The 60948-nt window shown below is 41.4% G+C and overlaps 1 protein-coding gene across 2 annotated transcripts; it reads left to right on the plus strand.

Moving 5' to 3' along the window:
* Window positions 1-22416: 22416 nt before the first annotated feature.
* Window positions 22417-56469, plus strand: LOC102795271 (Na(+)/H(+) exchange regulatory cofactor NHE-RF2). 2 transcript variants are annotated; one of them, XM_035908075.2, is made up of 6 exons: window positions 22417-23106; window positions 24247-24543; window positions 47165-47386; window positions 53824-53977; window positions 55449-55573; window positions 55674-56469. In XM_035908075.2, the coding sequence occupies exons 1-6, from the start codon at window positions 22900-22902 to the stop codon at window positions 55836-55838; spliced, it is 1170 nt and encodes a 389-aa protein (XP_035763968.2). In that variant the 5' UTR covers window positions 22417-22899; the 3' UTR covers window positions 55839-56469. The 2 variants fall into 2 exon arrangements, with proteins under 2 accessions (XP_035763968.2, XP_006791653.3); XM_006791590.3 differs by having other exon boundaries at window positions 55449-55567.
* Window positions 56470-60948: the final 4479 nt, after the last annotated feature.

The raw sequence follows: 60948 nt of genomic DNA on the forward strand, positions 1-60948 counted from the left end.
TCATTGGCTGGATAAAGTTATCATGTTAGATTCAAAATTTTCGACCCAACAATTCTGTTGTGGAAATCAATGCACAGGCTCAGGAACACTTGCAGAAATCAATGTCCATAGATATTCCTCTTCTCTAAAGAACAAGCCTGCACCTCTCCAGGCCTTTTTCCATCTGCTCTCATTACCAATCACAATGTCATCTTAATCCACAGAGACTCCTACTTGACCTCATCTGTCAACCTCTTCATCACCACAACAAACAGGAAGGAGCCAATCTGTGATGTAGTCGCACCCCCACCTTGAAAAACTCATGCCACCGTTCCAACATTCCTCATGCCGTGCCACAGCTCTTAGCACCCTAAGCTTTCTCCAGATCCACACAGACTCGGTGCTGCTCCTTCTAACCTTCTGAATAACTCTCCATCAACACTCAAAGCAAACATCACATCTACAGTGCTCTTTCTCTGCATAAAGCCATACTACTGCTTGCTAATTGTAGCCTTTCTCCTCAAACATATCTTGGCAGCTCTTTCCCATAACATCATGGCTCATCACCTTTCCTTCTGTCTTGTCAGCAGCTCTGCACATCACTCTTATTCTTCTCCTTCTCAGGCATTCTCTCTGATTCTCCAGGAATTTGTCAAACTATTTGGTTTGACAAGTAGTGTGACAGCCCACTTTCTTCTCTCCTAAACATTTCCATACTTCCCCTGGTATGTTATCTGGACTAACTACCTTTCCACTCTCCATATTCTTCATAGCTGTCCTCACTTCCTCCTCACTAATGTTCTGCATTTCCTAATTCACTAACTTTCCTACACCAGTGTTGGGGAGTAACGGAATACATGTACCGCCGTTACGTATTTAAAATACAAAATATGAGTAACTGTATTCCGTTACAGTTACCGTTTAAAAAGGTGGTATTTAGAATACAGTTACTTTGTTGAAATAAATGGATTACACGGCGGTACTTCCCTGTTTCATATTGTGGCGGGTCAGGCCTGTTTGGGTTTTGTTTGACAGCTACGTTCTGTTCAAGCTGCAGCGTTACGGTTGCCATGGTTACAGGGTGCCGCTCTCTCTCTGCGTGTTTCCTGGGTGAGAGAGGCCTTTTTGTTGTTGTTGTGCTAAGCTAATAGGCAGAATGCTACAGGTATAGCTCTAAAGAATGTTGCATCATAGGCAGTGTAGTCCGTGCTGCAGGGAGAATGGACTGCCATACATGTTATGTGTCTGTGAGCGAGGGAGGGAGAAAAAGGAAAAGTACGAGCTGTCATGAGCAGAAACGGGAGCTGGAAGCATGTAAATATAATAATAACAACTGCAGCCAAGAAGAGTGCCTGAGGAGCCCAGTTGTAAGTAAGCTATTAAGACTCGACTGTACACCGTGTTCGTGTTTTCCTCCAAAAACAATAACTTCCGTTGGAGCAGCCTTTCAACGCCTCTCTCTGTCTCTCCCTAGCAAAGTTGACCCAGACAACAAAGTAAAGCTATTTTTCGGCTATGAGCCCGACACAGAACCCACCGTATTAGCCAGAGGTCCCTTTATTACGGTTCGGAGCCGCAGACCTTCAGTAATAGTAATAAATCACAGCAATAGTACATTCATGTAGTTGTAAACAGCATGATAATATATTAAGTAATCCAAAGTATTCAGAATACGTTACTCTCATTGAGTAACGTAACGGAATACGTTACAGAATACATTTTGGGGCATGTATTCTGTATTGGAATACATTTTAAAAGTAACCTTCCCAACACTGCCTACATCTATCTTCCTTTCTCTGACATTTTCTTTATTCATAGGCTCATCAAAGGACTCTTTCCACCTTCTCAACAGCCTCTCTTAACTCATTAGTACATCTCTGTGCTTAATCACCCTGACCTGCTGCACATCCTTCATACCTCATGCCTACCCAGTCAGTACAAGTCCTTCTGTCCTGCCTTAGTGTCCAGCTTCACAGACAAATGACTACAAGTCTTTTCCTTTCCATTTGCCACTTCCCTCTTTGTCGTACACATAGTCTCCCATTACTCCTGTCTACTTTCTTCTTCTCCCTGACTTTTCCACTTTTTCTTTGTCAACCTCTCCTGACCTTCTTTGAATACGTTCCTGTCTTCTGTCCAGAGAATACTCCAAACCTAAATATATCTTAAAGATTGGTTAAATTATTTATCTGTTTTGCTTTGTCTGTGACTAGAATATGTGCTCATTTTTAACATTTGGTACTCCGAGTCTGAATTATTTGATTTGGGTATTGCACCTCAAACATGCTTGGAAGACATGCTTGGACGGAATATTCCTGCAGAGATCTATGTTCCCTCGCTTACTTTGACTTCAAACTAACTTTCCATTTAGTGTTTTTTATAAGCTTAAGTAAAGAATGCAAATGTTTTGATTATTTTGTCATCCTTTTGCATGAAGAACAGTTGTATTAAAAGACTTAACACTTGTGCTGAATACGGTGAATGCTGCCTGTTCAGTTACACAGGACATGATAAAGTGGTCATTTTTTTGATTGCAGCAGGGAAAAGATGTGAACAGCAGTGATCCTGTGCACATTCAGGATTCTTCATGTGCATTTCCTCCTGTTCAGTGTTCAATGTTGCAGAATGGGATGCCAGATGGTTCATCTTTCAACAGGGGTTACTTGCCACTTAGTTGTCTTATTCTCTCTGTTATTCCATTATGGAAATCTAATCCAGTGACAGTAGCAGCACACAAAGCCTGCTCAACTAATGTCATCCTCTTCCAAAGCGCAGCCTCCCATTAAAAGAAATAGCATGTTGGCCACATGCCCAAACAATTCACAGGAGAGTTTCTCCTGGTAAATATGAGGAAATCGGCGCTCTCTACATATGGTAATTCTCTGTGATCCAAAGGGCAGCAAAAACTGAGTTCCTAAAGCAGAAACTTACAGAATAGTAAATCCTCCACAATATAATAAACTATAGCTGTTTTCATATATGCACTGCAGCAGCAGAGGTGCACAAACGGAACTTTACTCTCTATCATGTGCACCAGTGTGCAAGTAGCATTAATAATATTCAGGTACATTTACAGCTAGAGTGACTGTCATGTATGCAGACTTCATGTATGCCCTCATAGAAAGCACACAGTGTCATGATCCTGGGTCGTTGACCCAGTGTTTTGAGTTTATTGTTATTATTTTCCAGTTTCTGCTGTTTTGTTTTTGTTCTTAGGGTTTGAGTTGTGTGTTTAGTGTTCTATTATCCCTACCTGTGCCCTTCCTCTGTGTTCTGTTCGTAAAACAGTCTGTGAGTTTCCTGTTTTACTTTGTAGGTTTGTGTCTCGTTATGCCCATTAGTTCCAGCTGTGGCCCCTCCTGTGTGCCATTTCCTAATTACCTGGTGTGTGTATTTGTACTGCGTGTCTGCCTGTGCTCCTCGTCGCGTCGTCTGTGTTTCTCCGTGACTCTTCTGTGCTACTCAACATTTGCTCTGTATTTTTCCACATCTCTCTGCCCAGCATTCTTCATCTGCCACCTCGGTACATCTCCCGCTGTCATTGTGTTTTTCAGGTTTGTTTGTTAGTTTTTCCCAGTTTACGGTTATGTTCAGTTCTGCCCCCACCTTTGTTATTTTCACTGTAAATAAATCTCCACTCGCATCTCCACCGCCATCTGCATCTTGGGTCCTCATTCATTCCACCACACAACTGCTGACCCAGCCATGACACACAGACTGTTAACAGCACTGCAAATGCATCTGCAGCAGATAAACTCCTGCTGTGAAAACATTTTATGGGATGATTTATGTTTGTGGTATAGTAATTGTACAACTCTGTCATTTTCTCTTTTGAGACATGACCTCAGCGGAGGTAAAATCGAGGACTACAGTGGGATATCTGAGAACGTCAGCATCTCTTCCACTTAGAGCTTTACTCCTGACAGTTTCTCAAACACCTGCTGTATACTGCTACCTTTTTAGGTCATCATCATCATCCACACCATCGTCTTCATCGTGGGTTTTGGCCATCTACGTGATGGCCCGATATGCAAAAATGAACACAACAACCAACATTTACATCCTGAACTCTACATTCTGGGGATTCTCTTCATAAGGACCAATATCGTGCTTTCCTATTGGCAATTTGGAGACACATCTGCAAGATCAGCATGACTGCTATGAGCCAGTTCACCTCCACCTTTTTACTGACACTGATGAGCATCGATCACGTCCTATTCATCGTTTATCCTCTTCGCAGTGATTCATATCATCCCTGAAAAAAGAATAGATATCAACTTTTCCATGGCCATCCTCACCTACAGTGGGACAAAAAAGTATTTGACAGCCACCAATCGTGCAAGTTATCCCACTTAAAAAGATGAGAGAGGTCTGCAATTTTCAGCATAGGTTCACTTCAACAGTGAGAGACAGAATGTTAAAAATCCAGGATATCACATTGAATGATTTTTAAAGAATTTATTTGCATAATGGTGTAGAAAATAAGTATTTGGTCAATAACAAAAGTTGACCTCAGTACTTTGTAATATAACCTTGGTTGGTCAATCAGACATTTCCTGTAGGTCTTCACCAGGTTTGCACACACTGCAGCTGGTATTTTGGCCCATTCTATCATGCAGATCTGCTCAAGAGCTATGATGTGGGCTGTCGCTGGGCAACACGGACTTTCAACTCCCTCCAAAGATTCTCTATTGGGTTGACGTCTGGATACTAGCTGGCCACTCCAAAATCTAGAAATGCTTTTTACATAGCCACTCCTATGTTGCCTGGGTGGTGTGTTTGGGATCATTCTCATGCTGGAAAATCTAGCCACTTTTCACCTTCAGTGCTCTCACTGATGGAAGGAGGATTTTACCAAAAATCTCACGATACATGGCCCCATTCATCCTTTCCTTATTGCAGATCAGTGTTCCTGCCTTTGCAGAAAAGCAGCCCCAAAGCATGTTTCCACCCCTATGCTTCACAGTGGGTATGGTGTTCTTGGGATGCAACTCAGCATTCTTCCCAAACACGGCGAGTGGCATTTATACCAAAGACTTTTATTTTGGTTTTATCTGACCACGTTTTATCCTCCTCTGGATCATCCAGATGGTCTCTGGTAAACTTTAGATGGGCCTGAACGTGTGGTGTCTTAAGCACAGGAACGTTTCAAGTGCTGCAGGATTTTATGCCATGACGATATAGTGTGTTACTAATAGTAAACTTTGTTACTGTGTTCCCAGCTCTCTTCAGGTCATTGACCAGTCCCACCCATGTAATTTTGGGCTGTTTCCTGACTGTTCTCAAGATCATATGTACCCCACGAGGTGAAATCTTGCATGGAGCTCCAAGTTGAGGGAGATTGTGAGTTTGTTCCATTTTCTAATAACTGCTCCAACAGTCGATCTCTTCTCACCAAGCTGCTTGCCTGTTGTAGACTGGCTAATCCAAGTCTTGTGCAGGTGTACAATCTTGTCCCTGGTGTCCTTAGACAGCTCTCTGTCTTGGCCATGGTGGAGGATAAAGTCTGCCTGTTTGAGGTTGTGGACAGGTCTCCTTTATACAGATATCAAGTTCAAACAGAATCCAACAGAAACAGAATAGAAGAGCTTCTTAAAGAAGAAGTAGCAGGTCTATGAGTGCCAGAATTCTTGCTTGTATGTTTACTTATTTTCTGCACTATTATACAAATAAATTCTTTAAAAATCATTCAATGTGATATCCTGGATTTCATTTTTATGTTCTGTCTTTCACAGTTGAAGTGAACCTATGCTGAAAATTACAGACCTCTCTCATCTTTTTAAGTGGGACAACTTGCACACTCGGTGGCTGCCAAATACTTTTTTGCTCCACTGTATGTCAGCTCCTGTCAAAACCCGGTCTTTATGCTTTCCTCAGTAAAAACTTCAAGGAGAGCTTCCAGAACATCCTTTCCAAAAGCAAAAGTTGCCAGAGCTGCAGAGTTGCTGCAAAGTAAAAAAGAATACTACCAAAGTAAAGCTCGCTCCTCGCTTAGAAACTGCACATAATGTGATCCATGCACATCAACATTCTTACGCCTGTCATAAAATATTCAGTTTGCAGCAATAACAGTCTGGCAGACCTTTGAACTGCCACAAGTAGGATTTGTTTGGCACTACTTCAAGATGTTTCTGCAGCTGCTCGGTCAAAATCAAATGAAAACGCTGTTATAGACTGCTTCTTCTCTAAACACATTAGAGCTACACTTGAGTCATTGTGATGTTATGGTGTGGCTTGCAAAATGGATCAAAACTTCAACACCAAGAAATCTCATCACACTTCCTTCGCCATGCTTGGAAGTTACCATCAAGCACTTCATTTGTTCTATCGCTTACCTTTTTTTTTTAACCCAACATCAAACAAAGATTTATCTGCCATAAGAACTTTTATTGTCTCCATTCTCTCCCTTCTTTGCATTTATTTGCTCATTTTAATCTTTTCCTTTTATTGGTCCAGCTTTTTCTTGGCAAATGTGTTAAAAAGGCCAGTATCTAAATAATCACCTCCCATCTCCTTTTCCTAAACACCTTTCCTTGACCTTGACGGAAGACAACAAAGAAAGGTGTGCAGAAGAATTCAAAAGAGAAGCATGGTGCACATAGAATCCAATTACACTTAACACTGGACTCCTTAACAATCACATGCCAGATGTCTACTGTCTTGAAACTTCCGCTACTCCAATATCTTCCCTTCCTAAACTGTTTTATGCATGTTATATAAATGAGAACAATTGGTGGAAAATATCACTTCATTACAAAGGTCCTTTCACTGAATGTTTAGAGCTGAGACATACTTAACTGTGCACCTCAGTAGTACTGTTTTCTCATCAGTGTGCACACACTGAGTGATTCTTGCTTTGCTCCATTTTGGCATCGGATCTTATCTGATTTTAGGTTGATCAGATATCCCTTTTTTTGAGTGGGACGGCACAACCTTTTTGCATCGTGTCCGCCTGTCCCACTCTTTGACTGCCTTTGCAGAACATGCACTTTTTAAAAGTCTGGCTTTTACACAATCCACAGATAGGGAAGGCTTTTTATTACAGTAAACTGATGGTTACCCTGTCTAATGTTATCCCTTTCAGTAAAAGTTACAAGATATAAAAAATATCTATCACTTTGCAGATTTTGCAGACTTTCCCAAAGAAAATTAAGCTTAGAGTCATTTTCCAGTTTCACACAGGAGAAAATTTGGTGTAGAGTAACACAGTCGGTGTTTGTGTGTCACAATCGGGTAAAGAATACAAAAATTTTCAAATGTGGGTCAAAAAAGGTATGCCAATCTAAGTATGTATGTCTACTAAAGCCCAAAAGCTGCTACCAGACAGACCAGCAGTTAAAATAACAGTAAAATAACAGAGAATACCAGCAAACATCTGCATACATAACACAATATATCAGTGGAATTCAGCAGTCATGGTTGCTGAAAATGTGCCCATGTTGACAGGTGTACAGATCGTTCAAAACAAGGACACGTCCAAGCATTTAGTTGTAGTTTAATCTCAGCATACAAATGTTCAGTACGGCATGTGCTTTTGGCAGCACAGTTAAATGTTTTCAAGTCCATGAATTGCAAATATCAGCTTGTGCACTCTTTCAGTTTCTGTCATTGTGGATAAACCTGAAAATTATAATTAATACATATTTTACGCAGTTCTTTAGCCCAAAGCCAGTCCTGAGGCCAGAACATTTACAAAACAAGGTTTTGTGTTGCTGCATTAATTAAATTTCTAATCTGTTATTGTGTCTGCTTTTGTTTCCAGCTGAAGGATCTCAGCACTACTGACAGTGAGCCTTTCAACACAAAACATGGGGTTGAATGGTCAATGATTGCTAAGCTTCCAGCTGTTCTTTGAGGGGTTTTTTTATTATTATTATTACAATTGTAGCATTTTGTAGTCAAAAACAATGTGGTAAGAGTGAACATAGACCAAAATATTAAAGATGAAGGTGGCCAGAAATACAGTGAGCCGAAACTCAATAAAAGAGATGTGAAAGATATTCCTCATAGGTTCGAAACTATAAATGACTACGTTTTCATCGTTACACTGTTTACATATCGCCTCTATAAAAGGGATCTGTTACAGCTATCTGTTCAGGTAGTTTCGTTTCACGGAAAGAGGATGTATAAATCCATAAACAAATTTTAATATACCTGGAATCATTAAAATTTCATAGTAATCATAAGGTTTTAGATATTCTTTAGACGCATGTTGGTGTTTGAACAGCCGCAGTCCCAAACTGATGTAGTCCAAGTCCACAGTGTAAATCTTTCCCAAAAGATGTGTCGTTATGTTAAACAGAAAAAGCTCCCACAGAGTTTGACAGACCTGGATGACTTGGGTGACCTATTTGCATTCTCAGTTCAATCGTTTTTCAAGAGAGGGTGCACAATCTTAGTGAGTGACCTCCCTCCAGACCAGTGTTGGTCAAGTTACTTGAAAAAAGTCATCAGTAACTAATTACCTATTACTTCCCCAAAAAAGTAATTCCGTTACTTTACTGATTACTTATTTTCAAAAGTAATTAATTACTTAGTTACTTAGTTACTTTTTAAAAGCACGATTTACAAACTGAACAGGTGATAAAGCGATAGATCTTTCAGCCCAATTCTACTTTTTCTGCATAATCCATCATACAAAATGTAATCAAATGGAAAAGTGTTTGCCCCCTTTCTGATCTCCTGTCGGAAAGGGGGCACCTGTTCTCAATAAGAAACCTAATAACTAGTTGGGCCATCCTTAGCAGCAAAAACTGCAATCAAGCAGCTAACTTTTTTAGAGCTCTGTGGAGGAATTTTGGTCCACTCATCTTTGCAGAATTGTTGTAATTCACCCACATTAGAGGGTTTCCAACATGAACCACCTTTTTAAGGCCGTGCCACAGCATCTCGATCAGACTCAAGTCAGGACTTTGACTAGGCCACTCCAAACTCTTCGTTTAGTTTTTCTTAAGCCATTCAGAGGTGGACTTGTTGGTGTGTTTTGGATCATTGTCGTATTGCAGAACCCAAGTGCGCTTCAGCTTGAGGTCACTAACAGATCCATTCTCCTTCAGGATGTTTTGGTAGACAGCAGAATTCATGGTTTTCCAGGTCCTGAGGCAGCTAAACAGCCTCAGACCATCCCACTGCCACCACATTTGCTGTTCCTTTTCTAAAATGCTGTTTTACTTTTACGCCAGATATAATGAGACATACACCTTCCAAAAAGTTCAGTTCTTCTCTTGTCAGTCCACAGACTGTTTTACCAAAAGTTATGTTCCTTTTGCTCAGCAGTGAGGTTCGTCTTGGAAATCTGTCACACAGGCCATTTTTCCCCAGTGTCTTTCTTTTGTTAGCGTCATGAACTCTGACCTTAACTGAGGGAAGTGAGGCCTGCAGTTCTTTGGATGTTGTTCTGGGCTCTGTTGTGACCTCCTGGATGAGTCATCACTGCAGTCTTGTGGTAATTTTGGTCGGCCTGCCACTCCTGGGAAGGTTCACCACTGTTCCATGTTTTTGTCATTTGTGGATAATGGTTCTCACTGTGGTTCACTGGAGTCCCACAGCTTAAGAAATGGCTTTATAACCTTTTCCATACTGAGAGATCTCATTTAACTTGTTTCTTATTTGTTCCTCAATTTCCTTGAATCACGGCATGACATCTGGCTTTTGACGTCTTTTAGTCTTCTCCACTTTGTCAGGCAGGTTGTAGTTAAGTAATTTGTTACAGAGAACAGGTGTGGCAGTAATTAGACCTGGGTGTGGCTAGAGAAACTGAACTTACCAACAAAGATGTGATACACCACAGTTAATTTATATTATATATCAAATTTTTTATTGGCATTGATATACACCATTGTATATCAATTTGAAATCCTAATTGACTTCCTGCTTGAGTTATTGCATTCAAAAGATTTTCAGAAAATTTGACCTCTGACCTTGAGTTAGAGGTCACTGAGATTCAAACACATGTGGGGTTTTAGCAGATATACCTATGATATGGATTTCAAAATCTTACGTCACCTTGTTCTCGAGTTTTCACATTCACAAACTTGGGTGTCCATGCTGCCCGCCCGTCCCCCCACCTGCCCATCCGGCGGATGAGTTGGGTCTTCGTAATGTTATTGCATGGACATGGGTGACTGCCTTTGGAACTGTGTCATTAGTGTCATTTGTGTTTATTGATGATGTGACTGCAGACAGAAGTAGTAGGATGAACAGTTGTGTTTACTCGTCTATACTCTGTCACATTCTGCCAAAAGCTGCAAAACTGATCAGACAGGGCTTAACAATGCAAACGGTTAATGACCCAAAGTATACTGCAAAAGCAACACAAGAGTTTCTCGGGGCTAATAAATCAGATATTCTTCAGCAGCCAAGTCAGTGACCTGATCTCAACCCAAAAACATTTCAGTAATTATAAATGCAAAAGTGAATGAGGTTGCTGTAAAGCCCAACGAGGTACCTCAAGGAGAAAATCAGCATTTTAGTGATGGGCTCTAAATGGACTGGGTAGCTTCAGCCTATCCCAGCTTTCACAGATTGAGAGACGGGGTACACCCCTGGACAGGTTAACAGTTCATCACAGGGATAACATACTCAAATCAGCAGCCAGTCACCAATTAATCTAAAAGCCATGCCTTCAGACTTTTTCCCCCACACATGGAAAGAGAGATCATGCAAATTTCATGATCATGCAAACCACTGCACCACAGAACATCTTTGTTATCCATAGTCTGTTTTACATTTAAAATATGAACTCATTATGGCAATGATCTAAGGATTTTAAAGTAACACATCTAATAAAAAAAATTGCTTGACCACTTCGTAACCACCCAAACTCCTCTAAGATATACATATGAGTGTTTAACTCTTTTCTGCTCCACAGCCTCCACACTTGACACTTCTTTAAGAAATTTTTTACCTCACTGCTTAGCCCTTATTCTGCTGTGTTTTTACTGACAACTTGCTTTGTGGTAACTTGTGAGGGTGAACACACACAAAAAGTTTTGCAGTCATGCAGCTTTTGTTCTAGCTCCTTCAATGTCATATGCTAAACAGTATTGTTATTAAACAGAAAACAGTGCACAGTACACTAGAAGTGTTTTTTGCTCTCTGCTGATTCTAAGAAAAATCAGCCAAGAAGGACTAAGCACAAGTAAATGTGATCTTTCATACACACATAACTTCAACTATACTCAGAAACAGACATAAACTAATGGCCAACAAATCCCAGAGGTCCTTCCAAACTTTGACAGGAATTACAGGAACGGTTTGTTCCGCTATTATTTTGCACCGCTAAAAGACACTACAATACAGCAGAAATCACATGGGGTTCTCACTAAGTGAACACACCTGCAGGTCCACTGGTCGGGTTTTTGTGGGGGTATTTCATTTTGCCCAGTCCCAACCGAGTGAGGTGCACCATTCATTTCCATTAGCAGCACGATTCTGGGGAAGACTCTGGCTTTGCGAGAAAGCACATCCTTCCGTGCAAAGCAAAAAACCCAGGAGAGTTTGTTAACCAGCATGACGCATGTCTACTTTCTTTTCCTGACATTTAGTGCCTTTTTTACAATGTTGGATTTTAACAATGCAAAGTATGTGCATAAAAAGCAGTCATGAAATAAAAGCTAAAGATTAACACGGTAACATCTGAACGCACATAGATTAAAAAGAAAAACTCAAAAAGCAGCTTTGTGGAACTCGCAGCTATTGCCGTCATTTAGCAAATTCTGAGAAGCACATGAGACCAGCAAACTGGAAGTCCAGTGATAAAGTTGAGGAAAGCTGTTGCCCCTGAGGCTTAAGGATGATACCTGAGAGTGAAACAGCTCATGGGAACAACACTGAGATTTTCCCACATTTCAAGTTACAGCAAACTTGAAATCAGGAAAGCGAGCAGACTGTGATACAAGGTTTGTCACTATAACAGTGTGAACAAACCACGGCACTCAGTATAACTTTTTCAATCTAACTTTTGATTCAAAATATGAATTTTTAATTTTTTTTTTAAAAAAGCTGATGGGTAAGCTCGCCTCCCTGCAGCCCTCTTCACGTCACGCACTCAGCACTGTACCAGCGAACAAGCTGCAAGTTAATTATTGTGAAGGTCGTTAAAATTATTGATGGCTGGAGGGCAAACCTGTAAAGGTACTGCAGGGGCCCTTCCAAGAACCTGTTTGCAATTAACTGATGCAGGACATATCACAGATTAAAATACATGCGCAATTATTGCTCCTAAATATGAACATTTAGCAAGTGCATAAAGTTTTTAACATGTTTGCAGAAGTTATGAACAGAGGTCCAAGTTGCAAGTGTTTTGTTGTTGAAAAGAACCATGCCTTGTGAGACAATATTAGCAACACCATTTTATTTGAGGCCAAAAACAGCCCAAAATACATAAGTAAATAAAAGATGCTGACTTCAAGCAGGTTTATTACATGTAAATTTTACATGTTTTATTGCATAAGTACAATGTAGAACATTAAATTTAATAAAATCTGGTTGAATGAAATGAACTTGATTGGTATAATTTCAGTTTATAGCAAGCATGTTTTCTGTAATGATTAATAATAATATTAAATAAACATTTGATTTATATGAATATGTTTCATTTTACTCTAAATTATTGCTTCATGATTTTGAGTGTTTTTGGCAAACTACAGAAAATCTGCAGCTATGTTAACTCAGGTTTTACTTGGAAATTTTGAGATAAATGCTAACACAGAGCATATTACAAAGTTTTTCCCTGTGCGCTTTAGCAGTGCAACACAAGACATTTATGTTGAGAGGTGCTATTTAAATCAAAGCTTACTTCCTTTACTTACCTTAATGCTAACATGTTGATATTTAGCAAGTGTGTTAAATAACAAGAAAAGGTGTTTCAGTTGTGTTTTATCTAACAGTAATTTTTGTGCAATGGAGACAAAAGACAAAACACACAGCTGCTAACCACAAAATTCAACATGCCAATGACTACCAGCTCGGTCAGCTGTCCAATTACTTTTCACTGTGTATAAAAATGTAATTCCTGAACAGTTAATGCAATAGTTTACTAAACCCTGCACTTTAGTCCCATCTTTGATTTAAGATCCCCTTGTTGGTGTGCAGAGGTAATTTTACAACAACTATGTCATCATGCAAACACTTTTGGATCTGACTGAAACTTACAATATCTATCATACAAAGATATTTAAAGGGAGTGCAAAATCTGAACATATATATATATGTATGTATATGTATATATGTATGTGTATATATATATATATACCCTGACGACAGTGTTGGGAAGGTTACTTTTAAAATGTATTCCACTACAGATTACAGAATACATGCCCCAAAATGTATTTTGTAACGTATTCCGTTACGTTACTCAATGAGAGTAACGTATTCTGAATACTTTGGATTACTTAATATATTATCATGCTGTTTACAACTGCATGAATATACTATTGCTGTGATTTATTACTATTACTGAAGGTCCGCGGCTCCAAACCGTAGTAAAGGGACCTCTGGCTAATATGTCGGGTTCGTGTCGGGTTCGTAGCCGAAAAATAGCTTTACTTTGTTGTCTGAGTCAACTTTGCTAGCGAGAGACAGAGAGAGGCGTTGAAAGGCTGCTCCAACAGGAACGTACTGTTCCGGAGGAAAACACAAACACAATGTACCTTCGAGTCTTAATAGCTTACTTACAACTGGGCTCGTCAGGCACTCTGTTTGGCTTCCAGCTCCCGTTTCTGCTCGATGACAGCTCGTACTTTTCCTTTTTCTCCCTCCCTCGCTCACACACACATCACGAGTATGGCAGTCCATTCTCCCTGCAGCACGGACTACACTGCCCATGAGGCTACATTCTTTAGGCTATGCCTGTAGCATTCTGCCTATTAGCTTAGCACAACAACTACAACAAAAAGGCACTCTCTCACCCAGGAAACAGAGAGAGCGTGTCACCCTGTAACCATGGCAACAGTAACGCTGCCCCTGGAACAACAGAACAACAGAACAAACAAAACCCAAACAGTCCTGACCTGCCACAATATGAAACAGGAAAATACCTCCGTGTAATCCCTTTATTTCAGCAAAGTAACTGTATTCTTTAATACCACCCTTTTAAGCGGTAACTGTAACGGAATACAGTTACTCATATTTTGTATTTTAAATACGTAACGGCGGTACATGTATTCCGTTACTCCCCAACACTGCCTGATGAGAAGTGGGCTACTGGAACAAGAAGGCATCGGTGGGCAAGGGACAAAAACAGGGCGTTGTTGGAATGCTACTACGCAAGTAACCCTGGCGGTAGGGGTTACATGAATAGGATGAGGGACCTATGGATTCTTTGATACCCAACATCCACAATGACGGCGAAACAACTAGTAGCTCAGTGTTCCAACATTCGAAAGAAGGGACTGCTCTCACAGCTAGAGATTGACGAGGTACAACATAAATGCTACGGCAAGGAAGAGCCAGGACACCAGGTCAGGGGGGAGATATCATCACCCCCACCCGAGATTGGGTACCAAGCCCCAAGTGCAATAGGAGAAGGATTGTTGAGTGCGAGAGGAACTGACCTGAATTACCAAGATTACGTGAAGTACCCTCAGAAGGTCTGCTAGATGATGTTAATGCAGCACTACGGATGATACCTACAGCCACGATTACCGACACTAACAAGCTGATCTACACTACGGCAGCAGTGATCAGTGAGATGCTTGGCTACAAGTTGAACAGCCATCATTGAGAAGGAGGCTAGAGGCTAAGATCAAGGTAGCATGGAGGGAGGTTAGCCAATTATCGCAGTTGCAGAAAGGCGCGATGAGGAAGGTGCCTAAGAAGTACAGGAAGCTGTCCATACCTGAGGCCTTGGAAACTGCCAAGCAACGACTCACAGCCTTGGTCAGCCGCTTGAGGAGGTACTCCAGAGAGAGGCAGGAGAATAAACCAGCTGTTCTCCATGGAACCAGCCAAGGTGTACTCTCAGTGGCAGGGGAACAATATGAGAACAGCACCACCAAGGCTGGAGGCAGAACAATACTGGAAGAGCATATGGGAGAAGGATGCAACCCATAACGGCAATGCTCAGTGGCTAGTGGATCTGAGGGCAGACCACAGCGACCTCCCCGAACAGGGTCCAGTAACCATCACAGTGGCAGATATCCAAGAAAGGGTCTCCAGTATGGAGAGTTGGACAGCACCAGGCCCTGACATGGTTCATGCCTACTGGCTGAAGAAGCTGACTGCACTCCACGAGCGCCTGGCAGCACAAATGAACTAGCTGCTAGTTGACGAGAGACACCCGGAATGGCTAACCGAAGGCCGGACAGTCCTGATCCTCAAGGACCCCCAGAAGGGACCGGTCCCCTCCAACTACCGACCAATAACCTGCCTCAGCACCACATGGAAGCTCCTGTCAGGCATCATAGCGGCTAAGATGAACAGGCACATGGGTCAATACATGAGCGGAGCACGGAAAGGGATACCAGAGGCGCAAAACACCAGTTACTGGCAGACCAATGCTATATAATATGCTGTTCTGCATAGGCCTGAACCCCCTCAGTGCGTTCAATGACAAGACTGGCTACGGATACTGACTACGGAATGGAGCAGTTGTCAGCCACCTCCTGTACATGGATGACATCAAGCTGCATGCCAAGAGTGAACGAGACATCAATTCACTGATCCACACCACCAGGATATACAGCAATGACATCGGAATGTCGTTCGGACTGGAGAAGTGTAGTCGGATGGTAACAAAGAGAGGGAAGGTAGCCAGAACAGAGGGGATCAAACTACCAGAAGGCAACATTGCAGACATAGAGGACAGTTACAAGTACCTGGGGAATGGGAACCATGAAGAGGCCGCTAGGAAAGCTACAACCACCAAGTACCTGCAGAGGGTCAGGCAAGTCCTGAGGAGTCAGCTGAACGGTAAGAACAAGATCCGGCTATCAACACCTACGCCCTAACCGTGATCAGGTACCCTGCTGGGGTAATAGGCTGGCCAAAGGAGGAGATAGAAGCCACTGACATCAAGACAAGAAAGCTCCTTACCATGCATGGAGGGTTTCACCCCAAGTCCAGCACCCTGAGGCTGTATGCTAAGCGGAAGGAAGGGGGTCGGGACTGGTGAGTGTCAGCACCACAGTCCAGGATGAGACAAGGAACATCCACGAATACATCACGAAGATGGCCCCAACTGACAGCGTGCTCAGTGAATACCTCAGGCAGCAGAAACCCAAGAAAGTGGAGGGAGGCGAGGAACCATCATGGAAGGACAGGCCCCTGCACAGTATGTACCACCGGCAGATAGAGGAGGTGGCTGATATCCAGAAATCCAACCAGTGGCTGGACAAAGCTGGACTGAAAGACAGCACGGAAGCACTAATCATGGCAGCACAGGAACAAGCACTAAGCACAAGATCCATTGAGGCTGGGGTCTATCACACCAGGCAAGACCCCAGGTGCAGGCTGTGTAAAGATGCTCCAGAGACAATCGAGCACATAACAGCAGGGTGCAAGATGCTAGCAGGCAAGGCATACATGGAACGCCATAACCAAGTGGTCGGCATAGTATACAGGAACATCTGTGCCGAGTATAACCTTGAAGTCCCGGGCTAAAAATGGGAGATGCCCCCAAGGGTGATGGAGAATGACCGAGCTAAGATCCTGTGGAACTTCCAGATACAGACATACTGCGCAGGACCCTCAAGCTCCCAGGCCTCTGGTAGAGGACCCGAGCTTGAAGGATTGACCGCCCGCAGGGGCGAGTGGGGAATTTTTATGTATATATGTGTGTGTGTGTGTGGGTGTGTGTGTGTGTGTGTGTGTACGATCCCCAGTACCCCTAGGGGTCTTAGTAGACACACATATGGTATCCATTTCAAAATGCTACATCGCCTGCCCGGCGGGGTGACGTCATTAACCTGTCAGCCTTTTAACAGCTTAGGGGTAAAAATAATAATAATAAAGCATGAAATATGATTTCAGACTTTGATGCGTGTAAATGAATGCTGTAACAAAGGCATGCACATTCTCAAAGGCTGAAAAACACCCAAAATCTCTCACACATCATTTGCAGCACTGTCTGTCAAGTTAGTCTTAACCAAACCTAAAAGAAATCAGTGTATTGTTTTTGGAATTTGAATTGAAAGTCAGGAAACTTAACATTCTTTCCATGTGATTTGCACACATAGCGGAGAGAGGAGCACAAAGGGGATCAGCAAGAAGAAGAGGAGGAGGAGGAGGAGGAGTGAGCTGCCCTGTGTGGTTAATTAAAGCTGAGAGCTGTGCCCTTCTCCACCCCACAGTGTTTTCTTTTCCTCCCTCTGCCAGGAGGGGGAAGGTAGGATGTCTCTGTCCATTTCAATAATGTATGACAGATGGATCCGAGAAAATAAACTCAAGATGCATGGATGCAGATTATTGAGTGTGCCATAATACACTGAAACCCAGATGTGATTGCTGTCTATCTGCACCTCTCGCCACCTCAATTTCAAGTTTAAAGTCATATATAAGAGGCCTCCTGAACAAAAGAGCAGTCGGTGGAGTGTCACAACGGGAGCACAGATGACCCAGAGGACCGGGACCATGATGATGATGACTTTAAGATTAGAAAATGGCATATGTCATACTTATTAATGCAGCATTTCCTGGAGCAGTGCCATTTTCTTCACACCAGTTTATGTCTCAAAAAACCCCATTTGATATTTCAGAGACTCTCTGCAAAACCGACAGCGGAAGGAGCCTCACAGCAGGAAGGGCTCCAGTGTGTCACTAGCAATTAAACCAGGTCACACGGGTGTGACGGAGATCCAGGTCGCGCCTGTGTTTTCTAAGTTGTTTATATCAATTAGAAAAAGCATGATTTGAGGAGATGAGGGGGTAAAACTTGGGCACTAAATTAGGCACTTGAGACTACTTCGGTTGCGATTGCATCATCGGAATAAAATACCTGAAGCTTGTCCTGCTGTGGACACCGTGTGTGTGTGTATGTGTTGCGTGCTTGTTGACTCATGGAGCCATTTAGGTGAGGCAGTGACAGCTGTGACACAGACTAAAAATGGACATTTTCCCCCAAGAATTCTCCCCCCGATGGCACCAGCTGTCTTCTTTAATATAAACAGGCAGCAGAAGACCTCGCTGGTGCTGGTAAAACACATCTTACAGTGTGTGTGTGGATGCTGACACTCCCCAGCTGTTTTTCTTTCTATGCGCAGACATTCACTAAAACCTTCTTTTCTCCTCCGGGAGGTGTCAGTCACTGAATCCAACCCACCCTCACCATCATCTCTCCGCCTCACCTCCACCACCCACCAGCATATGAAGAAGAAGAAGCGGTGATGTGATGATGACATGGAAACTGGGAACAGAAAGAGAGCTAGAGAACGTGCAAAAGTTCATGTAGGAGGAGGGTGATTGTGTTGAGCGCTACATTACAATTTCATATCTCCCCTCTCGGTCCCTGTCAGCAGAAGAATGCAACATGAAACGCAGCTCTTGCAGCACAATCAGGGCCTGACAGGCAGAATAAATCTTCATCATTATGCAAGCTCATGAGCGCATGTGTTGTTTTGTTCTTTGCGGTGAAAGGTTTGAGTTTTAGCCCTTGGGGGTGGATATTTTTATGAAAATCAGCAACACTTTTTGGCCATTAACGTGCAACTTTTTAATCACTCCAAATGATTAATCGTTATCAAAATTGTTCCCAGTCATTTTTTTTTCAGTCCGCTAATCCTTGGAGCTCCACTGCTGATGGTTCATCTAAGGACTATTTTATCCCCCAAAATAAAATTAAAAGTGAAAAATCAGCAGCATGGTTTGTCACATTTTGAGAGAGATTTATTTGTTCCTCGGGAAATGTTAACACCCATCTAAAAATAAAGTGAACCTCGGAGCAGGAACGATAACGACCCACTTTCTGCTGCTGTGTTGTCTCTGCTGAAAATTAAATTCCCTAAAGTGCCCCACCGTGAAAAGGATGATCCTTCCATGGGTGATTGACAGGAAACTAGTGTATTAAATGGAACAGTCATCAAGATTAGACAGTCCATCAGCGGGTAGGCGTACAGCTAAAATAACAGTGAGCCAGCCTGGACTCCAGGCCTGACAAACAGTGATTTCCTTGAGTTCCCAGAGGAGCTGAGAGAGGAAATGATGCTCCGAGTCAGTGGAATCATCGCTGTGAAGTGGAGGATGTGCAGATGAGCAACAGCAGTTGTGCCACGGCAATACAAAAAGTAATAAACTGAGATTGACCATCTGTTTTTTATTACTCAAGGCCGCGGGCTCAGACTGGATCCAGCTGGATGAGTGTTAGTCCATTAAAGGTGAAAGTTAATCACCTGCGTACTTTCTGATGAGAAAAAAAGTAAATAAATGGGATTAACTCTTTAGTTCTGGAAAGCAGTCTAACCTGCTGGTGTTCATGTCAGCATCAGGTTAGAAATCACACTAAACAAACATTTCCTGCTGAAATAAATACTTGTTATAGGCTAAAATCATTCAAAAAAAAAAGTTCACAGTGAGTATTTTGTTTGCTCAGTATTTATCACAGACTGCTTTATTTATACACTCCGTGTGATTCGTTTCAGTAACATACTGCCTTTTCTATATTTGTTTGCTTTTGTGTTTTTAAGCCTTTGAAAACATTTAAGCATGCATTTATTTTTGAAAGGGTGACCGAAAGTGTAACTATGGTGTTGTTTCTACTTTGACAAGTGCTAAACGATTACTGAAATGTGAGTGTTTAGTGCCCTCGTTTGGTCATAGTATGAACTACAGCACCTGGTTAGTGGGAAGGTTGTTGGTATCAGTAAAGGTTATGAGATTTTTATGTCACTGCATTCTGTTTTTATTTACATTTTCCCCACCATCCCAACTATTTTGCAACCGGGGTTGTATATATACATTATTTATTAAAATCCTTCATCCTAAAAATACAGATCTTCTTCTACTTCAGAATCAGAATACTTTATTGATCCCTAGGGGAAATTATTTAATACTTCTATCAGCTTTTAGTCTTTTTGTCATGCCACCATCTCTAAGGGGCTAGGCGCTGTCTCTGTGAAAGAGCCAAGAGCATTAATTTCCACTTCCTCCATGCAAAGGTTGGCTCCAATACGTGACACTGGGGAGCCCATTGTACACCTAAGCTTTTGCCTGTAGAAATGCTTGTTGTATTTAAAATATGTGGTGATAAGGCAGAGCTCTAACCATGTGCAAATCTGATGCTGTAGTTGTTTTCTGACTGCCTCAGGTGCATGTGTACAAATGAAGAGTGAGACCACATCAAAGGACACGATGGTTTCACGTAGGTAAGTTTCTGGACCTCATTCGTGAAGTCAGTGGAGTTTTTGATATGACAGGGTGTGTTCCCCACCAGGGGACCTCGAATGGTGGCGAGGTGCTGCAAAATGTTGTAGGTGGCCGTGTTTATACTGCTAACAAGGGTCTGAGTGGATCTTTGGAAGTCCATATATACAGAGTATAACATCCCCTGCGTACAAAATGTAAGTAGGGTGGTCAATACAAATAGTGTTATTAACAAAATATGAGGCATGGGCTTTTCTTTTCTTTCTTTCTTTTTTCTTTTTTGCATTGTTTAATATTTTTGTCGTCATTCAATTACAGTATTTACATTTACCAATCGCTTTATTAGATACACTTTGCTAGTACTATGTTGTGCCATTTTTCCCTTTGTAGCTGCTTTAATTCTTCATTGCGTAGACTGACACAGTGCAGGAAACCTTCTTTAGAGATTTTGGTCCATATTCACATGATAGCACTGCAACATTGCTGCAGATGTGTCAGCTGCACATCCATGATGTGAACCTCCTGTTCCACCACATCCCGAGCTTGCTCTATTGGACTGAGACCCAATGACTCTGGTGGCCATATGAGATCACCTGAGCTTCGTGACATAGCGTAATATTCTGCTGGAATCAGCCAACACAAGATGGGTACACTGTGGTAAAGGGATGGGCATGGTTAGCGTCAATATTCAGGTTGGCTGTGGCATTTAAATGATGCTCAGTTAGTGCTAAGGGGCCCAATAGGGCCTACAAGGCAGGATGGATGTATGTTTTCATGTTGCTTATTCCAAATTCTGACACTACCATCCAGAAACTGACACTCATTAGACCTGGCAAAATTTCATTGTCCAGTATTGTTGAGCCCATGCAAACTGTAGCCCAGGTTTTCTATTCTTAACTGACAGGAGTAACAGTCAGTGTGGTCTTCTGCTTCTGTAGCCCATCTGTATCAAGGTACAAAGTGCTGTCTTCTGCATACCTTTGTTGTAACAAGTGCTATTTTATTTACTTAACTGTTTTACTTGCCTTCTTCAGAGAACTGCTGCTCACTGGATATTTTCTCTGTCTTTTATTTTTTACTTAGATGACCTTTCTTCTTTTCTTGTATCTTTTTTGTTTTGTTTTAGTGTTTGTTTTTTGCTTTTGTTCCAGCGTTCGCTGGGTTGTTTTATTGTGGAGATTTCAACAGGAAGTACAGTTGCGCCCTCCACCGCAACATAAAATTCAATCAACGGCTGTAATTATGAATGTGTTAAGTTCATTTTTTTAGCAAAGATCTCAAACAGCAATACCATTGGCCTTTTTGATGGTCTGCATCAGGGGTGGCAAACATAAGGCCCGAGGTCAATTGTAGACTTTCAACTGTCTTTTTATAATTTTTATAGCGTTTCCTACCAATAAAGATCTCCTCCGTGACTATTATACATCTCCACTGTTAATTTAATTAACAAATAAATAAATAGAAAATTATCTGTGTAATAACAAGGGCTGTTTTGTTTTATAGTTACAGGATAGTCTGGCCAATGAGTCACCAGAAATTTGTCTGTAAAGTCCAAAGAGTCGTGCTGACAGATGTATTTGATTTATAACATCAGAATCTCTTTAACATGTAGAGAAACTGAGGCATTCTGTTGAAATTCCACTTTTTTATGTTTTATATTAAGTTGATGAATGTGCAGTTAGAGTCGTTAGACAAGACTCTCAATGTACAATGAGTTTGACATCCCTGGTCTGCATTAATAAGGATACTTAAATAAGGATAGTGTAAGGATACTGTATTTGAAACGGCCTACTTACTAAAAGTTTTGGGCCCATCAGTTAGATTTTTAGTGGGTTTTTTAGTAGCACAGTTATGACATTTATTTGAATAATAATATGTTATGAAACGGCTCCGAAACTTTAGATGAACTGTTGTCTGGACTCATTACAATTAGGCTACCAGTTGGATGTATTGAGAGTGAGAATCCAAATAGCTGGGTGTTTTCATTATTTTTTAGGACACCGTTCACAAACCATTTCCTGCCACCCAGGGGCAATGTTGTGTCATTTTTAGTCCTGCTTCCCTGCCCAAACTGTGAGGGCAGGTAATCGGTCTGGGGAGAGGTGGTGCTATTGCGCACGAGGCTCTAACCGGGAGCAAACTGTACTCGGCGTATGCTCTCCGAACTGTTGTTATGGAGAAATTTCCAGTGAGAGGAGAGGGCCCGGCAGTCTATTCGACGTCTGCAGTAACAGTAATGGTGCGCTGTCGGGGGCTCTGAAGTCTGTGCGCGCCCGTCGGTTTTTGTTGGAGTCTTTGAGCCGTGCGCTTCAGCTTGGATACAACACACAGGATCTGCTGCTGTTGCTTCGTTACCTGAAGTTTTACACTTTGCAGCTTCTTGCATGCGCTATTTTTTTCTTTTTCTTCTTGTTCTGAAGCGCATCTGTGGCTGTTCCACTTTGTGTTTTTGTACTGGGGAGAGCGCGCGTGTCAGCCAGATATGTTTTCTCCAAAAAGTTTAGCAGCCCTGCAGTCGCTCTCCTAAACTCCAATATTTCCATTTATTGTTATTATTATTGTTGTTGCTGTTGTTGTTTTATTTTACTTGAACACTTCAGAAGCTTTAAACTGACAAAGGAGGAAATGGCCAAAGTGGGGAAACCGCGGCTTTGTGTCATGACAAAAGGGGAGAACGGGTATGGATTTCACTTGCATGGCGAGAAAGGAAAGAGCGGCCAGTTCATCCGCAAAGTGGAGGCTGGCTCCCCCGCAGAAGCGTCAGGGCTGCGTGCCGGTGACAGGGTGGTCGCAGTGAACGGAGTAAACGTGGAGAAGGAGACGCACCATCAGGCAAGTAGATGTGTGTATTATTTAACTTGTGTCTTAGCTGACTGAGCAGGGGCTACATCAACAGGTGACACTGGCTGATACAGACATCCTGACACGGTGGCGCATAGCCTCCTCCTCCACCCGGCGTCACAGACCAGAGGTCTGCAGGTTATTGAATTACAAAACATTTTCCTCCGACACTTTGCGCACGCAGGAGCACGCTTATGAAAAAATAGCACGTTTGCGTTAGATTACATTTCAGTTTACCTAGTTTAGCTCGTTTGGCTGACTAACCTGCACAGCACCCTTTGTTTGGAAACAAGGGGCGCACTGAGCAAGAACTTTACGCAGGCTGTATTCCTTCCCTTGCAGTTTCCTAGTGAAATTCAACAAATCAGTAAGTCTCTAGTCAGTGCCCTGAGCTTAAATATAAACCAGTCCCTGTAAATAAGATCTTAACAAACCGTGTGCTCCTCTATTTGCAAGGTCTGGCTGGTGGTCAGATAGAGTCAGCAGGCTCAGATAATTATTTTCACAAGCTTGCAGGCACACGGGGAAAGATCAGCACCAGCCTCCTCTCTGTGTGCTGTATATTAGGTTTGTTGCAGCTTGAAAGACGAAAACAAACCCGCTGACCATTGTGTTTGAAGTTCAGGGAACCAATCTGCCACCCAGGTGTTTCTAAGGAGCCTCATATTCCTGCTCATATGACAATGATCTAAAACAACGACAATGATAGTTGTCAGTTTTGAAAACATCGCTTTCCACTATATTCCCACTACAGATGTATGGGAATAAATGATTAGAAAAATGATGGATCAGTTGATACAGTTGCTTTGTCAAACAGTAAGAACCAAATAAATACAAAGTTATGTTAAGAAATTCAGTTAAAGGAACACACACATCCCAAAAAGCTAGAGCCATCACCTTTTTCAAAACGTTGCTTATACAGCATTTTTCCTAAAATAAAGATGCAACTCACAGGCTTGCATGTTAAAAGGTGTATACAGGCTAATATAATGGTCAGTAATTGTATATTAAACAAGTCCATGATGGATGGATTGGGACTAATCCTTCATAGGAGTAGCATTTAATTATCTGCTGCCAAACTGTAGAGAATTTAATGTATTCAAACCAAACGTCCGGTGTTCCATTCCTCAGGTGGTACAGAGGATTAAGGCCATGGACAACAAGACCAGGTTGCTGGTGGTTGACTCTGAGACCTATGAAAGCCTACGCAGCCTGCGCCTCACAGCAACAGAGGATATGGCCGTCCTTAGAATTGGAAATCCTTCCTCCTCTTCCTCTCCACCTGTGTCTCCTTCTCCGGCACCATCGTCAACGCCATCTTCGCCCTCCAAGAAGCGGGAAAACGGCTCTGTGTCCAAGCAGCCCGTCACAGTGAGCGACCAGGTGCAGAAGCCCACTAGGAGGTCACCGTCTAAGGCTGCAAAGAAGGTAAGGACATGCTGGATCATCACAGTCATCACACTACACGCTTACTAAAGCACTAATATGTGTGTGATATCTGTCTAACAACAAAAGAATTAAAAAATTACAGAAAGAGTGTGTTTTCTTTTTTTCAGTGCGAACCAGCTCCCCAGTAAACCCACAAATAACTGTCAAGCTTCTCGAGCCAGTCATCATAGGAAATTCTTAGAGATTTGTCTGCTTGAACACACCCGAGAGTTAAAAATACGCACTTTGCATTAGAACAGATTGAAGGTAGTGAATGAGTCATCACTTTGAACAGACTCTCCTCGGCATGCTTTCACCCTAGACTTGTTTTCTTGTTGCTTTGCCAGTTTTTGATCAGATACGTAGATAACATTCAGGTTCCACAGTCTGCGTTGTTACGTGTGAATGCAATGAATGCGGGTGAAGCATTCCAGATGTTGTGTTAGAGGTCAAAGAGGATGTGAAAGGTCAGAGGTTAGGAATCTGGCACCAGGCAACGTAGTAACTCTGCAAAAAGAAAATCCACAGAAATCTTGAAAATAAAAAAGTTGCAATACATGAAAAATAATGACCTGCCTATATTTTGAAAGGTTGTAGAAAGAGTGTTTTTACAGGACAGTTACAGGATCGCTGTCACAGTTGGTTGCCTAACCTGTAGTAAGCATTTGATACTTTTTATTTTCTCATTTTTTTGGATTCACTGCTTATTATTACTCCCCTTTGTCCTGAAAAACAGGAAGCGTTTCCGCCCGCTCTGTCTCTCCTGGAACGCTCCGAGATCTGATCGGATTTGGTTTCAAATGGTCTCTATTGGGGGGAGGCCGAGGCTCAACTTCTGTTCTCTGCATTTACACAACATGTGTTTTCACTTAGGCTTGCCTTGCCAATATGTGAGCAGCACTCAGGCAGTCCTTCTACCAGAGCAGTGACAGGCCCAATCAGTTAAATCTTGGATGCGTGTGTTTGCGTGTGTGTGTCTTTTGTTCAGCTCTGGCTTTGACCTGTGGGGAGAAATCCTAGTACTTGGTTCAGGAATTGCTCAGCGGTCTCTCGTTTCTCTTTTCTGTCTTAATGAGTCTAATGTAAGAATTGAAGAAAAGCTCAGCAAGATGAGCCAAAAAAAGGCATCTGTGGTTCCGAATAAAAAAAGGAGGAAACCTGTTGATGAATCAACAGTTCACTGAAACGACTTCATTTGCTCAGGCATCGTGACAGATAATCAGCTTCTTTCTATTTTTACTGGCGCAATGAAGAGTTCCTCTGTGGCCTGATTGATTCCTGTGAGCCTCCAAAGAATCGGACTTCTCAAAGGAAGCTGTTCCCTCACACATATGCAGACTATTGGCACAGCCTGCTGATGCAGCACGTCCCCTTGTTTGGTGTTTACAACAATGAAAGTAGAGGGGAAAAACACACAGATCACCGAAGAAACACAGAATAACCGAGACAAGAATAAACTATATAAATACATAGTAAAATACTCCTCCCAATTCTTTGTTTTTGGTTCTTGTAAAAGTTTCTTTTTGCTCATCAAAGCAGGAGAGCCAGACCGCTGAGCTAAGCAAATTTCCTCATAGGTTTCACTTTTTTAAGAGAAGGTAGGAGAGGGAACTAGAGACAGGGCAGATAGAAGGAACCACAACCAGTGCTAACCTTGAGCTTTGCAAGAAGAAGTTTCAGGAAGTGCTCTCTCCTCTTTGCAGTGCAAAGGAGTCACACAATGAGGGAGAAAGATGGGTTGTGCATGTACCAGTATAGCAGTGAGGGTGGTTGTGCATGTACACAGTGTGTTTCCAGGGTCTATCCTCCTGCTGGGGATGTTTTTTTTTAATTGGATACCTGACCCCCAAGCTGTTTTATGTTACTGGTGTTTTTAATTTGCACTTTCAGTTCACTTTGTGCAGATTATGTTTGTATATTCAGTGAAAATCACAAATTTCAAGCTATAGCCGGTTTTGCACACGTACATTGTTCATTTTCGAGATATTACCTGGTGAAGCTGGGTACGTACCAGATTTCAGGAATAACACCATGCTAGCTTCCCAATGAAAATGCGATGTAATGTCCAAATGAGTACATGTAAGAAAAGAGTGCCCTGGCTCCTGAACCCATGCGCTGCCCCTCACCAACAAACATAACTTCTAATTTTCAGAACTCTGCCACAGACAGTTTCCTCCTGCTGTATGATGGGAGAAAGGGCAGATGAGGCGACGTCAGAGCTGCGTTGTGACCTAAAATAGATAGACTTACCTCTGAATCCACGAAAAAACACCTTTAAAATAACATATTAACATAAAAGAACTTGAGAAATATCCTAATTTTATGTTTTCTTTAATACGAAAATGATCCAAAAAGAACAAGAATTCACTTCATGTCTGTTCAATGGTGCCAGTTTTCCTAAACGTAGACAAGTATGGCTCAAAATGGGTTTCAAAGTTGGAACCTACTGCTAACTAACTCAGTGAGAGCACTGTACTTTTTATTTACTGCAACAAAAATCTCAAAATTATTGTTAGGGGATGGGAGGGGAGGTGTAGGAGGTCCCAGTGTGTCAGCTGCAAAGGGAAAATCTGGGCCATGATCAGTTCAGTTTCAAACTATGTCCGTCAAATGCCAAACTTTTATTACAGCTTGTGTTTTTTTTTTAATATCCCCTTGTCTGCTGAACGAATAGAAGCTTTGACAGCCACAGATCATGCAGGTCTAATAGCCTAAAATCGCTACATGCGTAAGAAACATGACATAAACTTTTTTCTGCAACTGTAATTACTTTCACATTTCCCCAATAAATATCCCCATGAGAGGGATTTGTGTGTTTGTGCATGTGTTCCCCAGGTTACATGACACTGTCTGTATTTTCCCTCTGTTTTATGGCCGCTCATCCCCCAGGTTGCTTTTTTCCTTCGCATTCCTCTCATGTTTACTTCTCTCTTGATTTGTGGTACAGCAGAAGGAGTCGAGAGGTCGACGGCTGAGCGATGGATGGACTGCCTCTGTGTGTGTGTGTGTGTGTGTGCACATGCATTCTGCATCAATATCCTCCATATATATATATATGACCAAAAACAAACAAAATATGAAGAAGCAGACAATTTTTTGTGGTCATCAAATCTCTCCTAACATAAGTAGATTATGACACCTTTGCGTGGTAACGGCTGTTTTGTTGCCCTTTTCAGCATTAGAGAGAAGTGTCACTATCACTGAGCACCGTTCTCAGCTTTCAGCTACTTTTGCCCACTTAAAGTGAGTAACTGAATTACAGAACCACATTAAAGGCATTTCATTTTTCTACCTCTTTGTTTGAGGATCAGAAGAAATTAGCTTATTTTTGGTCTCTGAAACAATATTCGTTTCCATCTCTCCTAAAATCTTTTGCCTGTTGGCACAAAAGCAGTCACTAGACTGTGTAGAAAGCCTCTAGCAGAAACAGTGACCCTACTGCCTGTGCCTGCTCCTGGGAGAGCAGAAGAAAGGCTTCACGGACAGCAGCATCACGAGTTTAGGTTGAGCTGCGTCGTCATACCTCAGCACACACCTGAGGTGTCTGTGCTCCGTCCACGAGCTCCTCTTTCCCTCCTTTGCAGACACACACATGCAGTGAGGTGTGTTGTGTGTGTGTCATTAACACTAAACCTTAAAGATGAAGCATTGGGTTTCACTTTCTCTCCAGAACCTGTTTTGAAACAAGCACACACGCAGACATGCATGCTCACGTACACATTTACCTAGAACAGCCAGTGAAGGATATCACTTCCCAGTTCATTAGTTACACCTTGCTAGTACTGGGTTGGACTTTTGCCTTCAGTGCTGCCTTTAATTCTTCATGGCACAGATTCAAGAAGGTGCTGGAAACCTTCCTCTGAGATTTTGGTCCATATTCAGATGAGAGCGTCACACAGTTGCTGCAGAGTTGTCGGCTGTACATCAATGACAGGAATCTCTAGCTCCATCATATCAAAGGTGCTCTATTGGACTGAGATCTGGTGACAGTGAAATCATTGTCGTGTTTAAGAAACCAGGTTTAGATGGTTTGAGCTTTGTAACATAGTGCATTTTGGAAGCAGCTAGCAGAAGATGACTACACTGTGATCATAAAGAGTTGGTCATGTTATTCATCCCTAAATGCACTGAAATGTGGTTGACTGTTTAGATAATTACATTATTAAAAAGCAGCTAGATAAATGTATCTAATAAAGTGGCCAGGGACTGTATGGTTGCAGCAGCACCCTGCTACAAAGAAAAGTGACAGCAGACAAGACATGAATGAGGAGCTGTGGTTGGAGGTGGGTTGCAAAACAGCTTGCAGAGAAAGCAGCATGTATACATAGAGTAGAGCTAGCTGGTGTTTGTTGGCACTGAGATTAGGAATTAACCCGTGGTGTACCAGGATTGCATACTAAGTTGTTTGTTTGTTTTAAAGTGTAATATAGAAAGTTTTGGGGGGGGGGGGGACTGCTTGCATTACCTCATCTGTGGAAACTGCTGCATTTCAGAGTGGATATTGTTTCTGTTGTTCTCCACTCTCACCTTTCCCTGGCTGGAATTTTCCGACACACATAAATATATTGCAGCCTTTTGTTGGTCTTTCCAGTCCCGCTGGACTCCGGGGTGGTTTGACACCAGGCTTGTTAGGAAACACAGAGAAAGTCATTGCTATGGTGACGGTCACAGTGACACCACTTAGCGTACAGGAAACATACACACGGCTAAATTTGGCACAAAAAGTCTATATGTGGAAAACAAAGAAAGAAGTTTTACAGCTTTCCCGGTACATGATGCAACATCTGAGCTGTAACTTTAATAGTTCTGTTTCCAGGATCTCTTTGATACTTACCAACATGTCCCATTCAGATACTGATCAGTATGAAACAGTGCAACAGCAGATGACTGATCCTGCTTCTAGCCCACTGAGAAGCTTGTTTTTAAATAAAAATTTTAAAGATTTGCAGACGTCTTGTAGAGATCACCTGTTCCCTGTGGAGATGCATCTGTCAAAACAGTTACAGAGAGGAGGGGCGTGGTATGTGAGGGTATTCTGCATCCGATCGTGAAACATTTGCATGATCAAGTTTGGCATATTAACGATTTGATGATGATGATGGTGCAAGGACAGACATGCACATGTGCATATTTGTTCAACAGGCGGCATCAAACCATTATGACCATTGTAAAGACTCTATATTATAATGAGAAAACCACAACAACAACATAGATTAAAAATCCTCTTAAACAGAACTTAAACAGACCCATGTATCCAGGCTTGGGACCGGTCGCTGGAAATACACTAAACCGTTTTAGAAAATGCAGATTGTTGTAGTCGTTTGAGTGAAAACCATTTTGTAAGATAATTATGGACAGACATCACAATGTTTAAAAGTCAGGGCTTGAGGTCAGAGGGGTGAGGAGTGTAAAAAAAATCTGCCATCAGTGTTCTCTGTATGGATAAAACAGACGAAAACAGTAGAGGTGCTTTTAGCAGTAATGTACATCTCTGTGTATTTAACCTTAAACAGCCGCAAAGGCAAGAAAAACATCTGCTTTTCCTCTGTCTCTCTGCAGATGTTGTAAACCGTCACGACAAGGCAGGCTTGTCTCTTTCCTTGTTTGACATGTCGTATTTTAAATGCCCCCTTTTGCTTCTTGGTCTCTGCCTCCTAAAAATGATTATTTCTGGCCATAAGTTTAACAACAGAAAATGAGACCATGGCTCAGCTCTGACTCAGTGGGAGTCACATGTCCTGTTCTCTGGTTCAGCCTCCCATTTTGCCCGGGATAATAGGAAAAAGATGTTGCCTGTCAGCTCCAATGTAACAGCACAGAGCACAGGATTTGTCTGGGGGTCCTGCAGTCACCACTTCAGCCTGTCTCATAACCTGCAGGATTGCCCTCCTCTAAGGTGTACTGTGAGGGGCAAACAGATGAGAAGTTGTTGTTCTGACAGGGCGAGCCATTTGGGGGTGTCTGTTACTGCAAAGGGCTGCACAGAGGTAGCAGTTTGTGTGAGGTACTCTGCAGAGTTTTCTTTTAGGGTGTTTTTTTTTGTTTAATCTCCCTTAAACTGACGTGTTCTAAAAAGAAGATGTTTCATGCTTATGAAGAGTTTGAAACTAATTTACTTTTTACTGTAAGTTGGCGAGAGTGAGTGACTCTTACCAACATCTGGAGCTAGTGTACAAGACCCTCCACCCCCTGCTTTGAATACCAATGTTGTTACATCAAGGGTCCTGATTCTGTGTGTGTGAGAGAGAGAGTAAACGAAATTCCTGGAGTGGGATCACGTAGGATCACTAGTGGGGAACGATGGTGTGTGTAAGCTATGTATTTTGGGGAATTGCAACACAGAAATTGAAGGTGGGTAATGCCAGAGAGACATGAACAACTGAGAGTACTGTGTTAAATGTGTGTGGGTGGGTATGTGAGAGTGAGCACAGCTGTGTGCTTCTTGTATTATCTCTCCCTATGCAGAGCTGATAATGTATTCAAATTGTTTCCCGGTTAAACCAGTGGATGTTGACCTGAACACTTTGCCAGATGGACAGTTTAAGTGATGTAGAGTTACCTAAAATGAATTAGATACAGAGATGTCTGGTTATGCATTTTATATAGTAGATGCTCTTATCTGAATTTGTAACCTAGGAAACATTAAAAGGTGTTTTGACACTGCTCTTTATTGTTAAGAACACTTTGAATCAAAAGAAGATTGTTATTGTTGTTCGCATTTTTTATACATTTGGCAGTAAGACTGCTCTGGGCACTCCCTGCTTCTGCATACACAAAAGTAGAAAGCATATGCATGTGGTTCTCTGGTACAGAACAGCGCGGCCATAGCGGACAGCAGACTTGACACTGATTAACTTAAACAAAGCAGGAAAAGCCTGGAAACGGGGACCTGGACTGGAGATGGGTTGCATAGTGGCTTGCAGCAACTGTATTAATTTATATGGGGTTTTCCAGTTGGATACATAAATAATGTTCAGCTGAGGTTGACTAGAACTGAGATCAGCTGGTATAAGCTAATCCAACAGGACATGCAGGTTGAACTTTACGGCCTTTTCTCTTTTTTGGCATTTTTATGTCTAAATCTGATGTTATTGGTGCAGTGCTGGTGTAGTGAAGTCCTACTATTTTGAGCACCATATTGCTAAACAAAGAGTTGTATTTCATAACATCTAGATTACTGAAATAGCCTTTTTACTTGTCCGTTTACTTGTTAGGTCCCCCTGTGACCTTTTAATACCATATGCACATACCAGTACCTTTAGATCCTTGGGCAGGGGGATTTTGTCTGACTAAAAACTAAAGGGGGCAGAGCTTTTGGTCTCTGGCCTTCATGGCTCATAAAGTTAGTAATATATATCTTATGTGCTTTTTTTTGCTTTTTTTTCATTGGTTTCAGTTTATTTTAGAACAATACTGAAACCACTTCATGGTCTGATTTCAGCACTATATTAAGGTCGCTGATGGTGAGCTCTTGATGCAGTATGTGGCTAACTGAACTTCAGATCGTGTCTGTGAAGGTTCTCAGTCTGAACTTCAGATCCTGCAGCAAATCTCTGCTTGTTTTCCCTTTTCTACAAGCTTAAATCTGTCCAACATCTGTTTTTCCTATTCAGAAACTTCCTTGAAGTCTCCACTAAAACAAATATTGTTTATATAAAGTATCTGCATTAACTGATTCCCATGTGTTTTTTAATATATTGTGCCTTTTCTCTGTGGAGCACTTTGTAACTCTTTTTAATGACTTAACAAATTACCAAAGCCATACGTAGATGGATTACGAAAGAACTGAACTCTTGCTATCTAAAAATCATATCTGTGGCAATTAAGATGCTTGACCCAAATCCTCAGCTTCATTTATAGATTGTACTACTTTTGTGTAGCCCTTACTGGCCTGAATGTTAAAAACAGACCTGTGATCCGATGCCATCTTGAATCATCGGGGACTAGCATCCAAAAGCTTTTCCTGAAACCATTAACTCTGATATTTAATTTGCGATTTTGAGTTCTCTCACAGATAAATCTTTTCTGTTTGGGTAATGAACGCTCTGTTCTGCTCTCTCCGCTCTGTCTCAGTTTTCTTAATGTCATCTTTTAAATGTCAGTTGTTGGATGTGGGAATGTGCAGTAGGTCGGCCGCAGCCAGGGTGAGGATCGAACAGTGCACTGCCCACGCAAAGTGCTGGCAAAAGAATATGAGAGAAAGAGACAGAAACACTGTAACATACAGAGAACTCAAAAAGCAAGCAGCAAGAAATGATTCTGCTGAGTGAGAAGTCCTTGAAAGTAGTGAAGAGAGCTTTTTGTTTGATGCAGACTTGCTGTCACATCTCTGCTGCTTCCCTGATACACTCCTTTTTATATCTGCTACACTCACAGCTGCAGGCCAGCATATATTCCCATACATCGATCCTCACAGAGGTCACACACACACACTTTGAAAAACACATCTGACGTCCCACTGGCCTTGCTCTGTTTTACTCAGCTTACACATCTCAGACCTGTTTAATTGAAGCCATCTTTTGCTCTGTCTGTGGGAGTCAAGTAATGGGAGAGAGGTTTTGCTTCCTTATGGATCAACTGGGAATTCTAAGGATGCTTGAGTAGTGACAAACAAGAGGAGGAGGCTTGACCTCACCTGCATGTGAGGTGAGGTTAAGCCTGTGATTGTGTTGGTTAACATTTGAGATGGGAATGTTTGAGGCAGAACACCAAAGCAAAACTCTGCTCTCTTAATATTCGCTCACCAGCCACTTTATTAGGTACATTTTGCTACTTCTGGGTTGGACTTTCTTTTAGAGTTTAGAGCTGCTTTAATTCTTTGCAGCACAGATTCAACAAGGTTTGGAAACATTCCTCAGAATTCCTCATTTTGGATATGATAGCATCACTCAGTTGCTGCAGAATTGTTGGCGGCACATCCATGATGGGAATCTCCTGTTTTACTACAACTCGAAGGTGATCTGTAGGACTGAGATCTGGTGACTGTGGAGGCCGTTTGAGTACAGTGAACTCAGTGGGATGTTCAAGAAACCAGTTTGTGAGATGACCTGTTATCCTGTTGGAAGCAGACATCATACCATGGCCACACTGTGTTCATAAAGGGATAGACATGGTCAGCAACAATTCTCCAGTTGGTACTAACTCTTGGTACCCACATTATTATACCACCACCCCAAACCGATGATGCAAGGCAAGATGGATCCATGCTTTATGTTAATATCAGAATATCACAGGAGAAATTGAGATTCATCAGACAGAGCAATGTTTTTTCCAATCGTCTATTGTCCCGTTTTGGTGAGCCCATGTGAACTGTATCCTCTGTTTCCTGTTCTTAGCTGACAGGAGTGGCATCTGGTGTGGTCTTCTGCTACTCTACCCCATGTGCTTCAATTTGTTGGGTGTTCTCTGTAAACCCTAGAGATGGTTGTGCAGAAAAATCCCAGTAGGTCAGCAGTTTCTGAAACACCCAGATTAGCCCGTGTCATACCAACAACCACGCCATGTTCAAAGTCTGTGTTGAGGCATCCAGCACGGATCATCCTTGTATCTCCACGATATGACGTACTGTTGTAATACATGCACATATATAGGTCTGTAACTTGTAGAACTTCTTTCTATTTTTGGATAACTGATAATTATCCAAAACCTGGTCGAATGTCTTGTTTTGTTTAAAAATTAAATACACATAAAATGTTAAATTAAATCACGAATTCAATTTCAAAGAATTTTTGTTACTTTTTTGCTTGAAAATGTCTTAAACTGATAAACGTTCTGACTATTTTGTAATCAATAGATAAACTACTTGTTTAAGCTCTACTCATTCAAACGGTTTCTTGGACACTGTGAAAAACACACGCAAAACCACAACCGTCACCTCTGAGAGTTGAGGGATATCTGCCACGCACTGATAACAGGGGTGTGGACGCACTCATCCAAACGTTACATCACTCACGGCCATCCCATCACACAGCAAAAACACAAAATGGAGAGAGTTTTTTACATGAATTTGAAGGTGGGAAAACAACAAGAGAGTAGAGAAAATAACTGCCCCAACCTTGAAAACATCGCTGCCTCTTTCTAACACATACATCATCACATTACCACTAAATGCGTCAACTTTGGCCCATAATCTGAAATGACATTTAAATGTATGTAGAAGTAAGCCTTTTTCTGCCAGTTTCTTCATGCTGGATGTGATACTTGAGCAGATAGCTGACATACGTTATCATGGCATGGAGGGTGAAATGCAAAGCAAACAGGAGATTAAGGAAGAATAAGGTGAAGAAAGATAGTGAGAGATAGCGAAACTCTGTAAGGGGGGCTTAAACCACCTGTTGTGCTTTCTGGCTTTGCATAGTTTCACTAACCTCATGCATGACTGTGAAAATGAAACAACGACAGATCGCTGTTAGGATACAGGACGCTGGAATCACTGAGGCAAAGAGTCTGCTCTCTGGAAAATCATTTTGGACAGTCAGTGTGTTTGATGTTTTTCCTTCTGTAGTGAAATCGGGCCGTGAAAATCCCATCAGCTACACACAGCGGCTCTCATGGACGATTTGCTCCGAAGGTCACATTTGTTTCCAATGAAATCACAACATCAGGAAACACACATACAGTGCTGTGCAAAAGTCTTGAGCCACCACTCAGTTTGTTATCATTTCCTCAGGAAATGGGAAAAAGGTGCAGTGATTTATTGAAACATGTGCAAACGTACTTGGCAATACAACATTTAAGGCAAAAATGGAGTCAATGTACAATTCTAACAAGCTTGAAAGTCAATATATGGTGTGAATACCTTTATTCTTCAGCACAGTCTTTGTGCATTTTAGATTTGGATTCATGGCTCCATCTGACCTGTTGCCACGAATTTTCAGTCCAGCTCTTGTGTAATTTGACATACTTCAGCTTTCTCTCCCTGTTTCCCTTCCTTAAAAATGATTTCTTGAGAGCCAACCTTCCACTGAGACAGTTTCTGATGAGGCTTTAGTGAACAGCAGATGGATCAGCTGAAGGCTGAGATTTTTTCCTGTTTTTAAAGAACATGACTTCCAGATACTGTTCATCTGCTGTAGGTAGCTTTTTAAACATTCCACTTGTTCTTTTCCCCAGTTTCTTTAAGCACACACTGCATGCCGTGCGGCGATATGCAGCAAATAAAATGCTATTTTATGCCTGTCAAAAGAGAAATTTATATCAATTTGATCTGATTTAGATCAGCATTAAAAAGAATAATATGCAACAGTCTGATATAATATATAATATAATAATCTTATTATTTCAGTAGCTATCTAAAACGGTTGTCAGAGAACAGTATTTCTTGTCAAATGTTTTGGTAGTTTGCCTTTTTTCCAGCCTGCAATGACATTTCAGAGGGTTATTTAATTGCCTCTGCATCAAAGCTATTTGTGTGCTTATTAAGAAGAGTCAAGCTGAGTGCCTTCATATCCATCATGCTTTCGTCTGGGCTTGGTGACAGCAAAGGCCCCCAGCTACAAAATTACTGCACAATATGTTAGCACTCACAGGAGTTTTGCAGCTAATTACAGCTTCAGCCTGACAGTTGAACTGCAGGCATCTTCAGCAGGTGTTAAATGACAACAGATATTAGCATCCATGCTTGCTTAATCACCTATTTAAGTCAGCATGACAAAAAAAAAATTACAGGAAGCTCATATGTAAGTGTTTTTTTCTGCATTGCGGTGTAATTCCAAGCTAATAAATGCTTTTCTATTCATCTGTTGTACTCATAGCTTGAATTCTAGGGAGTGAATACATTTTTTATGGAAAAAGTAATAAATCACTGCAGTACATATTTAAAGATTGTTAAATGAAAGCACTACTGTAACCTCTCAGGCCCTACAGATACTTAGAAGGAGCTGTTACCAGTGGAAACCAGACACAATCACAGAGTCTCAGTCAGATGGAAGTCATGTGCGGGTGTATGCGAGTTCATGAATTTCAAATGGTCATTTAGAACCTGAATTCATTTGTGCTAATGACTTAAATTTGACATGAAATTCTGACTGTGCAGCCATGTGACCGCAGGCATGTTGAGTCATCAGCTGTGGCTTTTGAAAATTATAACTCGTGATTTTGTTTAGCATGTATGCTGTTGTTGTCCCTGAAATGAAGTTCTTTTTTTTAAATAGTTGTTGCTTTCTTGCTGAGAAGCTCGAGACCACTCTCATGCTAGTAAATGTGGAACCAGCAGCCAGGAGCATAGCTTAGCATTGTTAGAACAGCAATAGCTTTATTAACATTGCTCTGGGTTCTTGGCTAGCTTAGAGTTAGCATGTCAGTCTGCCCCAGGGCAGCTGTGGCTACAACTGTAGCTTGCCTCCACCAGTGTGTGAATGTGTGTGTGAATGGGTGGATGACTGGGTGTGTAAAGCGCTTTGGGGTCCCTAGGCGAGACTAGTAAAAACGCTATACAAATACAGGCCATTTACCATTTACCATTTATCTAAATTAAGATTAGCATGCTTTCTGTGCAGGTGAATGCAAAGAGCTAAAGTTGTTTTAGCGGCATAATGCAGTTGTTTATGTTCTGGATGCAGTTTCCACTTTAGCATCACGCTGTCGTCCTTTTGTGCAATAAAAATAAAAGTTATGTCCATATCCACTCTGCAGACCAGCCACTATCGTCCTCCTGCGACACAGGAACTGAAATCAACTGAATATGTAGTGCAAGTGCAAGTAGAACTAAAAGGTGAGATCGACAGTAAAACAGACTGACAATTTCAAGGAACTGGACTGCTGGGAACCAGTTCTCTACTGGAACTTCAAGGTTCTTGGTTCCCATCCCTACTCCAGGTTAGTTGTGAGAGATATCAAAATGTCACAGTCAGAGGGAATGTTGTTTCCAAGTCTAAAACGGTTGGTCAGACCTTTATTATTGTTGTTGTTGTTATTATTATTATTCCGACTGCTCTCCTTACGGCTCGCCGCAGTGGATCGGCTTCCATCTCATCTCTAGCATCCTTCTCTGTTACACCAGCTCTCTGCATGTCCTCTTTCCTAGCAGCTCCATCTTTAACATCCTTTGTCTAATATATCCTCCTCTGCACATGCCCAGACCATTGCACTCTTGCCTGTCTGTCTTCACCTCCAAAGCCGTCAGCCTGAGCTGCCCCTCTGATGTACTCACTTCATGCCAACCTTGCCCTGCCAAAGGGTAACAAAGTTTGCCTATCACCACTAATTAACATGTTAACTTTTCTTTGTCTTTCTTGGCCAGCAGACAAACAACGAGGGGAAACTATTAATTTCTCAAAGCCAAGAAATAACGCAGAGCATAACCTCCAGAAAATTAGCAAACAGAAGTTTTTTCAAGCCTGATTATTGGACACGGTGACAATAAATAATATAAAGTGTGTCCTTTTCCTAGCTTTAATTTGGTGGTATGCAGACTTACTGGCTTTCCTCATATCTGCTGTTCTGATAAGAGGGTGTTATTAATCTTCCCACTGTATTTTCAGGATGGTATAAACAATTAGTGTTAAAAAATATGAACCTTTAACAGTTAGTATTCATCTCCCCAAAATTCTCCCAAAGAGTCCAAGCAGTCACCGATGATAAAGCCTGTGGAAAACTTCATCTATGACTGATGCAGTTTTTCCAGGTTACAATTTTCCAGTCTAATCACGCTGCTCGGGAGTCAGGAGTTATGTTCTCAGGAAACACTTAAAGAGCAGGTGCTGCACGTATTACTCACCTACACACACACACACACACACACACACACACACACACGCACACACACACACACACACACATACATGCAGTGAAGCTGAGCAAAGGATTTTGTAAACAAATCTAAGCAGCTCTGACCTGGTAAAGCAGCACTGGACACACAAACCAAACACTTCCGCTACTGTTACACAATAACAACACCAAAATCAGCAGGAAAACCCATCAGCTATATAAATCTCTGGCTAGTCTTCACTCTTTCTCTTTTCTCTCTGTCTCTAGCGCTGCCTTTCTCCCTGCCCTCGATGTCCTGTGCATCATCTCTTTGACCAGTGCTCTCTTCTATTGCTTATTTTTCTAACCCACTTTCCTCCAATTTCATTTTTACAAGCCACAAACCCTGCCTCTGCTTCCCTTCAGTTGGCCCTCAATTCCCTTTTCTCTCATTCCCCTCCTCACTCCTGTCTTTCTCGCCCACTGTAAACTGGCCTGAGTTGCTCTTTCCCTCTCTGCTTGAGCAACACTTGAAGCAGCTGCACATAGGGCACACACACACATATATATACACACACACAATTTGAAGGCAGAGTCGCTGTGGTCTGCAAGTCTGAGACACAGCAATTTTCTTAATTTGGTAAAGTCCCATTAAACTATCCTCAGATGGGTTTTCTGAAGATTTCAAGTCTTTCCTTTACACTCTCTCAGATGTGAAGCCGTGATAAGTCCCATGTGCTGCTGTTTGCATGTAATGTCGTGGAACATTATTTTAAGTTAGATTTGGGTCAACACTGGCTTCAGTGTCCACTTGAGGGGATTTCACTCAGCGATGATGTCATTTATTTATTAACCCATGTAACTAAGTGTGTAAATCATGATTCGGTTTAATGAAGAAGACCTCAGCGACACATGTATTGTCAACAAGACTGTAACACGTGGTAAAAAACAGGCAGATTTTGGTGTTGGGCACAAAGGTCAGAGTAAAAGCCAATCCTCAGCTAAATGGCTGTCCACTAACCTCTTTCCCGCTAATGCAGTTCATTAAAGAAAACTTTATCTGCCCCAGCAGGGCCTCTTTTTCTCACCGCAGGCATATTATGCCATGTCATGGTACAAACAATGCAATTAATTACTTCTGCAGTTAAACAGAACAGGGTTATCAGGAACTCTAGGGCTTTTCCTACTTGTCAAGTAAACATGTCTGCGGGCCTATTAAAACAAGGACAGGATCAAGATGAACAATAAATAGTTAAACACTCAGTGGCACACAAAGAGCCACTGAATGTCCTCAATCATTGTGGCTATTATCTAGTAAAGTGAACAAACAAAGGCAGGCATTTCTTTCCACGGCTCTAACGGGTGTCAAATTCATTGCATGATTGATGTCTCCAAAACACCCCTGATAAAAATCTTTCCATGCTAAAAAATTTTTTAAAAAGTGAGGATCCTCCCCAGATGATGAAGGACAAGCATGCATGGAAACAAGAGCAGCAGCTCCTTCCTTGTGCTGTGCACGTTGCTGCTTATACTAGAGTATTTTTTGATGTAATCTCATAGATACTTACTGTATGAAAACACGCAAACTTTTTCTTTTTTTTAGTGGTCAGCTGCTACATGATTACAGCAAAGGTGCTTTCTTGTGTTTTGAACACTTATGGTAATTTCTGCGTTGCATGCCCAGCTGGAAAACAGACTGTCGACTCCAGTGAAAATGTTTCCAAGCTGAGGAGTAACAACAACAAACTGGGATACAGTTTTTTAGGTCATGAAAGAACTCTGGTCGGGTTATGGAAAGTCATAAAATAAATTACACCAAGGCCATGGAAAAGAAAAAATAAGCTGCACATTTAGTTTAGTTCCAGATTGTATTTTTTGTCGGAATGTCATTTTTTTCCATAAACTTGTTCTAAAGTTAAGTTTTATTTGAACCATTACTGACATTTGATAGATGCACAAGTGCAGTCATGAAAAATAAACGTTTTCACGGGATTCTGTGCAGTTCTGTAAAACCTTGTAGAACCACTTTCAGCAGCTATAACTTGAAGTCATTGTTTTGTGTATTACTTTTATCATTCTCTCACATCATTGTGGAGGAATTTTGGCCCACTCTTTGATTCAGTGTTGCTTCAGTTCACTGAGATTTGCAGGTATTGTTTATTCACAGTTCTCTTTAGATCCTGCAACCGAATATCAGTCAGGTTGAGGTCTGATCTTTGACTAGGCCATGCAACACCTTGATTCTTTTCTTTTTCAGCCATTCTGCTGTAGATCTGCTGCTGTACTTGGGATCATTGTCCTGGTGCATGTCCAAAGATTGGCCCAGTTTTAGTTGGCTGATTTCACTCTACAATGCTTTGGCACACAGAGGAGTTCATGGTTTAATCAGTGACTCAAAGTTCCCCAGGTTGTCTGGCTGCAAAACAAGCCCAAATCATCACACCTCCACCTCCAGGTTGACAGTTGGCATTAGGTGTTTGTGCTGATATGCTGTGTTTGGTTTTCACCAAACATGGCGGTGTGCATTACAGCCAAACATCTCCACTTTGGTATGCTCTGTCCAAACAACATTGTTTCAGAGTTCTTGTGGTTTGTTCAGATGCAGCTTTGCAAAGCTAAGCCATGCTGCCATGTTTTTTTTAAGCAAGAAGAAGCATTTGCCTGCCAGCCTTCCCAAACAAGTTGTACTTGTTCAGTCTTTTTCTATCTTTTTGAACTGTCATAAACTTTAACATGTAACATACTAGTCGAGGTCAGTAGAGTCTTAGGCTACGTTCACACTGCAGGCGAAAGTGCATCAAATCCAACTTTTTTGAGCCTATGTGACCCATATCCGATCATGGTATGACAGTGTGAACGGCACAAATCCGATATTTTCAAATCTGATCTGGGTCACTTTCGTATGTGGTACTGAATCCGATACATATCTGATGTTGTAGAAAGCGACTGCTGTTTGAATGTTCATGTCGCATTAAATCCATCTTTTACGTTTATCAACAATAGTGGGTGTGCTTGTTGTACAAACATGATAAGCTGAATATCGTTATTATTTAATTTCATGACACTTGTCATATTTCAGAGCTTCCCACATCTGTCTTAGCAATACAAATTCAGCATGAGAGATTCAGCATTCTTTTGTCTCACGGTTCAAAGGGCTGACTGACTTATAAAGAGGCTATTAAGTTTACAATAATCTCTACGGAAGCCACTTGATGCACACACACAGGGGATCTAAAGTTTCTTTGTAAGAAATCTAGGGCAGGTATAGCAGTGCACACACGTAGGCATGACCTGAACACACACCCTGGCTGTGAAAGGGTTAACAACCGGTCATGATCCATCCATCGCAGCAGGCCGCTGCTCAATTATTCAACAAGCTGCGATCTAGTTTCATCACCTGCCAATGCCACTTTCAGTAGTCAGTGCAAGGAGGAAAATATGGAGAAGCATCTGTGCACATAAACCAATTAAACATGTAAACTGGTGTGTCTTGTTTCTTACTCTGCCAAACTTCAAACTGCTCCCATTAAAGTGCACACTGTTTTGGAGATCAGTGATAACGTTTTGCGATATAACCTGTGTTGTGAAAACCAATATAAGTGATAATGGTTTAACCTTAAAATCGTAGCATTGTTCAGGCTGGCCATGAAGTCAAGCTCATGCACAATCCAGACAGATTAGTTGCTCTCATTGCAAGCCCACATGAGCTGATAGTTCATCTGATATCCTTCCGTGCATCTGTCTGGCAAATTGCATATCTTGTGTGATATTTAAGCTGCTTTAAGATGCACACAGTTACTTGTGAACCTGCAAGCTGCTTTGCAACCCACCTCCACCCCAGCTTCACCTTTCCGGCTGTATCAGTGTCAGTGTCTGTTATCACTGATGCATCCTCTGTTCTGTGTTGGGTCTTGCAGCTGTTCTCACCATCTACAGCTTTCCACATATACATATGAAATGGTGAGAAGACCCCAGAACACAGCTTAGTGCTGCCTTTTTTTGGCTCATTTTGTCTTGACTTCAGTCATTTTCTGGGGAGAAAAAAATATCTACTTTCAGGTAGAGAAATAGAGCTTTATTTGTGAAGACTGCTAACATAGGGGAAAGGGTGGCCTCAATCTAACCCAAGGTTTTAAAAAAACAAATCCTCCTTATGTAAAAATGACAATTAACTGCAAGGAGCTGAGGCCAGGCAGGCAGCAAGAACCCAGGAAGTTACCAGTTACTCAGCGTTTCTCTCTGATTTCTCAGACCTTCCACTGATTTAGTGCTCTGACGTTGGACTCGTCTCTGCGCTTGTCCTGCTAGACCTCAGTGCTGTGTTCAATACTGTCGACCACAATAGTTTATTACAGAGATTCGTGTCATAAGAATTAAAGCAACTGCACTGCAGTGGTTTGAATCATGTCTATCTAACAAGCTCTAATTTGTTCATGTAAATGAGGCGTCCTTACACACACAGGTTAATTATGGAGTTCCACAGGGTTCTGTGCTAGGACCAGTTCACTCTACATTATTATGCTTCCCCCAGACAGTATCATCAGTATCAGGCATAGCATACATTTTTATTGCTATGCAAATGATACACAACTATGTCTGTCAAGGAAGCCAGAAGACACACACCAAATAGTTAAACTGCAGGAATGTCTCAAAGACATAAAGTGGCAGTTTTCTAGCCTGAGGAAACATGGGCTGGAAGTCATGGGAGAGCCATGAATCAAACTCAGCCCTGCCAAGTCATGGACAACCATCGTACGTTACATAACTTGCACATGCATTAAGTATAACCTGCAATAAAATGACCAGATTTTAGGTTAAAGTGTTTTTAATTAGACTTGACAAGTGTTTTTGTATATGCAGTTTATATGTCACTATCCATTTTGAGCTACTAAGACGGCTCCCAAGTGACACAATTTGTCCCGAAGAACAAACTGAGCTACCAATGGCTAATGAATCTGTTCACCAGTGAATAAATCTATTGTACAAAATATGGAACTAACTGGGCAAAAGCTGCTAATGGAAAAAAATAAGCCTAAGAAAATAAAGTGAACCAGTTCTGGCATGTCATCTCATACATTAAACAAAAGAAAGTTCAGCCCTCAAACTTTTAGTGCAATCAAAATAAACCCAATTACAGAGTTAAAGAAATGACTTGGGTATTCACCCACACATGCATCTACTGAGACCAGCAAAATGTCATTGTGGCTGGAAACTAATGCAATCCTTTGAAGGGCACTCGTCCCTTTGACAGCAAATCGTCTCAGGAAGTCACAGTCAGGATGCTCGGGTCAGTATGCGTTTGCATGTCATGTTTAATGTATAGCAGTAAGAGTGGAATATTCCATATTCCTTATAGAAAAGCAGCCTGGTCATTTTGCATGAACTTGTAGTTACATGGTCTCTCTGTTTTTTTCCAGCATTTCCTATCGCTTCTCTTCCCATGTGGCACTCTGTTTTGAAAAACAAAATGTCTAATGCTGATAACTTTAATGATGACGAGCTAGTTTGCTGACAAAAATAAGAACATTACATCTCATTTTTCTCTCTCTCATCAAAATATTTTCTCCAAAAACCATTAGGTTTTCAGCACCCACAGTTCAAACAAACACAGTGGCTACATTTCATTTGTTTGCCTGCGCTTTTGGCAAGGTTGTGTGGTAACTTAAAGCCCTCCGAGGCTTTTGGCTGTCACCCTTCAAATCTTTCAAATCAGCGCCTCCGTCCTTTACAATTTCCTCTTGCCCAAATTAATCTTCCTCGATGTGGAGCGGAGTACACACACATACATGTGAGTGAGACCTGCAGCTAACCTGTGCTCTTAGTTTTATGCAGAAGAAACCCACAGCGCCAAAATAAAGTGTCCTGAATGCACACTATGCTGAGGACACGGAGTTCAAGAGATGGCACAGACCCCAGGGGGTGATTAGTGGGGTGCAGACAGGCACTGGGAGGCGGTTGGAGGTTAGATTGGCAGGCGCTTACGTCTCCCCCGACCTAATAACTCCCAGCTGTGCTCCTCTCAGTGTTTATGTTAGAGGAGTTCCACTGCAGACCTCGCCATCGTGTCTTACTGGAAACTTCTGTCATCATGATTTCTCTTAGCACTCTGTGTTTATCTGTTAGCTCTGCATATTCTTAAGTTGCCTGTCTCTCTTTTTTCTTGAACTTTATTTCCCAGCCCTCTCACTGCATCTAATTTTCTATCCCTCCCACACATGCACGCTCACTCATTCACTTCTCTCTCTGCCTTCCTCCTCTCCTCCGTTCTGTCATTTTCTTGTTAATTCCCTTTGCCTACATCCCAGGATACTAATGCATTCGATATTGCAAATATTTTTTCTCTCCCTTGGACAGTCCGCCCCAGCTGCCCAACCCAGGCACTTCCTCTCCAGCCAGGAAACAGAGGACTGTGAATTATTCCATTGTTTGTCAGTTCTTACTCCCTTCTCTTCTCTCTCTCCCTCCATCTAATGGCAAACTGCCCAGATCACTGCTGCCCTAAAGAATTCTGCGCCTGAACTGAAATTATATGTTGCCATCTTTGTTATTTTTGAGGTCTTTCTTGGTGAGAACTGCTGTGGAGATTCATGTTCTCGGGAGCCGTTTGCGTTAATGTCCAGGAAGTTGAATGGAAATGAGTGACGAGTTAGAAAATAGGGAAAAAAAGAAAAGAAGAAGCTGTCATCAACCATCATCTCCTGTTAACACACCATACTACCTTTGTCTCTTTTCTCTCTCACCCTGCCCACATGCTCCATATGTATTTATAGCCGGCGCAAGCTGGACCGTGATCTTAGTTTTTGCATATGCAGTGAAAGCAAAAGGCTTCTCAAGTTGCGTAATGTGGCTGGAGCTACATCATGTGAACACAGTGTGTGTACATTTTGTGGACTCCAGCTCAGCCTGTCTGTTATCTCAACGCTAATATCAGCAGGGGTTATGGAGCTGGCCATCCCTCTCGCAGCACATTTCTCTCCTGGGTGTGTAGGAGGGTAAATCAGCATGATCACACTGTAGAACTCAAGGCACAATTATACAGGTTCTATAAATGTCTTCACCCAGGCTATTAGTCAGAGATATGCTGCAAATGGACATTTTCAGTCCAGACTGAAATCTTATAATAAAATCAGACATCCTATTAAACGAGTGAATGGTGGTACATGAAAAGGAGGTTATTGTTAACCAACAAAAAATCAGCCGGAACTATTCAAAATTGATTAAATTACCACTGAAGTTAAGCATCGCTTTTTATGTATAAAATATTCACCCAGTGGAGTGGAAAGGTGGTGGAGCGTGTTTAGTTACCTGCTTCTGAAAATCATCACATGCTCTGCAGAAAGGAGCGTGTCATTTTGATGTATTCCATCTTTTTTTATATATTTACATATGAACCATTGTACATATATCCCTACATAAATACCACTGCTGTGATGTAACGTCTCTGCAGACCAAACATCAGCTGCGATTGATCTCATCTCTCTCTCTGATGCTCACGGTTTTTATTGTTCACACTTTTTATTGTTTTCTGACATCATGAACTGATAACTGTTGGCAATTTATATTTTTTCACTTTTTTTTTCTGTTCCTATGGTATATACACTCACCAGCCACTTTGTTAGGTACACCTGTTTAACTATGTGTTAACACAAATGCATAATAATTAGCCAATCACATGGCAGCAATTCAGTGGCCTGCTAAAGTTCAGAATGGGGAAGAAAGGTCATTTGCAGTAAGTGACTTGCTGATCAACTGGGATTTTACCACACAAAACAGACCATTTACAGACAATGGTCGCATCAGGGAGCCCTGGGCAAAAATGCCGTGTTGATGTCAGAGGTCAGAGGAGAATTGCCAGACTGCTTTAAGGCAACAGAAACAACCACGCTTTGTAGAAGAGCATCTTTGAATGTAAAACTTAGTACAGCAGCAGAAGTCCACACCAGAAGCTAAGAACAGGAAAGTTCACACAGACTCACCAAAACTGGACAATAGAGGATTGAAAAAATGTTACCTGGTCTGATAAGTTTCAATTTCCTTTGTGACACTCTGACAGTAGGGCCAGTTTGGCCTGAATAACATGAAAACATGGATTTATTCTCACGCTGATGATGGTGGTGTAATAGCCTTGTGGATATTTTCTTGGCCCACTTTGGGACCCTTTAGTACCAACTGTCCATTTGTTAAACACCACAGTCTATATGAGCATTATAGCTGACCGTGCCCATCCATTTATGACCACAGTGTACACATCTTTTGACGGCTGCTTCCAGCAGGATAACACCCCATGTAACAAAGCTCGAATCACCTCAAATTGGTTCGATAGTTGCTTCACAGAAAGAAAGCCATAGCTAATGTTGTATTTCCTGCATGAAGAAAGCTGCGTTACGATACAGCAGACCGTTGCTGGTTGTAACCACTGTCTGATCCTTTAGCTGTGTCACTGAAGTTTGAAAGATAACTAACAAACTAGTTTGCCAGCTTATTACCAACCGCTGCCTCTGTGACTGTAGCTGTGATTATGACTCTAACTGTAGCTATGGATGTGGTTTGGCTGTTAGGAATATAGCTGTGAGTCATTAGTTTACAATGTGTGTGTGGGGGTGACTATGTCAAGTAAATTGTGCTGGTTGAGTACAGTATTAAGTTCCTACCGTTGTTGCTAACACATCTGTAATAGAAGGGCCACAAAGAATGGCGTACAGTTACAAATATTCATGCACACTATTTGATTGTACCAGCACTACTGCGATAGCCATGTCCTCAGGCAACACAACTTGTCAAAGCATGGCCTTTTAAAATGAGTGATGTGTCAAGTCACCAGTTCTTTTTCTAGTCTCTGTTGAGGGTTTCCCTTAACTGACAGTGTAGATTAATCGTATTGTGTAGGATTTATGCAAAGCAGGCGGACAAACATCTTTTTCCCATTCACTTGCAGGAGGCCCAGGCTGAAGCTCAAACCCAGCCCGAGTCCCAGTCGAGGCCCCAGGTCAACCCATCCGAGCTCGCTCCACGTCTCTGCCACCTGGTGCGGTCGGAGATGGGCTACGGTTTCAACCTTCACAGTGATCGGTCGCGGCCCGGACAGTACATCCGCTCCCTGGACCCCGGGTCACCTGCAGACCGTGCTGGGCTCCAGCCTCAAGACAGACTCATAGAGGTGTGGAGTCTTTGTATCTGTAATATTACTCAGAAATGTAAAGTGCAACATATTACTTGTAACTGTTCTTGAAAGTAATGCAGTAATGTTACTTAATTACTCACTATATGAAGTAATCTGTTACATTATTCTATAAATGACCTGAAATGCAATTTTGTATAGTTACCAGTTCCACAGACCACACAAGTAACTATTATAAACAAGATGCATACACAGTCTTTCTTTCAGTTTTGAATGCATGACCATAAAAACCAGAAACACAAAGCAAATCTTTTCTTTGTGTTGGTGGTTTTGCCGCCCCTCCCTGAGACTTCAAAGCGATCGTCATGGTGATTCTACTGTAGATGTACAGGTAGAAATGGAGGCTGCAGGTCTGACTGACGCCCGTTGAAGTTCAGGGCCTGGTTCGCTGGTTTGGAGTCGCCATACGTTCAGCTTTAACATCAATCTGGGTTCTATCTGTGTTAGTAGCATCATCCAGTTTCACTCACTTCGCATTTCAACATCTTGTCCTTTCGTACAATAAAAATAAAGTTAACATTCATTCCTTAAAAGCTGTAGACCTCTCCACCATTTACCTCCTCTGAGCCCAACATGCAGATGACTGAAGAACCAAGTAACACAAGAAAAACACATAACTATTATTGTAATGTAATTACTTAATTTACTACAACAACGTGTTACTGAAAAGTATGTGATTACAGTAATTTGTGACTTGAGAACACACTACACACGGCACTGAATATTTCCGACAATTCAGTGCAATCCAGAAAAATCACATTGTCCAGTAAATTTTTCCTTTTTAAAGATAGGAAAGTCAAGTTTTTACAGGTGTATGTGTTTGTGATGTAAAATTAAGTTATTCAGACATGAACAGTATGATGACAACATCCCTGAATTCTGTGACCATGTGAGATTTTGAAATTAGTTAACTAGACATAGCCTAAGTTGAAGGTTGTGCACAGTCCCCAAACAGATACTTTTAGGACATAGATAGACTTGCATGCTGAATGAGTGAAGTTTGGCAGGTCAAAGAAGTGTCCTTAAGCAATCTAAGGTTCAAAATTTCCAGAACAACATATTAAGTAATTATTGTGTGAGAGGTTTTTTGGCGTGGGCACAGCAGACCAGAAAAACAAGTGAGGATATTTTAAAGCACGTAGACGCACACTGATGAGTTGATTACTGGTGATGCATACTGCATTCCCTTCACGGAAGATTATAAGAACCCCAAAAGGCCTCTTTCGTAAGAAATGACATACCAAAACACATGAGTATTTTTACACAAGACATGCGCCACCTTATTGGAAACCTTCAAAATTCAGCAATAAACCATTTTAAATGGTATAAAATGGAGATTTGTCATTAGTTGCTATTTTTAAACAAAGGCTTCAGGAGTTGAGAGCAGTCTCACACATGTGATCAAATACAGATGTGACCCTGGCTGTAATTAAAACGACGGGCGTTACACGTTTGTGTTTCTAAGGATAACAGGACCTGCAGCCTGAACTCGAGCTTTACTGTGTCAAACTGGTGAGGCAGAGCAGGGTGGTCTCAGGGGAGAGGAGGATCTGCTATAAATCACTTTGAGCTGAGACACGAAACAATACGGAGCGTATATGTGCTCCCTCAAAAACATGTAGAAAGAGACTGAGTGAGGTGGATAGCAAAGAAAGAATGCAGCAGAAAATGAAGATGCATGTGCAAAAAAGAAAAACAACATAATTATTTCAGATTTCCACCGGAGTGAGGAAACTGGTTAGAAAGTTCATGGATGTTTGGTGAACTTTCCCCTAGATTAACCAAAATCCACGCTACTGAAACATCATCATCGTTATAAGTCGTTCTTCATCGGAGTGTACACACACACACGGCATTCACCCTCCATTCTCATGACCTTTGACCTCTCCGGCTCTACATCAGGGTTGAGACTAGAGTGCAGCTCATTACATGAAACAGGACTCCAACAGGCTCTGATAGAAAAGTTAAACGAAGCTAAAATCCAGAGAAACATACTGATGCTTTTGTAGCTCCTGGTTTCAGTTGATAGCTCGCAGATATACTTCCTCTTAAGTAAATAAGGTGGTGTATTACGATGAGTAGAAGAGTTAGCTGAAGAGAGCCCCATCAGCCAGTTAGCAGTTATGACACATATTTAATTTGAATGTACTGGCAATCCTAAGCATAAAAATCACAATATGCCATTAGAGCAGATTCGGTGGTGCAGTTTTTTAGCACTGTCACCTCATAGTAAGAAAGTTCTTGGTCAGCTGGGACCTTTGTTTATGGAGTTTGTATGTTCTTCCAGTGCCTGCGTGGGTTTCCTCCAAATGCTCTGATTTCCTCCCACAGCCCAAAGACATCCATGTTGGGTTCATTAGTGATTCTAAATTGGGTGTAGGCGTCAGCGTGATTGGGGGGGTCTGCTATTCTGCGTTAACCCTACCACAGACTGACAACCCATGTCTCTCTCAATCGAGCCCTTCCACAACCTTAGTTGGAGTTTAAGGAAGTGCATGGATATTCCGGAATGCTTAAAGTGAGTTTTGCCCTTTTTCTCCAGTCTTTATGCTAACCTAAACGAGCAGAGCAGAGTTGCTGTTCACCAAAGTTAGCAAAAGGCGAGTTTGTGCTGGCAACGTGCTTATCATTAGAAAATAAAGTGCACTGATGCTTCACTGGAAAATTAGATGGCTGGAGAGAGAGTGTGGGAACATCCTGTAGCAGGTCAATGAAGGCACTGACTGTCCTCCACCTCCCTTCTCCATGGAGACAGAAACCGAGGGACACTCACAGACATGAACATTCATATACAGATGAAGTTGAATGGTACTCAACCTCACTCATTTAAAGCGCTTGAGTGAAATTATGAATACGTATGCATATGCAGAGTAAAGAGCAGGGTTAATTGGTATAGAAATAACACGCCCAGTATTGTGTGCTTAGTTTAGAGCAGAGAAAAAGTTATTTTTCGTTTCCTGTCAAATTCAGTGTATGAGTTGTTTGTGGATCAGCAAATCTGAGTCTTTGTGAAGTTAGTTGGCTGCTGTGTGAGTTAGTGTGGGAGAGCACCCTGATAATTACAGCCGTCTCTGACCATGCATCAAGATGCGCTTGTGTTATCTGTCAGCAGCTTGTTAGAGAGGTGAACAACCATGACAGATCTCTCTTTCTCCATCTCCCGGCATCTTTTTCTCTCACTACGCCCCATTACACAGGACGCGTGTTAAGACTATGATGAGAGCTCAGCTTTCTGCCCATGTCTGGCAGAAGCCCTGACACCAGTGAACGCCTCATCAGTCTCTGCGCCAACTGCCTCACTCATTCCAGGTTTACCCACATGGACACGTGGAGTGTTTTTTCCACGTTATGGCACCATGGTGGCCTAACACCTGCATGATGATAGCCTCACTGTCTCGCTCATCACAAACAGCACATGTTTAATTTAGTTTGCTGTCAGCGAAAAACACCTTACAACAGGGTTGGGCAAATAATTTTTCCAAAGGGACTGCTGATGAGGGCCACACCAATAAGATGAACCAAGTTCTTCTCAATAGTAATTTTAACCCTTTATATAAACTAATTTGTGCGACTCTCCACAGCGGTCCCAGTTTTTCTTGTGGTCCCATGGTAAAAATGTATATCCCACCCCTGCCCTACAGTGTCAGTCAGACACTACTTTGACTAAAATACTGTATGAATACATCAATATAAGAACCACTGATGGGAATGCCATGATTTATATTTACAGGCATCTTCAGGAGTTGCTATCATTTGATGCTCAAAATGCTGCCCCCTAATGTAACCACAGGTTTTCCAACACTTTCTGTTCTGACTATTTTAAATGGGCAAACATTTTAAACATGCTAAACCTAGTAACCCAGTAGAGGTTATTGTGCCTATTATCATTCTTACCATCAGCATTTTAGTATATTCAGTTTTTTGCTGCATATAGATCGGTGCAGCCTCATGGACCTCCTAGTTTGCCTATAGTTTCTCATTTAAAATGGAAACGCATCTATGTGTGCCTTCTTGACTCCCACACCATGTGCAAGTTTGATGTGAAGATCACTGGTGGAATCTTACGCTCTAATTCCTGGTAGAAGATTTCTATTGGTGTAACATCACTACAAACCTGTTAAACTCCATGGAACCTGTTAAATTCCCTGATGAAGGCATTGGAGTTTTCTATGTTGAAAATAAAAGTAAAGGTATTTTAAATGTGATTCAAGTTGCTGTAAGGAACGCTTACGCTACTATCCTAACAGAGCACTTTGCACTTTGCTCCTAGTCAGATCCTTCAGCTTTCAGGCCCTTTCCTGTAGAAGCAGCTCCCAGTTTGGTTTCAGAAGGCAGACCAGTTAGGCTTAAAAACTTCATTTTAGATCAAACTTAGTTTCAGTTATGTTCCACTAAGGCTTAGACTTCAATCTTCGTATGTTTCTTCTCTTTCCCCTTATCCCCCCTCTCTGAGTCTGGAGGTTTCTTTCTGTTCAAAGGGAGTTTTTCCTTTCCACTGTCACCAAGTGCTTCTTCAAAGGAGGTTGTCTGATTTTGAAGGTTTTCTTTTTGTTCTAATATTGTAGATGTAAAGCACCTCGAGGCAAGTGTTTCTGTGGTTTGGAGCTATATAAACAAAACTGAGTAATGTAAATTACATTAACATCTGTTACAAGCATGAATTAATCTGAGGCAAAATACTTGCAAACATTCATCTAAATCACATTTCACATTGTTTGTCCGGCATCCCCTCCTGGGACTCTGCGTGGACAGAAGTGTTACAAGTCACTCACAGTATCACATGCGTCATATTCTCAGATGTGTGGATGCATTTAAAGTTGTTTGTTTCGATCAGTCCAAGGTTAGACTCACATGTGCAAATAGCATGAAAAACGTGAACTGCAGGTGGCAGGACCTCAGAAACGCACAGTCAGAGTATCAAGAGGTCCCACAAGGGTTTGTCCCATGAGAAATAAGCTTCTGCACGTTTCTACAGCCTCTATTAATGAGCTCAGTGGGCAAAGAACAGAGTGTATTGTCTTGTGTGGGATGGACTGTTAATGAAGTCTGTGAAACATGACACAACACCTGTTGTTTGGCCAAATACAAAGATGTTTGTTCTCTCGGATTCAAACTGTCTGTCTGTCCCTCTGGCTGACATAAGTCCTGCATTTGTGATTTTTGATGTAGAGAGGTTCACATTTTTCCATATGTTGATCCTGCTCTCTCTACATTTCATTTCCATCTACTCTCTTTGCCCTTCCTTTCATTTTCTGTTTCCTGGTCTGTCATATTGTACCTTTTTGTCTACAGTTTTATTTTCTAAAGCTCAAATTTTCCATCCTCCTCTATCATAAGCAGTGAATTTTTACACAAATTTCCCTTCAGTACACTGACACCTGAAACTTGCACTATAGCCAGAGCCAAGGAGAGCCATCAATAATTGATTGTGTACCGACACTAACTCGGCATGCCGCGACTGCTGCCTTTTGAGAAGCCACGGTCTACTCAAAGTTTTCAAAACACAGCATCTAGATAAGATGAGGCAACAACAGACTGTTGTGTTATGCAAGTGAAGTGTAGAAAGCAAGGGCGACGTCACACAAGAGTAGATGTGGATGTGTGCTTTCCACACTGTTACGTCACGCTGCATCCATGGCCACACGTACGTACAGATGTAAAGAAAAAAGCTTTGCTTAATCGCTGTTGCAGAAATTCAAGAGGTAGTAGAATTTTTGCATTTTTCAGGCCCCCTGAAAAATAAACTCTGTGCAATTAGTTTGTGGCTGCATGGCTCCCCCTGCTGTTTGAATGAGGTAGCACAGACTTATATACTGTACTGTCCCTTAAATATTGACATTTCAGCAGAAGTCAAAATACCCTAAATGTCATTCCTTTAGGCTAAAATTTCATGACTACTCCTAAAGTGACCCAAAATGACCCTGGGTCGAATCAAGGAAAATCGTGTTTTGAGGGAGTCTTGAATCATCAAACTATACATGCCATGTGTGTATTTTTTATGGGACAGTGATGACAAAGGTGAATAAGGACCTCAACATTGTAACGAGGACTGTCCGTGTTCCCATCCCATTTGCCCAGATTGCCCAAAAGACACTTCATGGGAGTGTAGATAACTTCATGTTGCTGGTTATAGTTACAGTTACTCGTGTAGCTGGGACTGTGACTGAGCATTAACTGTTTACAAAACAGGTCTTCATAATAGCATGAATAGCAACTTACTCAAGGGTCAGAAGGTTAGCAGGTGTTCAGTCCAAAATAGAGAGTACTATTCACTGTATAGCTAACTATTAAGAAATTCAGTTTAAAGCTGTCATAAGCCTGGATGGAAAAGTTAAAAAGAATAACATGTAAAAGCGTGATTCTTTTAAACAAAAGCAACCTTCCTTTTTGTGTGTGTGTGTGTGTGTGTTTTCCAGGTTAATGGCGTTAACATCGAGGGCATGCGGCATGCAGAGGTGGTGGCCTTCATCAAGAAAGGGGGAGATGAAACCTGGCTGTTGGTGGTGGATCCAGAAACAGACGAGCACTTCAAGAGGAGGGGATTGATCCCCACAGTCAGCCATGTAAAAGGTGGGATTGTGCTACATCAGGCTATTTGATGGGCTTGAATTTCCAAGAAGCCCTGTTGAGGAAGCACATGGCAGATATTTTATTGCATTATTTTGGTGAACATTTTTTCAAAAAAGATGTTTATAGTTTTTAAAAACTAGATAGAGCATTCTTCTTTGTTAGAAGACAGTCACAAAGATAGCCTGTTTGAACAAAAAAGCTTTAACTACTTTTTAAAGGACTCTACGAAATCAACTTGTAGTAATAGATTGTTCCACGGTTTTGGTGCCACAGGCTGAAAGGCTTTGTCATCCCCTCTCATCTATTTAGTCACGTACAGGGAAAACTAACAAATTCAGAGCCTGTGAATGAAGACAGCAAGCAGCAGTGCAATTTGTAGGTAGCTGACATAAACAATCTGGAGCCTGGCCATTTAGTGCTCTGTATGTAAATATTAGAATTTTTAAACAAATCCTAAAATTTATTGGGAGCCAATGTAAAGAGGATAAAATGGGAGTGATGTGAGCTTACTAGAACTTTTTAACAGGATGGCCACAGTATTTTGTATCGCTTGGAGAGGTGAAAGAGATGATTTGTCCAAGAATGTAAACATGGTATTACAGTAATCTAAATACGATGGCACAGATGGATGAATATTTTACTCCCGTTCACCTGAGGAGACCATATGTTGCAATTTAGAAATGTTCTTTAGATGAAAAAGGCAATAAAGACAGAATAGAGATAAAGATGTTTCATCCAAGTTGGTGATATTTAAAACAAAGTAATTGGTAGAGAGCTAATGACTAATCTGTGTTAAACAGTGGACTAGGGAAACCTCACCTGTCCAGCTGGTGAGGTTTTAAAGGGATATAAAGCTGAATGTCATCGACGTAAAAACATTTCATAAGAAAAATCAATAAAAGATTGAAGGATACCAGCTAAAGTATTTAGGATTTAGAAAGAAAAATACTAATTACCCCATGACTAAACCTTGTGGAGTCCCACAGTTTAGGGAGGCAATGTTAGAGGTGCACTTGCCAACCCTAACAGAGAAAGACCTATCAGATAAGTAAGATGAAAACCAATCTAACGCAGAGCAAGCGATACCAACTAAAACCTTAAGCCTATAAAGTAAAATGTTATAGTTAATGGTATTAAAAACTGCACTGAAGTAAAATCCATAAGACGCCATAAAAAGATCATTATAGACCTTTAAAAGAGTGGTGGCAGTGGAGCGCTGCTTTTTACAGCCAGACTAATTTGGCTTTAATTTGTTCAGGTCATCTGCTTAGCACTGACTAAAAAGTCTAGCATACACAAACGAATAATTTGGGGTATCTTCCTATGTAAAGTTAGAAGAAAACATCTAATGAGATCCCATTTTTTTAGATGAACAATTATTATCAAATAATGACAAAAGTAAAGACAAGCACTATGTCAAATAAGCCGTCAGCTTGGAAAACACTTCCTTCATATGTGAATGTTTTCGCAGACTATGACGGTCCATCCATATCCAATGGCTCCCCCAGTCCTCAGATCAATGGCAGCTCTACCACTCAGTCCATCCGGTCCACGCATTCTGACCTCAGCAGCCAGGGCAACAGCACGCAGGTGGATGTGAGCATTCGTGCACAGTGACATGTTTGGGCTTTGTACCTCCACATAAAAGCCTCTACCCTAAACCTTTGTTTGCATCTGTCTGTCTCATCATTTCTAGCTGGCAGATGATGAAGGTGGCCAGCTGTCTGACCCCTTTGCCGAGATGGGCCTGAGTCTCAGCGCTACGGCGGCAGAAGAAAAGATGAAGGTCCGTGGTAAAGAAAAGAGGAAGGCCCCGCAGATGGACTGGACGAAGAAGCATGAGCTCTTCAGCAATTTCTGAGACATTCTGCTCTAAGGACACGACAAAGGACAGAGCTCTATGCAGTGAATGGGAGACTTATCCTCTTGATATACAGATTCTCTTCTTCTTAGACAAAGAACCAAGATAACCCCTAAAACAGAAGATATTTTCATCCTGGGATTTAATGTGACAGAACTGTGACAGAACTGTTCGAAGGATTTTACTTCTTAAGTGACTTAATAGTCCAGCATAAAGGAAGTGCTATATGACTTTGTGACTGCAAAAAATATGCTCAGAAGGGAACTTTGTCCTTACATGTACTGCTGTCCTTGGGGAAAGTGCAGTCAAATATTCACAAATTTGCCTTTGTCTTTACTTGATTATCCCATTCTCCCTACTCCTAGAGACTCTTTTTGACAGCTATTTTTATATTTAAAAAATATAAGCGACTATGATTAAACAGTATCCCATCATCGTGGACTGCGTTTGAGAGACTTTTGAGGACACTGTGACATGAATGATTGTGGATAATGTGGGGATTTTGTTCCACAGAAGTCATAAGAAGCCCAAAGTTTGACAGAAGATCACTGTGAAAGAGTTGAGACCCTCCACCTTCAGCCCATTGATCCCATGTTTGATTGTAACCACTGATAAAGAAAATGATAGTTGAGCATAGTGTATCCTACGTGTATTTGTACCCTTACTTTGAGTCGATTACTTTGATTTAAGAATCCCCTACTTGTTATTTAACCATTAGTCGTAATAAGTGTATCACCACTAACCTCTATTTACAAAGTGCTCCAGTGCACACATACATAACAAAGGGAGGCACCACTATTATTAATTGTCTTATTGAAGGAAATAATAGGCATGAAAAGTGAGGGAGTTTCTCAGGGGAAATAGTGTGAGGGATGAGTTTTGTTGTTGTTATTGAAGGCTTGATGTGTACAGCAGGGGGCGAACTTACACCATGAATAGAGACCCCCTTTTGGCACTAAACGGAATAGATGTTTATCCAGACTTCATTCATCATCTTAAAATGTCCCAGAAACATTAAATAATTCAGATGAAGTGGAGAAAATAAACTTTAGATCATTTGAAGATGTATTTGTATTAGACAGCATTATTCAGATTTAATGTAAAGTGGCCTACACTTTATGAGCTAGTTATGTTTTGTTGGACTTTGATTCAAAGGTAAGTTGTTAAATATGAAGGTATGAAGCTCAGCATCATTTTATAGGTAGCTTTGGAAGGAAAGTGTAATTGCTGGCCACGTGCTAATAATCAGTCAGTATTAACTATAGTATTGTCTTGTAAACGGGAAGTTTATCAAGTTGATTTGTGCTCAAGGAAGGTCAATATTTTGTGACAGTGCTGAGAGAAACCCCTGAGCCACCTTTCATTTTTTTTCTACATTTTGCTAGGAAAATAGGAAATGTATGCAGTGATTTAACAAAACATGCAAATATACTTGTAAATACAGTATGTAAGGCAAAAATTCTGATGAGATTGTAAGTCAATATTTTGTATGACCACCTTTATTTTTCAACATAGCCTGAATTCTTTTAATCCGGTCTTTAAGTCTGACGTCACTAGCCGTGTCTGGGCTCAAACTTTGCTGCAGGTCCCAAAGTCAAACGATCACTGTGGCATCACTGAGAGTTGAAAAACTGTCTAAAGTCTTTCATCTGTAATAAAATGATCAGCGTTCTGCTCTACCAGGTGTAACAATTGAGTTTATCATCCAGGCATCCATGAAAACGGAATTTATGAAATTTAACGGAGTTAGAAATTAGCAGGAAGTTAGCTCGCTAGCTTCTATCTAAATACAATATAACATGTTCTGACTGAGGGACTTTGGAAACAAATTAAAACGTACAGCTCTGCTATCACTTCCAACATAAATGAAGACAGAAAACTAAACAGCAGTGACGTTTGTAGGGTTACTGAAGTTTGGCTAGCTGGTATATAATGATGTGCTACGTGACCGCTAGCGACACAGCTATGTGAGCATAATAGAAACACACTAACTTTTGTCCACTCGATAAAAGTTAACGTGAGGATTCTCGGTGGTCAGGAACAAATGTAATCGCATGGCAGGATGCTGTAAACAGACCAAACTTCAGCTAGGAGAACAACCGAGATAATCCATCCACAATACGAGGTTAGTCATTCATATACTGCTGCATGGGCTGGGCTGTAGTTACATCCTAAGGTTTTAAAAACTGAGCTTAAATAAATGATTAGCGGTAATAAAAGCCGAGGGAGGTCAACAGTGATCACTGACTGTTTTAGGAGCTTTTTGAGATTAAATTGAAGAAAATACAAAACATTAAACATGTTAACAACACAAAAGCCATATTAAACGCAGACTACTTTAGGCCCGGAAGTAGGATTCGTCACGTCATCACTTAACGACCGGATAGCTTTCTTGTCATTTCTTTCTTCTTTTCTTTTTTTTTTCGATAGGTTGAAAGTAACAAAGTGTCTAAAGATATCATTTTAAACTGGTTCTTTGCTAAGTTGTCAGTCATGTCTACATACAAGATTGGTTTATCCCTTGAGTTAGATGCCTTTTTTAAGCTTGAATGAGTCATAGGTCAGTTTTAAGTGCTTAACAAAAAAAAAGAAGGTACAAAGACTGGACTGAAAATGATTGAAAAAGCAGCCAATTTCAAAAGAAGAGAGAAAATTAGAAGAAAATTGGGTCTATGAAAACAATATGAAAAAATGAAGGGTGGCTCAAGTCTGTTGCACAACTCTGTACATTTACCTGCTTTCGGCCAGATATAAAGTAACTGTGTCCGGAAGGAACAAATTCACCTAGAAAGCCCACTAATTAACTTGTGTGGTCTATTTTGATGATATGTTTTATTTTTAATGAGCTTTTGAGACAAACTGGACAACAGATGAGAGCCAAAACGCTTTTGTTTTTATCTCTTTGACTGCACATCACTAGGCTAGCTGTTAACGTATTTGTGCTAAGCTAAGTTAGCCAGCTACCCCCTACAGCTTTCTATTTTACTTACAAACAATAGAATGGCATCTATCCTCTCACAATACAAAAACTAAAAGTATGAGTATTTACCATAACATTGAACTATTTAATGTTCAGCTTTTCAATATACGAGGATCCATGCAAGTACATTCGTATAGCTTGCATATGAAGCTAAATATCTGTATGTATGTATTCTGTAAGTGACAGCCCTGCTTGACCACTGCAAGAAGACAGTACGTTGGAGTCATGGTAACTCTCACCTACAGCTTGAGCAGTTTGTGTGGTGTATTGTAGGTTGTAGGGAGTGTCAGAGAAGCACACATTGAGGTCAGAGATGCTCTGGAGGATCTAGTGGAAGAGACTGTGGGAGCCATGGAGCTTACCGAGGATTATTACACATACAGGGACAGCTGTCATACACATGCTCACACACGTTGGGTGCACAATGTGTGTGGAGAGGAGTTATACATGCCATAATCCAACCAATATTGATATAATGTATGACAGCAAGTGGATTTCTGTTCTCATTCACGACCACAGTCTTTCCACACAGTGTCGTGATTCATCTTCAGTGTCTGTCTGTGTGCGCTGTAGGGCTCGCTCTGTATGTTCTGACAATCAGCAAAGCAGTCTCTTGTTATTGTGGCTCATGTTTGTACAGTAAAAGAATACGGTATATGTGGCAGGTTGCATTTTTTTTTTCAATAAAGTGTGACAATGGTGTTTCCATCACTCTCTCTAAGATGGATTTGAGCTTTGTTTTGTTTGTCTATCACTGTTTATCACTGAAACATTTCTTCTCTCTATTGGTGTTTTTTTTATAGTCACAGTATCTCTCATTTGCTCCTCATTCCTCTCTTTCCCCCTGAACCCACTCGACCTTCTGTGGCCCAGGATTATGTGGGCATACAGTTTCAGTTTCAGCGTGTTGTCAGAATTTTCCTCCACCCAGCTGCTTTGAGCTCTTTGGGCTGACAAAGGTGAAACCGAGGTCAAAAGTGCGCTTGCGTGCACATGTGAGCGTGCATGGTGAATTTGAGGCTTTTGTGTGCACCGCTATCGTCTGCCTTGAAGAGAACCACCTTTGGCTGTAATTGTTTTCGCTCTTTCTTCACTCATTCCCTACAAAGTCTTCTTCTATGACTATTTCGCCACGTAAGCAAAGCACAGGTTCATGATAAACTACTTTTTGTATTAGTGAGAAATAGCTTTTTTTAGGGTATTGTAACAGTTCAGAACCTGGAGGTCTGAACCCCCAAAATAAATCTGGAGGGACATGAGAATATTAATTGTATATGAAATAACAAAACTAATATAAATCACATTTTGGCTTTTCTCTAATCTTGGCTTTATATGTATGCAGTTGGATCCCCTTTTGCCTTCAGAAGTCTCTTAATTCTTCTTAGCATAGATTCAACAAGATGCTGGAAACCTTTCTCAGAGATTTTGGTTCATATTAACATGGTAGCGTCACAAAGTAGCTGCAGATTTGCCAGCTACTAATCTACTAATGTAGATCCGACCATTCCACCACATCCCAGCGATGCTCAATTGAGATCTGGTGACTGTGGAGACCATTTGAGTGCAGTGAACTCATTATCATGTTCATGAAACCAATTAGAGACTTGAGCTTTATAACACGGAGCATTAGCTCACAGGAAGGAGCCATCTGAAGATGGTAAACTGTGGTCCTGAAGGGATTGACATGGCAGCATGGCATTTAAAAGATGATCGATTGGTACTAAGAGACTCAAAGTTTAGTAAGAAAATATTCCCCACACAATTATATCACCAGCAGCAGACTGAACCACTTTACAAGATTCATGCTTTCATGCTGTTTATGCCAAATTCTATAATCACAGCAGAATTTGAGGCTCATCTGACCAGCCACCATTTTCCAGACTTTCCAGACTTTCCTGTTCTTGGCCAACAAAAGCAGCACCTAGTTTGGTCTTCTGCTGCTTTAACCCATCTGTTGTGCATTCAAAGATGCTCTTCTGCGTACATCAGTTGTGATGAGTGGCTATTTGAGTTACTGTTGCCTTCCTATCAGCTTGATATGAACAATGACATAAGCGAGGCATTTTCATCCAGGGAACTGGATATTTTCTCTTTTTTATTTAGACCATTTAAACCCTAGAGATGCTTGTG

This window comes from Neolamprologus brichardi, chromosome 4 (assembly GCF_056152115.1).
Source record: "Neolamprologus brichardi isolate AB-2024 chromosome 4, ASM5615211v1, whole genome shotgun sequence".
Lineage (NCBI taxonomy): Eukaryota > Metazoa > Chordata > Actinopteri > Cichliformes > Cichlidae > Neolamprologus > Neolamprologus brichardi.

What these genes read in the sequence shown, in the direction of transcription:
- LOC102795271 (XM_035908075.2), top strand. Translation starts at nt 22,900, where the DNA reads ATGGCCAAAGTGGGGAAACCGCGGCTTTGTGTCATGACAAAAGGGGAG. An exon ending in CGTCTAAGGCTGCAAAGAAG is followed by an intron (nt 24,544 to 47,164) that starts GTAAGGACATGC and finishes ATTCACTTGCAG; the next exon opens with GAGGCCCAGGCTGAAGCTCA. An exon ending in GCAACAGCACGCAGGTGGAT is followed by an intron (nt 55,574 to 55,673) that starts GTGAGCATTCGT and finishes CATCATTTCTAG; the next exon opens with CTGGCAGATGATGAAGGTGG.